This window comes from Oenanthe melanoleuca, chromosome 4 (assembly GCF_029582105.1).
Source record: "Oenanthe melanoleuca isolate GR-GAL-2019-014 chromosome 4, OMel1.0, whole genome shotgun sequence".
Classification (NCBI taxonomy): Eukaryota; Metazoa; Chordata; class Aves; order Passeriformes; family Muscicapidae; genus Oenanthe; species Oenanthe melanoleuca.
The window spans coordinates 13376864-13447974 of NC_079337.1; the positions used below are offsets into that span (position 1 = coordinate 13376864).

A 71111-nucleotide genomic window follows, 5' to 3' on the forward strand; every position below is an offset into this window, starting at 1 on the left:
AGGCAAGTCTGCTTTGTGCTGGCATCTAAAGCTGCAGCAGAGGTCATGAAAGCAGCCTCTGGATTGTTCCTCTCGCCAGAAGGGTGGAGAGTGAGATCTTCAGTGAGAAGTGAAATTAAATTTATTAGTGATTAAAAGGACAAGAGAGATGTGTTGGAAATAAGGAATGCCAATGAGGATCTGCTCCCCTAAGCAAATTGCAGTCTCATTGGAGCATCAGCTTCTCAGTCCATCAAATTGCAGTAATCAAGTCTGGAGCTGATGGCAGCATGAGTCACCACTTAATTTTCTCATCAGTGAAGGCCAAGTTTTCAAAATATTTTTAGATGCATTTCCACAGAGATTTCTGCCAGCCAGTGACCTACAGAGTGACAAGAAATGAGCAATAGCTGCTGCTGAATCAGGCTTTGCTCCCTGCCACCTACCCTTCTGACCATGGTCAGGGGCAGGGAGGGCAGGTAAATCAAAGGCTTTTGGAATTATTATGCAGAAAAGAGCCCTGCTGAGCTGATAGAAATACCTGGATTTGTTAGATAAGAAAATAACCAGTGAATTCTTAGGCTGCCTGGAAGGTTCAGATGAACTTTGACTGTGTTGCTAGCCCCAGCCAGAAGCAAGTGTGAGATTAGGAACTGATTGTGATCCATGCTCCAAGGGACAGCCCATACCCAGCGCCTGCAGCCCATGGAAGAGGCTGTACATCTCCTAAGGATCCCATGCTGCTGCATCTCATCCACTCTTTGCCTGTGTTCCAAACTGCCACTGGCACAACCATTTGTCACCCAGGTAAGAAAAAGAGGGAAAAAAGCCTCTGGGTGGCATCCTGTGTGGGTGGGCTGCATCTAGTATAGTAGTCACCAAATCAAAGACTTGTAGATGTTGGCATGCTGGTGCTGGTTCATTTCTGTAAGGGAAAAACTTGCTATTCATGGTCAGTTTTCTTATGGAACAATTCCAAATTCTAAGGGAAATCAGCTGTCTTGAAAGGGAAGAAAATGGGCTTCCTTGAAGGAAAGACAATTTTATTGATAGGATTAAAAAATTATGGAGGTCATGTGAGAACTGGCCTTCTGCCAGGAGAAATGCAGGAAATAAAATTTGAGAGTCCTGTGACAATAATTGGGTATGAAATTCTATTGACAAAAGCTTTTGCAGTTCTGTGCTCCCTCTGTTCCTTAGCATTGTGACTGCAGTCCTTCCCTGTTTCAATCCTTTGTCTGCTGCACAGCCCATACCAAAGATGTCACAAAATTGTTTTATTTCTCGGTGCCTTCTCTGTGTAGTTTTGCCACTTCTTGTCAACACTGCTTGATGAAGTGATAAAATGTCTTTCCCCCCCTTTTTTTTTAATTTTAGTTGCTCCCAGTTGGCTATCCCTGACTGAACCTGGTGTCATCACCAAGATGATGCTCTCATCTGCTCTCCAAGTTATCTCAGAGACCCTGTCCTGTAGCCAAGAAAGCAGGGCAGCCTTCCAAGATGATGCTTGGGGAAGCAGAACTCAGCTTTTTGTGCTGACACTGAACAACTTAACCCATGCAGATTACAGTTCTTGTGTTCTTTGTTGGAACTTGCAGCTCCCCTGGAAGGGAACACCCATATGATGCAGACCTGAAGTTCACTTCTGGATCCATTAGAGTCACTGTCAGTCCTTTGGGCAATCCCATACTGCTGTTGACATATTTTGACAAGTTCTTCAGCAAATTCTCACTTGTTCTGTTTCATAATATTGCTTCAGATTAGAGAAATGTTGGGAGAATCTCTATTTTTCTTTGTAAAAATTACAAAAAACCTCTTTGTATCTATTTTAGGTCTCTGTTTAAAAAATTAACTTTAATTTCCCAGAAGTGGCTCAGGACTACTATATTTTCCTGACACATTCATTCTGCCCCTTCCCCAAAACACAGTCTTTCAGGTACCTCACAGTGAGTTGCATAAAGCCTTTTTTAGAAAACAGCTACAACATCTGTTTATCTGGTCCAATTCCCTGATAAATAAAATATATCCCAGAGGCATAATAGCCTGCTAAAAATAAGAGTATGACACAATTTGAGCCATCTACTCTGGTAACTCTCTTTGCTGCAGCTCATGGAGTGTTAATGTGAGAAGCCTGTATCTTTCCAGCCCGGCTGTCTGTGAGCACTGCACGTGGATCTCTCCCGGAGCCAGAGCCAAATCCCACACTACTGTGCTGTCCTGTGCTCACAAACTTCCTCCCTCTGGTCTTTCCTGATGTAAAAACATAGGGGAATTGTGATAGGTGAGATTTTGTGTGGGTCAGGGAGCAGAACAGATGCGTTGCAGTCAGCGGAGCCCGACTTGTATCATGTTTGCGATCAGGTAACGCCTGATGTGACACAAAACACTAACATGTAACCTCTCTGATTATAAAAGGCATAAAGAGCTGTGTATAGCTACACTTTAACCTATCAATGTTGCAAATCATCTCTTTTAAGTATCTATCAGGGCAATATCAAAAAACCCCAAGAAAATTCAAATCTTCATGGTATCAGTTTTTCATATGATTTTTTGGTAGGGTTTTTTAATTTTGTTTTAAAGTAAGGTGTGTAATATGTGAAGAAAAGCTCTTCTATGTATATCATTATGCATATTAAATTATTATCCTCTATTTTCTATAATTTGATCACATATTTTTAGGAATGTATTTTGCTTATCTAACTCTCCACTTTCAGCAGCAAACTCCCTCTGCTATCTCATCCTATTTGAATTTTTATATTTCAATTGAATATGAACCTTGAATTTTGGTACATGCATACATTCCAGTGTATGGCAAGCAGCAGCTTTCTATGTTTAAAAAAATAAACTTAGGGAGAAATTTCAATATTTTTTAATACTAGTGAAAATAAAATTTAGTCTTTTAAGATGGCACAGTGATATTCTTTAAACACAGCTGCTGCTTGAATCTGTTTTGATTTTTTTTTTCCAGAAGCCTCAATTTAGGAGCTTATTCTCTAAGTAACAAAATATTTGTTCTGAACAATCCCAGAAGCATAATACATTAGTAGAAAGAAAAGAGTATTTATGGCCAGTAATTCAGCTGTTATAAATTATGGCTATAAAGAAAGAGAAAAGGGTTCCTTTTTAAAACTTGCTGCCAGATTCTGTACAGCAATGCTGAGTAAGGTAAGTAATGTTCTTGTGATTAACAGTCAAGTCTTGAGTAGTTTTCATTTAAAGAAGACTTTATTAAGCATTTTTCTCACACTCATCTTTTTTGTTCTATTTTGAACAGACTTCCATCTGAAGAAACTCAGTGACTTTTTAGTCTACATTAAATTCCCACTGACAAACAGATGAGAATTATTATTAATTTTCTTCAGAAGGAACTAATAGGCTTTGCCAAATAAATCATGCAGGTCTTAAGTGTGCTATTCATCTCTTCTGCAGATTATTGCTTAAAAGCCATGATAGTTGCCCTTTAAAAATGAGTCCTTTGACTTGAAGTTAAAAATTTGGACTGACGGTTGTCCTGGGCCTTATTATTGTTTGGTTTTTTGCAGTTTGGAAAATGAGAGGGCTGGCAGACGTGGATTCTTGGTAAAGTGTGGTTTCTTAGTTTCTTGGGAACTCAACTACACATGGAGACTGGAGGTAACTGGTTTGTGTTAATGAATGGCTCAGTTATTTATCCCTCTCCAGTATTATGGAGCACCCCAAGTCTGCTGAAAAGCCAGAGCTGACAGAGGAGCTGAACATCTACATCTTGGACACTCTTTGTGTCCATGTGTCTGTGTGTCAGGACCCTGAAATATTCCAGCATCTTCCACTGTTTCAATTCCCTCTATTCAGGAAGTTGTAGATACTTTGTGCTCCTCTTATCTTTCAAGAATACATTGTAGGTAATTATTATGTTTACTTAATTAGCTCTTTGTTGATTTGAGCTTATTTGGTGCAGTCACTGATGCTTCTGCAGCACACATTCCATCATCTCTTTGATTTTTTGCTAATTAATGGAAGAGTCTGATCACTTGCTTCCAACCAGTTTTTAAGTACCCTTGATTATTTTTTTAATTGTGTTTTGGGAATTAATTTAGAGTTGAAACATGTCTCAACTAATTGCAAGACGTAATATCACTAAACTGTATGAATTAACAAATACTAATATGTACTTAACATCTGTCCTAGATACCAGTGTTTGTACCCACACACAGAGGATGCTGCTACAGGCTGAAATTAGACGACAGGAACAATGTAGTTTGTATCCAAATTCTGTATTTCTCTAGTAAATTTCAAATCAGCACAAGACATAGATCCCATTCAGATATTCATCTGTTCAGCATCTTTACCAAAAAGACAAGTTTCTAGATGACCCTTATGGCAGCAGAAATTGAGATTCTAGCTGACATTACTAATTAACATTGTATGAGGTTTCTCCAAGTGTGTTGATGGCCATATCCATCTTTGAGAGAAAAAACCAACCAAACAAAAAACAGCAAACAAACAAACAAAAACCAAAAACTAACAAAGAAACCAAAAAACCACCCCACAGCCCAAAAGCAACCAAACAAAAAAATCCCCAAAACCAACAATATCAAAGAAACACCCACATGCTTATAATTTATCCTGTTTGTCATTAAAATGATGCATTATAAATTTACCAAGTCATGCAAACCAGCGTCATTTCATATTCCGAGCACACCATTAATTTTCAGAGGCAAATATGTGTTTAGAATCACTAGGTCTGTTCAAACATTGAATGCAGTTATTTTTCAGTATCTTCTATGCATGAAGTTTAGCTACCTTGTTGTATCAAAAATCCAGCTGTACTGGCAAGTTAACAATTTTTTTTTGAAAAAATCTGGAAGAGCAAAAGGGGAAGGAAAAACCCCATGTGTTACCTCTGATGATTTTAAGACTTACTCAGAATATTGTACCTTCATCAATGATTAAATGACTCCCCCTTTTAAAATGCATTGAGCCCTCATTTTTACGTGGATAGATATTACTACACCAGAAATTCAACCTCTCACTGAGAAAAAGGGTGATCATAAGAATGGGAAAACAACTCAGATAAGTAAAACCAATGCAAACCTTTTGCCAGCTCCTTGGAAAAGATTGACAATCTCAAAATGTATAAGCACATAGGGCCTACATTTCCCAAAATAAGAAATGATGGCAGATGCTCAGCTGGCACTGACACATCAGGTGCCACTCTGGGAGGGCAGGTACTCTCTGAAAACTGGGCACTTTTAATAACATTGCAAAGAAGGTGCTTAAACACCAAGGTATCCAAAAATTTTTTTTGGTTTGCAAATACGAATTTTGACTCTTTTTCAAGCTTCTAATTTTTTCTTCTTTGTATGTGTCTTTTCCCTGCTCTGTCTGAAAACAGAAAAAGGGGTAGAAAGCACTATGGAACTAGAATATACACATATTAATTGAATACATCTGTATCAGTCAGCAGGTTAATATTTAGATGCCATTTTGATTACGTATTTTCTTTTTTGTTTGGTTGGTTAAGGATCTTCAGGGGACTTTCAGAATATATGGGCTGGCATGGAAAGCAAAGTCCGATTTTATCAGATAGATCTCAATGCTTCTTAATACCACATGTTTTCATCAGTGTTTTCTCTATGCCTTGTTATTTGTAGGCAGCACTTAACACTTTATAATTCTTCAGAGAGAGTGCTGACTGTGGCTGAGAAGTCATCCTGAAGAGTAGGGTCACAGGTATTTTCCATTTTAGATGCACAGGCCCAAATACCATACATACATGACCAAACTGATTTTTACTTAGGTACTACATGATAGGAAAAGTCAGTCAAATTGTCATATTTTAAAGAATGAAAGCAAAATGGTCTGTCTTGCTGACAAAGGCATCTGCACTTCCCTGTGCTGCAGGGTCTGCACACACTCATCCCACAAGCAAAGGTGCCTACAGAAAGCTGGAGAGGGATTTTTTTTTATAAGGGCAAGTAGGGGTAGAACCAGAGGGAATGGTTTCAGAATGAAAGACAGCAGGTTTGGAATAGATATGAGGAAGAAATTCTGGACTGTGAGAGTGGTGAGGCACAGGCATGGGCTGCCCAAAGAAGCTATGGCTGCCCCATCCCTGGAAATGTTCAAGGCCCGGTTGGATGGGGCTCTGAGCAGCCAGGTCTGGTGTGAGATGTCCCTGCCCATGGCAGGGGTTGGGACTGGGTGGTTGTTAAGGTCCACTCTGACCCAACCCATTCTATGGTTCCGTGTTGCTCCCTGTGCTGGAGGCCGCAGCGCACGGAACCGGCCGCTCTGTGACATCAGCCCAGGGCTGAGGGTACCGCAGGCGCTGCTGGTGCACGGAGTCCTCGCTCCCACAGCTGACACGAGGCACGGGCAGCAATGCTGCTGCTCTTCCTCCTCGTCCTGCTGGCCACGTGCAGGCCTGTGCAGGCCGTGTGGAACACCTGCGAGTAAGTGTCCCCAGGCTCTGGGAGGGAGTTGGGCAGCACTAAGGGGGCTCCCTGGAGAGGGCCCACTTGTGGCCAGGCCACAGCATGGGGAAGCCTCAGTTCCTTGTGGACAGGCGCACACCCCGTGGCCTTCTCTGGCCTGCTGTCCCTGCACACCTTGTGGGGAGCTTCTGCTGCTGCAGCAGCAAGCCATGGAGCAGGAAGGAAATGACTTTCTACTTGCAGTGGGAGCTGTGGCATCCGGCCCTTGACTTCTGATGTTGAGCAAGGCAGGACACGCGTCGTGGGTGGCACAGGTGCCGAGGCAGGGGCCTGGCCCTGGATTGTCAGCATCCAAGATCCCTCAGTTTCAGGCACGGGGCATCTGTGTGGAGGGTCCCTCATCAGCGTACAGTGGGTCCTTACAGCAGCCCACTGCTTTACCGAATCCAGGTAAGGAGAAGCAGGAAACAGGGTTATCCCCACAACATCAGCATGTGCCCTGTCAGCAGTGCCATATGCTTCTCCCATCCCATTTCCTTGCAGTGTGCCCAGTGCCTGGGCAATGCAGAGCCCAACTGAGAAATTGCTCAGGGGAAGGCTGGGCACATGCCACTACTTCCCAGCAGGCTCCAGCTGACATTCCCAGAGCCTATGGCATGCTAGAGCAGTCTCCATAATGCTGCTTTCCTCTTTCTTGAGAAGCAGAAAGTCACTGCTGGGCTGCCACAGGCCCAAACTCTGCTCCCTCTCACCCCTCTCTCCATGTGCCTTCAGGGACATCAGCACCATGCGCCTGCTGATCGGGGCAACCCAGCTGACCAAGCCAGGCCCTGGGGCTGTGGTGCGCCGGATTAAGCAGCTGCTGATTCACAAGGAATACAGTTCTGCTGATCAGAGCAATGACATTGCACTGCTGGAACTGAACAAGCCTGTCCAGTGCAGCCCCTACATCCAGACGGTCTGTGTGCCCAACGGCACGCTGAGCGTGGCACAGCTGGACACCTGCTACATCGCTGGCTGGGGTGCCACCACTGCAAGATGTGAGTTTCCAAAAATGGAGGGCAAGCTCAATACACTGGGAAGATGGGTTGGGCTTCCTAACAGCAGAGGCCAAAGCCAGAGTCAGGCTGCCCACTCCCTAAAGGCAGACAGCAGTTCCAGCAACTGTAGCGGCAAAGCCAAGCACTAGGGAAGGGGATCACCCCCAGACGGGGAAAGTGACAGCAAGCTATCAGGTCCTCATTCCTTTCTGTGCTCACAGCTCAAACATCAAGTGACATCCTGCAGGAGGCCAAGGTCCAACTTATCGGTGTCCAGATCTGCAACAGCAGCGAGTGGTACGGGGGGGACGTCCACACCCACAACTTGTGTGCTGGCTACCCAGAGGGTGGCATTGACACCTGTCAGGTAGGAGCGCATGATGAGTCACTCAGTCCCCAGCAGCACAGGCAGCACTGCCCCAACACAGCCCAGCCCCTGCTTTCCCTGCCAGTCACTCTCAGCCCTGGCCCCCAATCTTTGCTGGGGCTTCCCACCCATTCCCCATCTGCAGGACCTAGCCCAGGGCCTCCCTTGTCCCAGAGGCCTGGCACTCTGCCCAGAAAGCCCTGCTGATGCTCTTGGCAGACCAGAGGTCCAGATGCCAATGCTGGAACATCTGTCCTCTGCACATCCAGGATCACCGTCCAGAGCTGAGAGACAGCCTGACTTCATATGCCCTCAACCTGTTCCCAGCTACACTTCTGTAGGCTACAGCACCTGAGCAGAGCTTTGCTCTGCTGGGAATACAGCTCTGGCAGGGTCTGTGAGAGAGGAGGCAGCCCCAGTGCTGACAACGGCCACCCAATACCACTTTAATCCTCTCTTCTCTGCTGCAGGGTGACAGTGGGGGTCCACTCATGTGCCAGGATGATGATGCTGACTTCTTCTGGGTCGTCGGTGTAACTAGCTGGGGAAAAGGCTGCGCCAGAGCAAAACGTCCTGGAATATACACTTCTGTTCAGCACTTCTATGAGTGGATTCTGTTCCAGATGGAACTGCTTCCACAGGAAGAGTCTTCTCAGGCATGGAGTTATACAACTGCCTCAGAACGTTTGAGTCATATGAACGCCCCATGGCCCACTTTTAAGCCATGGTCGACAATACTCCCCACTCTTAACCCATTTCCAAGACCACCTCCCACTCTTAGGCCATTGCCGACAGCATTCCCCACTTACAAACCATTTCCAACCGCGTTCCCCACTCACAGGCCAGTGCCAACAGTGTTCCCCACTCACAGGCCAGTGCCAACAGCATACCCCACTCAGATGCCATGGACAACAGCATACCCCACTCAGATGCCATGGACAACAGCATACCCCACTCAGAAGCCATGGACAACGGCATACCCCACTCAGAAGCCATGGACAACGGCATACCCTACTCAGAAGCCATGGACAACGGCATACCCCACTCAGAAGCCATGGACAACGGCATACCCCACTCAGAAGCCATGGACAACAGCATACCCCACTCAAAAGCCATGGACACAACCGGTGCCCACTCAGAAGCCAGGTTTGATGCCACCACCAGTGGAAGAGACTAACAACTGCCCATTTCCACTCAAGAAGCTGATGGAATTCTTCACTAAGGTCCGGGATCTCCTGAGGAATCTACCAGGAGTTACAGTTTGAGCAGAAGAATGGACAGGATCCAGTGCAGGTTGCATGGGACCGTGGCCTTTTCCTGCTGAGGCAATGCCTTCTGATCCAAAGGCTGCCTCAGTGCCGAGGCCTGCTCTGTCCTGCCCTCATTGCTTCTCTGCATGTATGCAAATGCTAACATTGGCTTAGTTGCTGAAATAAAATTGCCTATATTTGCCGTTAACCTTGCTTTTAGTACAATTTGGTCTCCCGAGCAAAGCAAGGACTTCTTGTCCAGGACCTGCAAAATGAGGCTCCACCAGACCACTTGGGCACAAATGGAGTCACTCCAAAAGGCTGAATTGTGCCTGGTCAGAGAGGAAAGTCCTCAGAGCCACCACAGGATGGAGAAGACTGGCACATCAAGGCTAGGAAGAGGACAGGAGAAGAAAATGCCACATGTAGGCACCTTGGGGGGGAAGACATTGAGGCACACAAGCTGGTGATTAGGGCCCGGCAAAAGCCTTAGCTAACAGAGCAGGACCTGGGAAGCTCCTGAGCATGACAAGAAAAATTGCTGTCACAAAAACAGGGAGAAGCTGACAGGAGGTACAGTGCTCTAAGGAAGAGTAAGATTTCACAGGTAGCAAAGGGACGTTGATGTGTGAGGCAGCCACACTTCAGAGATGTTTGAAGGAAGAGTTGGGGTCATTCTGGGGAGAAGAACCTGGTAGGAGCAGAAGGACCTAGGAAACTGCACCTGTAATGCCATGGAAGTTCAAGGTGAGCTAGTTAACAGTATCTGCAAGATCAAGTTTGTTCACAGGCAGGACAAACCTTAGCTTCAGGGGGAAAAGATAGCAGGAAGGAGAGAAGAGCAGAGACAGGAGTTGAGGAAGATGGGGGGGGATGTGTAAGCATGGCAGATAGGGAGAAGGGAGGATCAAGGAGCCCGTCACAAACACAAGCTGTGTCCTTGGCCTCACATTCCGGGTACCTCAACTGCCCTTGTCAGTGTGGGGCCAGAACAGCACTAGCCCTTGCAGACATCAAAGGCTGGGAGCCTCCCCAGAAGTTGTTGCTCTGGCTGATGTGGCCAGCATGGGCTGTGCTGCATCCATGTTTCCCATGCTTTGCACGGGAAGGATGACACTGCTTGGGTATCTGGGGTATTTGACTTTGCTGCACTGCTCTCCTGCTGTGGCTATAACCAGGTTGGACAAGTTCACACTGTCTGCAGGAGCCACATGCTCTAGTGGGGGTTTTTTGGGAAGGAGATGCTGGCAAGCAGCTGCAGAGAGCAGGGTAGCAGTGAACCTCTCAAAGAAACCATGATGCCACACAGGGTGTTTTCCTGCAAGCTGTTAGCAGGAAGTTCTGGGAAATCCTGCAAACAGAGGGCTAAAATAAAACTGGAGAGGGACCTTTCATACAAGGGTAAGTAGTAATAGGACAAGGAGGAATGGCTTTAAAGTGAAGGTAGATTTAGAACAGATATTAGGAAGAAATTTTTTTCAACCACAGGAACTCTGTGGCTTCAAAGTTGCATTCAAAGCAAATGTCACAACCATCTCCTCCTCAGAGATGGAAAAACCTGTCACAGTCATTACCATGACACAAGTACCTAGCAGCAGCTTGGAACTGCTCCTTCAAATGCCAAGGGACAGGCAGATGTTTCCAATAAGAAATACAGCCCTCTCAGAGCCTTGGGTTGCATCACCCAGCAGGACAGCATTGCCTCAGCCTTCTCTGGCCAGGGCTGTGACCTGCTGGAGTCACTTGAGCTCAGCCGGGCTCAGCTCTGACCATGGGGCCCAGACAGACCACGTGGCACTGCTGGAACTGGAGAGAGCTTTGCTTTTTCTTGTCATAAACGTCTTTGTTAGTAGGAAGCTGTCAGGAGAAGGGGACATAAGACAATTTACACCCTGCCTATTGTTTTCCCACCAGCATTTATGCAGCGGATTTCTAAAAGAAAAAATCCCCACAAACTGCAGTTGGGAATTTGAAATAGCACTGGGGACAACTGTGCATGCTCTGCAGTGGCTTGATAATTAAGACAGAGTATAAACCATGTGAGTTGGAATGTCACTGCTAAGCGCGGGGAAGGATTACAAACCCTCCCTCCCGCCGGGACCGGCCCGGAGCCATCCCGGGGCTGCCATCGCCGGGACAACGCTGCCCCCTGGCGGCGGCCGGCGGGAGCGCGGGAATGCCCGGGACTGGGATGGATCCCGGGACTGGGATGGATCTGCCCGGGAGCGCAGGTACTGCACGATTCCTGCCCGGAGCCGCGCGGGCACAGACCACTGCAGGCAGCCGCTGCCTCCGACGCTGGCAATTACTTTGACACCTCGCTTCGACTGGGTTAAATATTTTCCCGCTCCCGGCCCTCTGTTTGCACAGGAAGGATCAGCAAGTCACGTCTGCTGCCGTTCCCTCTGCAGCAGCTGCCCGATGTCCTTGGTACCTGGCCGTCAGTTCTTAATGTACATCAACATGCGCTGATATACAGCCAGGCTGATCTTTGACTCACCTTTGGAACAGCGACACATTTTCTCAACAACAAATTATACTTTGACATTAGAAGGTGGCAATCTGTAATGGATATTGCAATCTGAAGATTGAAAGAGACTATCTGTGATCTTTGTCCTCAGCCGAGTAAGCTGGAGTCTCTCTTTCCTCCTACACATTATTTGATTGTGGGACATAACCTTGGGATGTACTAATAATCATTAGTCAGAGCTGATGTATCCTGCCCTGCTCGGGGAGGGAGACATTCTCTAGAACAGTAGTAAATCAGCAAAACATGCACTTAAATATACAGTAAAATGTGGTTTGAGACACGGTCCTTCATACATCATGTAGTGAAATGTTTTATTGAGAGAGTCACACACACATTGATGAGGAAAGAGAGCTGCCGAGACATTACCTGTGAAAGGGGAAGCAGTTCAGTGGCAGGAAGGGGCTGGGAGAGATCTCTGAGCAGCTCCTAGTCCAGGGGAAGTTGTGACTCCCCAAGTCTTTCTCTGCCCTCTTGTAGCCTTGGATGAGCTGGCAGGAGAGAGAAAGGAAGGCAAAGGAAGCTGTCCAGACACAATGGGCCTTAACGGCCTGGCAGGGGCAGTGAAATGGTCCAGCTTGCCAGGAGGAATGAGGGGTCTTTTCTGCTGTTCAGCTTTGCAGGTCAGGCTGCTACTTTGTCATTTGTTTTTGCTGCTAAGCTTTTTTGCTTTTTGCTTTTTTTTTTTGCTTTTTGGAGCTGAATGTTGCAGGAATTGTTAAAGCATTGTCTCTTTTTCTTTTTTACAGGCATTTGTCATTATTATTTAAATCTGAGTGAACAAATAACATGCATCTGCTGAATGTTTTGCTCTCTGGGTTCCTGACCTTGCTGTTTAGCCTTCCTTGGTTTTTGTGGTCCTGAGTAGTTGCAGAAACTGCCAAAAGGGCTGGCCAAGCCAGCCAGTCAGATCTCTGAGATGCCTGGGGTCACATCCTGCACTGATCTGGGAAAGCCTAAACTCGAACGTCCCTGCTGGCCATGATTGCTGGGCCCACAGGGCCCTAGGGCTGCTCCTCTGAGCCTTGTCACCCTTTTTGGAGCTGGCCAAATTGGTACATGTCTGCCTTTTTTTAAAAGTGACAATTCAACTAATGCAGAAAATGTCTGATGTCCAAGCTTTGGATCAACTTAGTGCAACCTCTCCACATTTTGTTATTTCTAAATTTATTTTTTTCTTGAGTTAAGATAGCTCAAGCATTGCAATGACCATAGATACTTTTACTGCCAAAACTATGTTTGATGACTGTTTGGCTGTTGAGGAGATAGGCTCAGGATAGGTGTGTATTAGCTGCTTTCAGTACTTCTGACCCCAAACTATGTCACTTTGCTGAGGGATGACAGCCTGACATGGGCCACAGGTGACTGCAGGCTGAGCTGCCCTGGAGGAACTGAGATCCCCAGCCCAGCAGAATTTCTGTAACCAGCCGAGGCATGCACCTGGAGAGGGAAACAAGGCAAGTCTGTCGCTTGTCTCTCCAGTAAATATTGGAATGGTTTGTGCCTTTGTTTTCCTGATTCTGATGGGTTTTTTTCTCAGAAATCTGTTACAAGCATGAGCACAGACTAATTTCCATATAAGGCAAGCCAGTTAAGAATGGGGATGTTTGAATGGCTTGCCTTTTAATAAATTAACTAGTGCTCATGTTTTTAACAGCCGTAAGAAAAGACCCCCATTCCTCCTGTCATGGTAACTACAACATACAGAACATCATTCGAAAGTCAAGAAAAAAACACAGGCACTTTAGGTCTCAGCTAAGAGAGCTGCAAAGTAGCAAAACTCATTACTAATTCAGAGGAGCTCTGTCCCTCAGAGCTCACCATTACTGGTCTTACTACTAATAATAGTGGAGCACCATCAATTTAGCAGAAGGCAGAATTTGGCAGAAAGCAGAATGGTATTGAAATGCCATTCTCCCAATCAAACACCTTCATGAGGCCTTTCCTTGCTCTAATCAGCCCAGAAAGAAGCAGTGCTGGGTTGTGGGCAAAGAGCTGAGAAGAGGAAGGTTCTGGCTTTATAGCCAGAGCAATCTGGTAACATTAATCCTAGAGAGACAGTGAAAGAGGCCATAGGTATTTGTAATTTATTCATAAACAGCTATGCCATCATAAGAAACTTTTTAAAATAATATGTGATAGTTCTTTAAATATTTAAGAGTTTGTTGACCTATTTTCTCAGTTAATTAGGATTTTTTTTTTTTTTTTGGCTGCATTAACAATGACTTGAATGCAGTCTGTTTTAGTCACTACACATTTCAGCTACACTGCCTTACAGACAGATGATTTCTTTCTAAGGCAAAGGACAAGGGAGAGGAATGCCATTTTAAGTGTCTAGATGTGTGCTAAAAAACCTGGAGATTTACTAGTAGGTAGGGCTTAAGCTCAATTAGTAAATCTAAAACCATTCACCTGGAATCCTTCTGAGTCCTAAACCAAACTTTGTCTTTTCAATTACAGCACTACCCTTGCTTTTTCTGCAGCAAAGGGCTGTGGTGCAGTTGCCTTTCTCTTCAAAGTGCAATGGTTAAGAGCATCAAGCTCATCTCTGCAAGCTGCATTTGTGAGTACACTTCTTTTTTTACTCATTTATTTTGCCCAGGGCTCACTGGGCCTAGAAGTGAAGTTGAAAAAAATTTGTCCATGTGTGCAGCACAAATGTCACTGATCACAGTGTAGCAGTATGGTCAGAAACCATCTCTTTCTGAATACTAATGGAAGGCACTGTTAGCAAAAGCTGCACTCTGTGCATCATGCTGGAGCTGGAGCAGGAGAACTCATGTCCCACCTGTCTCCTCTGAAGTCAGCAGTGAGGTAAGGGAGATGTGAGAGGAGGGCTTTGACTGACTATCCAGCATGGAGATGGGAACTAGTTGGAGATGGGCCACAGGGCCCTCCTGGCAAAGGGGGAGCTGTCATCAGGAAGGCTGGGTGAACCATCAGAGTCCTGTCATTATCTGCTTGGTTCAGGGGGATTGCTGTGGGCTGTGAATTAGGCTGCAGCACCAAAATCTAAGTTTGTCTCTCTCTATATGGCTTGGGAATGATCAGCTCTGAGCTGACCTATCATAGAAAAGGACACCAGAAGGGTCAATTCCTGCTCTCTGAAAGACTCTAAAATGTACATCTCAAGAGGATCATTGCCAGGTCTATTTCTGGCTCTTTTAAAGCTGCAGTAAAATAAAACTTTACCATTGCTGTTGTCACCTGTCCTTCTTAGGAGGTGTCCAGGAGCATGCTGTTTTCCAAGGGTTGCTTTAGGGGTCTCCTACAGAAAACCACATGGTCAGAGGGAAGTTTGCACAAACTCAGAACACAAGGATGCTGTTAACTTCCCGTGCAGCCTTGGCAGGGCATCTCCAAAGTGACCTGGAAAGTGTACTTCTCAGTCTGTGTTTCTGCACAGTGTCACTGAGCTCACTCAAAATAAAAGACTAAATAAATGTTGGCTGTCAGGCTTCAACAAGCTTCTTCATCAGGTGCAAATGGACAGGAAAGATTTTCTTCCATTTGCACCTGATGAGGAGGCATGTTTCTCCCCCAAAAGCTGGTGTCTGCCATCCTGTGTTTCACTCCATGGATCAATTCAGCATTCTTGGGATCAATGTTCTCCACTAATGAGTTATTGCTTTTTATTTTCAAATTGAAACTTGAAATCTTGTGGCAAATATTTGTCATCTGAGGGATACCAAGTGCACAGAGTCAAACCTGTAAGCTCTTAAATGAGAATGGTTGGATTTGTAGTTCCTAGAAAGAAATATAACACTAGAAACTTATTTTTCTGAGATTAAACAGAAGTCAATATCACAGTGCAGAGGAAGAATTTCTATTTTAGGCCACACTCTTAAGGCAACAGAGGAAGTGTATGTCATTGCCACAGTGACAGCTAATGAGCAGATATGCAATATTAATTGCAGTAAGTGTAACACACTGAGCAATCTATCACTTCTATTTTCTCAGCAGCTGTAGCTTAGATACTTTTGCCTAACACTTCTGTCTGAACTAGCTGCTTTGGGTTTGTTTGCCTACATGGCAGCACAGAGAGGACTAAACCACCATTGTCCTCTTCCCGCTGCTCGAGGGGCTGACCCAGTTGCAGTGAGCTTGCAGCAGCACGAAGCTGTTCTCCCGGATCCTTCGGAAGTGCATCACCTCCCCGTTTTCCGTGACGGTGATGACATCGGGCTCGGGCTGGCTGAAGGACACCTCGGCTCGCTTGTGGCAGTGCTGGGCGCAGACACAGCGCACAGCAGCCGCCAGCGCCAGCCCCAGCGCGGCCGTGCACACCAGCAGGATGCTGAGCTGGGCTGCCAGGAGTCGGGGTCCTCTGCCAGGGCCTTCCCCTTTCCCAGGAACAGCAGGTTCGGGAGCTGCTCTGGTCACCCATGGCAGGGTGTTCCCAGCTGCCTCCTGCTCATCCTTGTTCTCCTCATCCCTGGTGCCTGCCTCCTCTGACTGCGGTGCCAACTCTTTTTCTGCCATTTGCCTCGAAGCCGAGGACAAATTGCCAGCAGAGTTGGCATCACCAAGCCAGGCTGTGGTAGCGGCAATGTCACCCAAGTGAGTGCGTGTGTGCAGGGCAGAGGGAGACGCTGTCACACGTAGGGAGGCTTTCAAGATGGTTCCACTCTCAGTACTGCCCTTTGAAAACAAAAACATGCCAAAATGTGCAGTGAGGGAAGAGAAAAGGGGGCTGATTAAGTTCTTACTGCCTACCTCATTGAACACTTCAACTCTGTTTCTGATGCCCATGTGTTTCTGGCTTTAGATTAACTCTTCTCTATTCCCTGTTTACTCAGTGGCTTTTAGAAAATGAAGCAGATACAGCCCTTCTCCATCCTTAGCAGAATTGCCATGGGAGGAACAAGGCACTCGAGTCGGTCCCTGGAGCAAAGGCAGTGTGGGTTAGAGGGGCAAAGGTGAAGGGCACAGGTGAAGAGGGAGGTCACTGCTTTGTCTAACTAAACATCTGCAGTTCCTGTTGTGGTGGTGGAACTTTTCACAGGCATCATTATCACAAAATAATATCACTTAATAAACAGTTCCCACCTTGAGTGGCACCAGGGTCATGCTGAAAGGGCAGGTGTGATCTTCCCAGCCAAGCTGCATGTGTAGGCTCACATGGACCCACTGGGATTCAGTATTGCCCTTCTGAGGCTACAGTGTTTTTGGACACGGGATGGCCTTTGCCATCAGCAGTTTTGGGGCATTCATGCAACCTATAAACTCTTCCCAAAGCCTGTCTTGCTTTCTCAGTTTACACAGCCAGTCTGAAATCTTCTGCCCCTCTGTGCTGCTTAACCACCCATTTTAGTGGGAATGACAGTTCCTGCCTGGGCCTGTTTCTGGGGACTGTCTGGCTCCATGCACCTTATTTCAACTGTCACAGAATGCCAGCTGCTCCACACTTGTTCTGCAGCCCAGGCTTTGCTGCAGATATCATCCAAGACTAACTGGGGAACAAGCATGCAATTTAGGAGGCCCCCAATGAATTTTTCCATTCCCACTATGCACCTGAGCCCCCATCCAAAACCTGCAAAATGTACTGGAGTTTTTAATTTAGCTCCACTGAGATTTGGATCTGGCCCTCAGTAGCTGGCACCTCTCCAGCCTGTCCAGCCCAGCAGGCTTTTTCACACATCCATTAATTACACCAGAGAAACTCTCACCCTCTACCATCATTAGTGATTTCTAAAGCTTCCTGGGAAGACAGTGTGACAGGAGCACAAAGCTGAGGTAGGAGCCCTGGCAAGCTGTGAAGCAAAGTAGTGGAGGGTCAGAGCATCCTTTGTGAAAGGGATGGTTTCTGAAGGTGCTGTTAAAATACAGTAGTAAATAGAAGTCTTTCAATGGCTGAACTGCAAACTGTAAAGTAGTAGGCTGGCAAAGTTAGTATTGCATGTGTATGGGTAACTTGCCCTCAAAATGCAAATGCCATTCTGGAAGGATATACTGCAGGATTTGGCACCTTGGGATGGAAATGGAACTGCCTTGCAAGTCCTTGACCTATCTCAACTCATTTCTCCTTTCTTCTCATACTCCTCTCCATTCTTGCCCAATTTCTCAGTATTTTTGTTTCATTATAATCTTCTGATCTTGCTTTGTGCATTAACTCACCCTTCCCTTTGGTTTCCATCTACTGAAAGTTCTCCACTTCTCTCCATGGCTATGCCAGGTTCTCATGCTACAAATCTCTCCTTTACTTGTTCTCTGTCCTCTACTCCTTCCTAAATATTCCTGGCTCATTCTGTGCTGTATGTCCCCTTTCTCTTTTATCTTCTGTGAGATTATTTGTCTTCCTCCGTTGCCCCCCTGAAAACCCTAGTTTTTTCTTCTCTTTGTATTTTTCTTCTCTCCATCACCTGCATAGTGGACTTATCCCATTAACTCTGTATCCTGTATCTCTAAGCACACACATTTCCAGCAGCCTGTAGTCACATCTACATAAGGGAAAGCAATTGCTTTTACAATGGGCTGCTTAAAAACCCAGGCAGTGGGCTAAAAAAAACCAAACCAAACCAAAACAAAGCAAAAAAAAAAAAAAAAAAAAAAAAAAAAAAAACAAAACCCACAACAAACAAACAAAGAAAAACTAGAAAGAGACATAAATCCCAATTTCCTGTTAAGGAAAAAATTTTAAAAATTTTAACAGTCTTAATGTAGTTTTAACCACTTATGACACCTACATGGGCTGCTAAGGCATGACCCTCGCCCCTGGTTCTTACCTTCCTGTTGCCTGTACACTTCAAACACAAGTGTAGGGTGGCAGCACTGACAATGCTTCCCACTCTGAAATATGGACAGAGGAGAGGCAGGGTTAGCCAGTGACACCTGTGGCTCACACCACTGCTGCTCCTTACAGCAGTTTTGGGATGCATGCAGTCAATGTAGATCATACAAGCTGTTATTTTGAATTATGCCTGATCATTGATTCCTATCCCCATAATTTTCACCCACAGTATGAAATGTTGCATGAAAGCTCATGCAGCCCAAACCTTCTAAGGCTTCTGAGCAGACGTCCTCAAGCCCAAATTGCTTTGCATCCTTTTTTTTCTTTTTCCCTGCAGATGGAGAAATAGGTCTGCTGAGTTCACTGTTTCACTGAATATTTGTATGCACTTTCAGAAAAATGTTGTAACAGTCAATAGGTTTTATCACATTTTTCCACCACCTGGCCAGTCCCCCACTGTGCTGAGCAACACAGTGTTGGGTTCTTAGGCATTTTGGATTTTCTCCCTGTCACTGTCTGTCATGTGCAATATCCAAAGGATTATTACTCAAAATCTCAGCAAACAAACACCCTCTCACCTCCCCCCTACACGCAGACACCTTCCTACATCTTTCTTGTTCATCTGCAGGGAAACTAGTACTGTTTTCCTTTCCCACAAAGACTGGAGAAACAGCTTTTCCCACCATGTAGATTTACCCATTGAAGGTGCTGGAGGCATTGTCCTGGAAGAGGGAACCTTGCAAGGCATCCACCATTCCAACATCTTGGGTGGGAAGGGATGGCTCTGGCTCCCAGCCTCTGGACTGGATGCTCCTGCCGGACATAGCCCGCGAAGTTCGGGCCAGCTGCCTTGGCTCAGCAATGGGATGAGTGTCTGACCCCACACCAAAAGCTGGCTCCAGGACTGGTGTTGCCACAATGCCAGTGGGGCTGGCAGGCAGCAGGGAGCCAGTGGCAGCTGCAGGAGAGATGGGACCTTGTCCAGCAGGGAGACAAAACAAAAATCAGAGAGAGAGGAGCAGAAGTCTATTGTCCTCAGTTTGTTTATTTCAAATCCCACTGGGTGCCAAGGTTTGCTAGGAAGGTTTGTAAAAGGGACTCTTTTATTTTCATGTCACTTATTTTTAAGAGAGAGCCCACATGGAAATTAAAGCAGCAAAGCTTACTGCCTATATAATGGACAAGTAAAATAATTAAAACTCAGCCTTGGTGCCATGCCAAAAATGCTGAGAAATATGTCTGATTTGGGTATAAGTAAATTCTTGGAGCATCTTACTGACCAAGGGCTGCATAAATACAACTAAATATAGACCTGAAGGGCAATAATCACACTTAGAGACAAATATGTTCCTCTGTTTAGGCAACATTGCTAATTGCACTTTCTTCTCTTCAACAGCTGAGATTTTAGGTAAAGTTTTTTAAGATTTGCATTGAAATCATGAGATCTAGCAGCCCCATTTAACTTTCTGGTGCCCTCCTTGGAACTGGCTCCTCAAATAATGACCCACACCTCAAATACTGACTCACACCTTCACTTCAAGGAGCTCACCACTGATCTCCTCGACAGACACAGGAGTTAAATGGGTCCCTCATTTAATGGCTTGTTTGAGCCACTTGTGTTGGACACTTGCCCAGAATAAGCTATAAAAGTACTCTGCAGGGGGTGTTGGTAAGAAACAAGGTTTGCTCACCATACCTGTGGGGTGAAGATCAGCTGGTCCCTGTGGGGGCGTGGGGGCTACAGCATCGGGCTTCTTGTCAGCAAGAGTCTTGTTTTGCCCTCCCTGAGCCACAACAGCAGATTCAATCTTTGCCCAGTAAACAAAGTATGACTGGACTATGGAGATGCTGTTGAAACACAATCAGGCAAGAATTCACTGGCTCTATAGCATTAATAAAACATCTGACTGTTTAGCTGATCACAAAGACTGCTTTAATCTGAAGAGAGAACCAACAGAAAAGTATTTTAAAGGATTAGCCTGTCATACATTTTCTATTACAAATAAAAGGTACCAGGTCCCATAAGAAAGATTCAAGGTGAAGAATCACCACTCAATTAATAATTAAGTTCAGCCAAAAAATGTGTGGGAACTTAAACAAAAATAAAAATAAATTTAAAAGCTGTATTACATTCATCATGTTGATAGAAGTACATTTGTAAAACTTGGACTAGCTCTGCTTATAATCTTCTGTAGGCAGGGAAACAACAGTGGTATTTATTAATTAAAACAAGCCAATGTAACTTGTACAAACAGCAGAATAGGTAAGGGTAAGAAAAAGTCTCTCTTCTCAGCCCTTTGATATTTGAGCCTGCCTAATCCTCTGCTTTTTGTCAGGTGCCAAAACTGAGTTGACCAACCTTTAACTTCACCCTGGGAGCCTTATTTAAGATGGAGATTTTGGGAGAATTTCAGCTCAGATGGCTCAGTTGCTTCTGAGAATTATCTAAGGGGAAACCAACCTGGATTTTCTGTGCCAGATGACACTTTTAAGCCTACCAAGGCATTTTTCCAGATGCTGTGACAGGGTGAAAAGGGAGAGTCTATCAGATATCAGCTATGAGGGTCAAAAGGCAGAGTGTGAAGGAAGTATTAGAATGGGTGGCTAGGACTAGGTCTTCTTGGGATTTGTTTGAGTTTATTTGGGGTTTTTTGTGAGTTTAATAGTATTTCTTTAAACTTTAATAATATTTTCTGATCTAAATCAAAACAAAAAAATGGAAATTCCACGCAGCAATGTTTCTATTTCAATGAATTTTTCTTGAATCACGATGAGATACTCAAGGCACAACACTCAACAGGACATTTAGGTTTTGGGAAGCAGTCAAGGATCTGGCCAAGCAGTTTCTAAGTGATTCTTTTAAGTTGAAATATAACAATTTAATTTCTTTTGAAATGAAAAGCCACTGTGCTTACTCTAAGGCAGTCAGATAGAAGATGTTTAATTTCATTCCAAATTAAAACCAAGCTACTTTAGGACTTTGGTGCAAAACAGAGATGTCAAGTTTTGACACAGTTCTCATTCTCTTTCTATTGTGAGTAATTTGTGAGTGATTCAGTTTACTTTTAACTTTTTTAAACCACTTTTTTATTTTTTATTTTTTCCTTTTTTTTTTTTTTTTTTTTTAAAGAAGTGATATACAAGATTATCCTGTAGGCAGGGAATTCCTATGGGCTGTATTATTTAGAAAGACAGGCAACATGGCCACAGTTCTCTCTTTATGCTTTAATAATTCTGTTTCCTTAAATGCTTAAGCTGTCATCTTCCAGTGTATCTATTCTGAGAAAACAGTGACCATGTAAATAAAAAGCAGCTCAACACAGCAGATATTAATGGTGATTTATGTACCAGCTGGGATACTGTTGCAGCATTTGGTAAGTATTTAGCTATATTGGGTTCAAGATACATAAACCACTGTGCTGGACAGCCTGTAATTGAGAAGACACAAATTCTCATTAGGAACCAGCACATCCTTACAAAAACTTGATGTCTCCAATGGGTTGGTCTGGTGCTTTCCATACGAAGGACAGGTTTCTCTTCAGTGACTTGTCTGAGTGTGTGACAGTGTCACCATCTTCAAAACAAGTCAGCAGCTTGGAACCAGGAGGCAGGAAGATGAATGTGCCGGCGATTTCATTGTTGGACACTTTGCGAGCTTGCAGCATAAAGCCCATGTAATCCCGGGTGCTTCTTACTGTCACTTTTGGAAGATAAAACACGGGACACAAAGGGATTTATCTTGCTGTTATGAAGTGAATTGCCTGCAGTGGAGTTCCCAGAAAAAAACCTTGGGCAACACTACTGAAAACTGCTTTGGTTTTGCAATGTTTTATTGCCCACAGCATTTGCCTGAGTCTTCTCCCATCCCTCCTTGATGATAAGCTGTTAACCCCATTGGATCAGGCAGCATGCAGCCATTTTTAAGGAAGGAGGTTTAGACACTGCTCTGTATGTATGCGAAAGCTCGTGTTCTGCTCTCAGAGAGGTTTTGTTTTGCACACGGATGAACATGCAAATGACCAAGCTGGGGAGTAGTGCTTTTCAGCTCAGTCTGCATCTGCCTGAACAGCAGCAATGCCAGGGATGGGGAATGCTGCCAACCATTCCCAAGAGTCAGGTGAGTCACCCAGACCCCATTGAGTGGCGGAAAGGGACTGGGAAGGTGGCTTTACCCACTGGAGGTGCCTCTCATGCACCATTGCATGTAATAAGGTCTGGTATGGTTGATACACAGTTGAGATAAATGAATCCCACCCAAAGTACCCGTGCTGCAAACAAACTTTCTCTGTAAATATGTCCTCAAGATAAGAGAGGTTTTGTAGCTCACTCAGAGCAGTTATCCATCTTCCCAGACTCACAGAGATAATTCCATCACTTGAGAGAAGTTACCGTGTATTTTTCAGATGCAGGAATGAGAAGCTGTTCCTTACCTGGCACCTTGTCTCCTGGGAAGTAGAAGGACATGTTGGTGTGGACAGTGACGTAGTTGTTGTTGGAGCTGTGCAGCTGCACCCTCAGGTGCCTGGGCATCATGTCGGTGCAGGCAGAAAGGCTCGCGCCCTGCGAGAAGGCGGCAGCATAGGAGACCAAGCACAGGGTCATGCAGGCCCAGCCAACAATGGCAGTGTGGGCTCTCCCACCATCCTCCATCCTACAGAGGAAACAACTGGAGTTCACTTCAAAGCAGTGGTTTCTCAAATGGTGCCATTGATTTATCTGATCTGCAAACCCACCCTCCCCACTGTCTTTAAACAAAAGGGAATAAGTGATCTCTGTGGCACCTGGAGCCACTTTGGGAACCCACAGCATTTACATTCTGAAGTGTTCAGGCTGGGAGAGGGAAGAGCCCCCCACAAGCGGATGTATTTCTTGTGAAGCTGTCCATGGAGGGAGCAGCCAGAAAAGATTTGCTCTAAAAAGCCTTATAGGTTTTAGGAGAAGGAGCAGGCTCTGTACAGCCACACTGATCACTCTCCACCACTCCCAGCCCAAATGTACAGCACGATCAATAGGGGAAACATCTCCCCCTTGGACCTGCAGAGCTCTGCAGGCCCCATCACAAATGGGGCTGATGCCCAGGGCAGAGCCTGTCCCTGCCTGCCGTCACAGAGCTGCTTTCCTGTAGTGACAGCACAAATCACATTCCCAGATTAAGAGTATTGTGCCATTCTGCTTTTTCAAAGTGCACTTTTCAAAGCGAAGCTGAAGGATGAGTGTGTGGCATTTATTGTAATGGATATCACAAAGCAGGGTGCTTCTGATTTTAATGTAGCACTTTCTACCACCTTCTTTTCAACATGCAGCCTTTCCTGTTTTAGATGTCTTTACACTTAGTCAATGAGTAAACATAAATAAATCAGAGGCAACAGAGGCTGAGGACATCTAGCTTACACCTCCCTCTCAAGCACTTCTGAAACTTGCCAGCCGACTAATGAAGCACCACTGTACGCTAAACAATTCATGCCCAGCCTAAAGCAGCAAGCAGATGGATGCAGTTTAACCTTCCACAGCCAAGCATCCTGCCACTCCAACCAGTTGTGCGCTCGTGTGAATCACAGGAGCCTTTGCTAAGTCTGCCAGCACTGCTGGACCAGCGGCAGGATATCTCCTCTTCATGGAGCCAGCCTCCCTTCTGGGCACACCTAAACCTCCCTTGCTGGATAGGATTTCTCGCAGGATCTCATGGAAGTAGCCCCGAGCAGCAGCTCTTTCCCCTGGGTGTTGCCGGGGCTGTGCCGTTCCCCATCCCGGCCCCGCCGCCCTCCTGCGCCCATCCCGGTGGGGGAGCAGCGCTGCTCCCCGGGGCTGCCGGGCTCAGGCTGCCGCTGCCGCCGGCGCTTACCTTGGGACACGTTCGCTGCCGGGCTCGCTGCCACCACTGCCCTGCCAGCCTGCCAGAGACCCATCCTTTCAGGGACCTTCCTCGCCTGCTCCTCTAATGGGAAGAGCAGCAGCTGTTACTGCTAATACCCACCACCCACGCCAGCTCTCTGCCAGTGCCCAAATCCTGCTTTAATCATATTAGTTTTTTTCTTCACATCCTGCCCCTTTTCTTCTTCTCTCTCTCTTTATTTTTTCTTTTGCATGTGTGTGTGTTAAATCTCCAAATTTCTTCAACTAGTGGGGAAGGGAGGGGAAGACCCCCAGCAAATCATAGAAACGGTTTGTGTGGGACACCCCAAAACTCCTTTGCAGAGCTGCAGGATGATGGGACTTTTTCTTTCCTATTACCCTCTCCACACACACATTCCCTCTTCCATGCTGAAGCAAAGCAAAGCCAAGCCACATCAGCTCCCTCCATGTCACCCCAGCAGTGTGCCCCATCTCCCACGTGTACATGAGATTAATTGTGGCAGTAAAAGCAGAATTTTGCTACAAAGGCTGGGAAGGTTCATCCCATGTGCCAGCCTTGCCAGAAGGAGCCATTAACACCCCACAAATCCCCCAAAGCTGGCACAGGGGACCAAACATTTGATAAGTGTGACTGCCCCCGGCACATGAGCTGTATTAATGTCCAGGCTGTCAGCTCTATTCCTTGCCCAAGCTTTGCTGCAGCTGTGCTGGCAGTCAGTGGCAGAGATGGTCCTGTCCCTCATCACTGCAGACTGCTCTGGTGATCAGGACTTACCGATGACCCCGGCCACTGTCACCAGGCTCACCCTGTTCCCTGCCAGTGGCTCATTTCTATCAGTTGTGCCTTATCTGTAATCCTGCTTGGGACCTGACCATTGTGTGAGTCTGTCCAGAGGGGGCATCCTGGTTGCTTCTGCCTAGGGCACCCCCCCAAAAAACTGGGCGCAAGCTTGCAGATGCTTCACTTTTTAGTATTGTTCCCATCAGCCTGCCCTGTTCTACAGCCTGTGTTTTGGAAGAGACACAACATGCTGGGCTGGCACTGAGGTTCTGCTGCTGATAGCCCAGCTCCCAGCTGGTTGGCAAGTATGAAAACTGGTGGTACTGGGCTCACATCAGCCTGCTTTACTCTGCATTTGAAAGACACCTTAAAATCACTGAATTTCAAGATATAATGTAAGTCTTGTAGTTTTCTTTCCTTTTCTCAGTGGAAGCAGAGCATAGTTCACAGGAAGGCAGGACAAGTTTGCATTCTGTTCCAGCTTGTTTGTGCTGTGTTGATGACCAATCCTTTCCTGAAACCAGACAGTCTTTTATGGTTTTTCCTTCTTAACTTATTCCTAAAATCAGTGAGGGCCATTTCTCCACTCCCATCTGGAAAAGAGGGGAAAGCGGCCAAGCACAAACCCTGAAACAGCAGCATTCAGTGTTCCCTGGAGGACCATGCAAAGCTGTGGGGAGAAGAGGCTCAAACAGATCCAACCCATATGTAATAGCAGAGGATGTAGGGCAGCACTGAACTATCCATGCTCACTTCCAAGCTGCAGCAGCCTCAGGGAATGCTACTGTTCACAGGTTCAGCAGCACCAGTCAGATGGCACTGCCTGGACAATATTAATTGCTGGGCTGATCTGAAATACAGCTTTACACAGAATTCATCCTCACTGCCTGTCTCAACCACAGGAACTCTGTGGCTTCAAAGTTGCATTCAAAGCAAATGTCACAACCATCTCCTCCTCAGAGATGGAAAAACCTGTCACAGTCATTACCATGACACAAGTACCTAGCAGCAGCTTGGAACTGCTCCTTCAAATGCCAAGGGACAGGCAGATGTTTCCAATAAGAAATACAGCCCTCTCAGAGCCTTGGGTTGCATCACCCAGCAGGACAGCATTGCCTCAGCCTTCTCTGGCCAGGGCTGTGACCTGCTGGAGTCACTTGAGCTCAGCCGGGCTCAGCTCTGACCATGGGGCCCAGACAGACCACGTGGCACTGCTGGAACTGGAGAGAGCTTTGCTTTTTCTTGTCATAAACGTCTTTGTTAGTAGGAAGCTGTCAGGAGAAGGGGACATAAGACAATTTACACCCTGCCTATTGTTTTCCCAGCAGCACTTGTGTAGCAGATTTCTAGAAGAAAAATTCCCACAGCTGGGGAACTTGAAATAGCACTGGGGACAACTGTGCATGCTCTGCAGTGGCTTGATAATTAAGACAGAGTATAAACCATGTAAGTTGGAATGTCACTGATAAATGCACAGAAGGATTATAAACTCCCTAACATTGCAGGTTCTCTGGTGCAGAAACTCTATCCTTCTTGCAGATTGCTTCTCCATCTCCACATCACCAGGGCACAACCGTCACAGCAGATGTGGAGCAGGTGCAGTGGAGATCAGTATGTAATATGGGCATGGATGTAAGAAACTCAGAGCTGACACTCCAAAGCAAGCTGGTTGCTTTATTGACATGTGGGGAAATACTTTGCTGCTGCAAGATAAGGGCTTTAGTGAGTTAGAATTCCATTCTGGTCAGTTGGAACCACCTGAGTCCTGTGAACAAAGTTTGAGGGGGCCTAGGGAAGAGTGGGCAGATTGATCAAGTAGACAGATTGTAGGTGGCAACAGTTGAGTTCAGATCACAAGGAACTGATCATTAAACCAGCAAAGCTGGCAGCACCACCTTATTTAAAAATATTTCAGCCATCTTTAAAACAAAGGGCAGTGTCTAGCTGTGAGATGAGTGGTTAAAAATCCATGTAGTCCCACAGAGAGAATGGAGAATGATCTCTACAAACTCAAAGTTGAGCTATACGTCTGTGCCTCTGTGTTTGAAAAGACTAGGATGTTTTTCTGATACTTGTTAGGCAGAGGGTTGGCAAAAGTACTGGCAGGTCCTTCCCCTTTTATCCAGTTGACTGTTCTTGCTGTTCTGTCACTGAAGTGTGACAATGTCTAAAATGCCACTGCTGGCAATGAACTGGCACATACACATGCATGCAACATACATTGTGAGCCTTTTTCCATTACAAATTCAAACCAAAATAACCCTTTATTTTATTTGGTAACTACTGCAACCTGGGCAGTTGTTCTTCTCTAGAGGAGGGTTCAGGGGAGGGGAGAGAGAGGGGTAAGGCCTAGCAACAAATGGCTTAATGATTGCTTTAACAAGACTGATTAAGATGAGAAATACAGACAGCAGGTAAAATGAACATACCCTCAGATGCTGGGGTCCTCACATGCACACAGCATCAGTCAGAGCCCATATGGATTTTCTCACAATGCGCTGCACAGAGCAGATGCAAACCATCCATGGAGAGCTGCTCTCCCTTTTCACCACTTGAGCTATTTTATAACTTCCATACACAAAACCAACCCTCTGTTGTAAAGGATGATCTTTTGTTGCTCCTCTGTTAGATAAAGGCAAGGCCAGGCAGGTGGTGTGATCATGACACTGAGTGGGAGCTGCCCGTGAGCTCCATTACAGTGACTTGGGAAAGGGATCCCGTGGCTGAGGGTGCCTCACTCAGGGTGAATACAGCTGCCCAGGAAACACCTCCTCCCATCTGATTTCAGGCCTTGGAGAGCCTTTTGGCACAGGAATCTGAGAGTTTGAAACTGCTGACTCCACAGCTTGCTTGTTTTCAAAGCCAACACAGGGCTGGAGCTGGCCATGGGTGTGAGTTGGGATATTAAAGATCAGGCATTGCTCTGGTGCCATCAGTCACACATTGCAAGGCTGTCACTTTGCAAACATTTTCATGCTTTCTTGTCTCCCAGGAACAACACAGCTGTGGGGCACAGCTGTTTTTCGGAGCTGTGAAAAAGCCTGAGGAACTAACAACCAAGTCTTACCCAGAAGGGCTCTCAATAGCTGTTTTGTCATTGTACCACCACAAAAAGATAGAAAGAACTTGAATGATCCTCAGTGTGTATTAGATTCCCTTTGAACTAGAAACCAAGTAGAAACAAATTGCAAAAGTGAGTGGTAATCAGGGCATATTCCTTTAAAACAAAACCTTCCTAGCATGCTCTGCTCGCTTTATATAGGGGCAACTCTAGGGCACTGTGGGCTTTAGTAGTGATCTGGCTTTGGCTGCTCAACTACAGAGTGAGTACTTGTTTCATTCTTCCAGGCTTTCTCTAGTTTCCATGAGGGATGCTATGCTGCTGCTCCCAACCTGGTTTTTGTTTGAGGAGATGTGGCTCAATGTGGTTTTTCAAGTGCAAGAAACTTGTGCTGGATGTTGAGATGTAGCAAATTTACAGTTACTGCTCTTCATAGAGTCTGTCTGTGACCTGAATGTGTAGCTGAGAGTGGGATAGTGGTTGACTTGCCATGGTTTCCTGGTGTGATCTTATTGCATAAAAGTACTGATTATCAACATGAGTGCAGCTTTAGTCTTTGAAATTCAGTAATTTTGGTCAGTTTTGGATATATTCTTCTAAGAAAAGTGGTGACAAGGAATTAATGTTGCATGGTCAGTTCCAATCTCAATGAGCTTTATCCCCAAGTGAACTGTTTTATACATAGCTATTGGGGCAAGAGCATCAGGATATGGTAAATGATGGCACATGGGGAATTTGTGAAATAAATTGGAAGTCAGTGATTGTGGGAAGTAAATGCTTCTTTTGCTACTTTTGAAATTTAAATATGAATTATAACAACTGATCTTCAATGCAAATCTCCCTGTCTATCTCACATAGTAATAGTGACTTCATGACCTAGAATACACTGGTATGTAACTACATAGTATTTATATTTATATAGTTTAGTATGTGATTAGACCACCAGAAGCAGCAGATTACAACTGAAACATGTTCTATAACTAGACTTGTAGAAACTGAACTGCAGTTAAACACAATGCAAACTCTTGACATGAAATCAAAGTCTGCAAAATGTGTTGCTATATGTGGGTAGGTGTGTGGAGGGGGAGGGGAAAAAATTAACCCTGTATTAAAATAAAAACAAAAAACCAAACAACAAAATCTGGATAGTCTCCAGGACTGAAAGTAGTTACCTGCCAGCTACATATAGATGACAAGGCAAATGAAAAATAGTATGCCCCACTTGGAGGTACATCTTCATTTTTTTAAAAAAAGTCACTCACTGAAGAGCAAGTTGGTGATTTGTCGTATATCCTGGACCTTTTTCAACCCTTGCCAGAAAATGATAAATTATTGAAGCATATCGTACAGTAGCAACTCTATTTGTGTGTTCTGTCACAGCTTCTGAAGTGCTTAATGTGGAAAGGTTAACTACTGGCTGCAAAATAATTTAGAATTATTTCTTTATCTTAAAAAACAGTAAAATTAAAAATTTGCAGTTCATGTTTTCTCCCTTTGGTAACTGGCATGTTACTATTCCCTGCTTGCATCAGAGCTACTTGGGTACTTGGGAAGAATAGGACAATGTTATATTCACACAGTTGTCTTCTGTTAATCCATCCAAAACTGGAAATACTTTTGTTCCTGGAGGCATTATAAACTTCCAAGAATAAAGCCAGGCTTCAGAAAGCTCATGTAAAAAAATTGGCTCAGTAACCTTACTATAAGGTACATAACCCTAACTTGTAACTTTGACATGAAGAACAAGAAAATATTCTGAGTGTGTGATGTTAAGTGCAGGAACACTCCAGTGTTCCTAACACTAAGAGTGAAGGAGTATCTGAATTTTCAGAGTTGGTTTGTTTTGGTTTGTTTTTTTTTTTTTTTGCTGACTGCATGTAAAAGGAGAAAATACACTTTGTAAACTGGAATAAGTATCCATGTAAAACTGAGCTGGATTTACTCACTGTGCTTTGATTATTTGGGAGCATTGCTGCAAAATACACACAAGTTCCCTCTCTGCTGCTGGCTCAGAGGTTCCCCCTCCCTAATGCATACCCCATACTCTAATGCACTTGTTCTCATTTCTGGCTAGACACAGAGAATAGAGATTGTAGCAGGTTGTGGGGGGAGTGGATGGGAGAAAGAAGGAACTGGCTGGAGAGGACACATGTGGCATGTTTACAAAAGCTTTCAGATTCCTAGTGTGTTTTCAGGAGTAGATTTAGGTATTAGTTAAAAGTGCTTTTTACTGAAGAAGTCCATTGTGTTTGGTAGAGAAGCACAAGAAAAAGGTCACCCCAAGCAGAGGAAGGGTGGGGGGTACACAGGCAGGAGGTGAAGTAGCTACCAGGCTGTACTGACATACCAACTGAGAGCTCTTCACCTCTGACTGACTTCCTCAGCTGGCACAGAGCTTTCTTTTCACTCTTAAGGGTTTTCTTCCATTTGATTCAATTCTGTCCCTACCCCTAACTGTTGAAGTGTCACTATTATATCCGTTGATTCAATCCATGATTCAAGATTTTTTGGACAGCTGAACTTTTTAGCCGATGACTCTTACTAGACTGGCATTTAAAGCTGACCCTGTTTTTTCCAAAAGGGATAGGTCATTGTCACCAAACCATTAGCATTTCCCTTCCCACCATCCCTTAAACTATTGTTTTGCCATCAATATGGGACTTTGATTGCAACTACCCCGTGCCTGCTTACCTTCCAATCAGTATTTTTGTAACTGTTAGCATAATTAAATGAGCTGTTGCTTCAAATTAGTCTTGCAGCACTATTGGATGCTTCTCTTTTATTTTTTTTTCTGTACAATGGAACAAAGCAATGCTTTGGAACAAAAACATTCAGGCAGTTTACACTCAAGTTTACATTTATTTAAAAAAATACTTAAACACTTGTGTATTTCACCTGTGCATTTTGAACTACTAATCAAATAGGGCTCATCACTTCAAAGAGGTTCCCAAGTACAAAAAAAACAGCCTCCTTCTGGCATCTTCACATCCTCCTCTTCTGGGTGCTTATGTACAACACTGTGAAAGAGAAAGTGGCACACAGAAGAGGGCCCTGGTAAATAACATGCAGAAGCCTTTTTATTTAAAACATCTTATTTCCACGGCTTGTAAATCAACACTGTAATAAATCCCATTCAGCACAAACAAACCTAGGCAAACTTTAAATTCAGGTTTCAAAAAATGCCATTAGCTCTAAACATTATGTATTACTTTGGTTCAGTATTTATTTTATTCATAGCTCAACTGTGCCCCAGCAGATGTAGGCTGAACGGAGCAGGAACAAAAGCAGTGCCCTGCAGTATTCCTGAGGGGAGCAAGAGAGAGCTCCTCAGCAGCAGAATTACAGGTGTCAGACACTAATGCTGTGATCTTTCAATAAAAGCTGGAAATCCCAAGCACTTAAGGCAAAGCTAATGATTAGTTATGAAGGAACAGACATCTTCCTCCTGCTTGGCTGATGGTATCCGCAGAACAGATCCAGTCACAACATAAAATGATATTGTGCTCCTAAACCTGCCACATGTCTACAGTTCTCTATTCAGCCTGTTCTTGAGCCTTCTGCCTCTCACCCATTTGTTTTAACTTTCATAACAGATTATTTCCTTAATTGATTCTAAAGCTGTAATGTCACTCCATTCCTTACTGTAACAGTCCAAATGCCTTGCAAAAAGCAAGGGTTGGCCTCGTTTCAAGGATTATTTTTTCACCCAAAATGTTCTTTTACACTGGTGCCACATTCTCTTTGACTCTTCTTGCAACATGGGATTCAGTGCTTGTGTCTTTTTATTCCATCCCTTCTTGCTGATCTCCATTTTCTTCCCAAGCAACTTGGTCAAACTCTACTTCATTTACCTCCTCTACAAGTCTCTTCACATCCAACTTGTGAACTTTTTCTATTTTTAGATACTCTTCTCCCTGGCATGTCCTGCTATTACAGCCTGATACCAGAGAGTCATTTCAGGAGCCTGGGATTGTCCTTGAAGTGCACTAAAATCCACCAACTGTACTTGGATATAAAAAAAGGCTTGATATTAAAGCATGAGTGATTCTTTTGACTGGTGGTAAAATCTTTACTCAAAAGATGTAAATAGCCTCCAGGACTAAGGATAAGCATTCATTCAGTCCTGGAAAACTGCTTTACCAGAAGATATTTGTGTTACTGTAATATAGACTGTATGCACTGTGGCATAAATTTATGCAGTAGCTTGCCTAAAAAACACAAACTCTTATGATGCTGAGGTCATCTAAGCAAGAGTAAGTGCAAAAGAGTAAGCCTGTCAAACAGTAGAAAATAAGTGCCAAGAAGGCTAGAAAAGAGCATGCTTTCCTAAATGAACTTCAAGTTCAGAGGAAAAAAGGACCACAGGAATGCAGAAATGCATAGATCCTGGAAAGTGAAACTGTGAAAAGCAAACATTGTAAAGATTTCCAAGAAAGAATATTAGTTTTAGGCTTACAGGCAGCTTACTTACACCTCATCCACCCCTCAAATTCAGAATATCAAAACACAATTTTCTAATGTGCGGTAACAGAAGCAGTAGGAATTACCATTATTTCCTCGGATAAATGCATCCCCATACTTGTTCTTTAACTGTCCATTTACATATTCCTCAGTTTGCTCCAGAGCTATGTTCATATATCCATCCAGGCAAGCCAGGACACCTGAAAACAGCAGCAGTTTAAAAGAGAATCAGCTTGAATTTATTTTAAAATTAACGAAAATGCAAAGTGTTTGAATAGTACAGGAAAAAACCCCACCTTGTATCCTTATAACAAACTAAATACCCAAGCATGGGCAGATGTCTTCAAAGAATTCAGCTGGGAGAAGGGAATCCCAGGCACTTTGGTAGCAATGTTATCAGTTGGTGTAAGAGTTGTGGGAGTAAAAAAAGTTATTAAGGCATTATTTCAAAAGATGGACGATTTCCACTTTGAAAGTTTAAGCTGCTCCTTCTCACTTGTGTTTTAAGCACACACCAAAAAGCCACCTGTGACATTAAGTGTAACTGGATAACCTAAGGACAAGGCTATGTAAACTGTGTTGTCAAAAAAAACTTTTGAAGGACATAGCTGAAAAACAATGCTTTTAATACAGGACAGCATCACATATTTGTCCTCATGCTTACAGAGCTAGAAGAACACTGGCTGCAAGTCTCTGTTTTGATGTCAACAAAATTCTACATATTTTTCAATAAAGGCCACTGAAATCTTCCTACAAAAATAAAATTACACTGCTTTTATAATGCAATTAAAGAAAAATATCTGTCATTTGTAATGTTAGATGATTTTTTTGGATCAGGAAAGTATGCATTTTAGTAGCATGTAGATAATACAGCTTTTTACAAGTTGTTTCATCTACCTCTTGCATGTGGGTTTTCCTGACTTCATCCTTGCACAGACAATACTACTTAAATAATTTTTTTTTTCTGTTTGAAAAACACCTAGTGATTTACCTAGCAGTAAAACTTGAAATATAGTATATTGGCTGTACTTATGAAGAGGGAGAAAACTCAGGACATAGTCTCATTTTTCAGAAGTGTTACTGCAGGATCTTCTAGTTAATAATGAGGAATTAAATTTATTATGGCTTAAATATTATTATTTTCCTTTCTGTTTTTCTCTCCTCATGGACATAGGAAAAACTGCTCACAAAGTGCCACTAAATGCACCACAAAGACCCAAACCAATGTAAGGATTCTTTTCCACTCTAGTAATCCTGAGAGATCCACACAACAGAAATCAAAAGTATGTTGTTCTAAAATTAAAATGGAACCATGTGGATTGACCTGAGCTACAACTCAGTAGGCCATAAATGCAGTGTTTTCAAACTCTTTTGTTCATAGAGTGTATTCATGGTTGTTTCATTCTCTTCCTCCTTTTTTTTGTGTTGACTCTTACACCACTAATGGCATCAAATATTATCACTGTCCACCCTGGTTAGCAATTTATCTGTTTTATCTGTTTGTAGAGATGGTTTGATGTACACATCCATATTTACACACAGAAACCATACATTAATGTATCCCTGATGATTTCCCAGGGCTTCCTGCCTTGGATATTTGCAACACTTGGCAATGGTTCAAGACATTTCAGTTACACACCACCACTTGCACAAGGCCACGTTGGTGTGTATGGAGCCTCAGAGGGTGGAGGCAATAAAACAGTAACAAATCAGTAACACAGCTTGGGGGAGAATCTAGACAGATCTGTAACCACAGCCCAAGATGCTGTTTTGTAAATGTTTGGCTTTTACAACTGGTGATCACATTTCTGCAGAAAACAAAGTGCATATTTTTCAAATAATAACACTACATGGATTTTCTGTCACGAGATCAAAGGAGTGCAGGGAAATAAGGAAGGGAAGTGAGGAAAAAATCCAGTCATAAATAGGAACTCTTGTTCAATTAATGTACTGTCTGATCGTAGGCACATTAAATTAGCTTTGCTAAGGGGAAGGTTAAGTAGTTCACCTACAGCATTTACAAATGGATCCTACCAAGGGAAAGGTAGCAATGGTCCCAAAGAAAATAGGAAATGAAGCAAAACCCAAATCTGGTTTGGCCCTGCCTTGTGTGTACCCCCAAGGAAATTATGACTTGATTTAAATGACTTCCATGAAATCTCTCTACACTCTCCTGCACTAAAGAATTTACAGAGGCAGTGAACTTTTTAAGTCCCCAACCCCACCTGAAGTGCTCAGACACTGTGGTTCTCAAAGAAACGAGAGACTACAAATTTTGTCAGCTGAGCGACACCGAAGAGAAGGAAGAAATAAGAAGTCACTGCTTGTTCTGTCAGTGAACAGTAACAATTTAAAACTGTCATAGCACAAAGATTCCTCGTCACAGCATAAATAAGTCTCCTCTCACAAGTGCCAAGCTAAACTACTTGAAGTAAAGCTCTCTGAAGAAGGGATCTGTTGCAGACCCACAATGTTTAAGTCATTACAGAATAAAATTTCTTAATTGAGCACAACAGAACAGACATGATTAGTTTTGATTGAGTGTGGATACTACTACAAAAATTGGTCAGGTTGACATTGTTATCTAAATGGGTGCAGGACCAGGACATTTCACTGAACAGAGAAGTTTAATTTACAGGTTAACAAAAAGCTATAACCCTATATACATGAAGGTATACTGACAGACTGAAGAAATCAGGAATAAAATTGATGGGCTGTGTTAAAATGAAGTTGGCAAAAGCTGCACTAAACTTTTTCCTGTATCTCTGTGAGTCTTAATCCAACACAGGTCTAGGCAGCTGTTTAACCAAGAATGTCAAAAACGCTTTCATCCCTTGTGTAAGAATTCTCTTATTATTATTATATGACAGCATAGTTTACTCTGAAGCTTTCCTGGATCAAGATCTATATTACACCTAAACAGAGAACAGGAAGGTGAAGAAAAGTCTAGTTCCAACAAGGGGTGTTTCTGGCTGTTTCAGAAGTTGTAATTCCAGACAATCTTTCCAAGTGTCAGTTTAGAAACTCAGAATCACCTGTGACCAAGGACACTAATGACTTAGATCAGTAATTTTAATCTCTAAATCCACCATTATTATTACCCCCCTTTTTATCACTTTCTTCAGAACTGATTTTCTATTTTCACTGTCGCCATGATTCTGGATCACACTGTTTTTCTTTTCAAAATCAATGCATCTATTCCAGCCTCCTCAAGAATTACTTTACTCACTGTGAGAGACAGATGGAGAACTTACCTCGATAATCAACTCCAGAATTTAATTTTACAACAACTGGCCTTCCAATGATTTGTTTTAGGAAGTCACTGGGGGTTTGCTTCCGTAGACTCATCTTGATCTTCTCTGGCAAGCTAAGAAATGAAGTGCAAACATTAGGAAAAGAGACATGCTTCCATGTTGTTTTAAATACTCTGTACAGAAAGGCAGATCCCTGAGAAGAAAATACTGAAGGAGATGAAAGCAAAACTTTTAAGGGTTGAGGTGGGGAGACCTCCTATAGCCACGGCATTAAACTTTCCCTTTGGTATTTTTGTTACTTCTGGAAGTATTACTAAGAATCCTTTTTTGACACACTGTGCATCTTTTAAGTTTCAACAGTGCCAAAGGCCTCATCATCCCTAAAACCTTTTGCTAAAATGGTTTTAGAGGGCTAAGCCATAAATAGGCGTTTCGTGTCTTTAGGGACGGAGGGAGAAGTCCATCCATGCCCTATACACGGAAGTCTGTGCGGGAACAGCAAGAGTAGTTTTGGTCTCAGCTCACAAACAGAAGAAAAGTATTAATTTAAAAGCATGCCTTCAGATAATAAAACAGGCTAAGTTAAAGCTTGTGATTAAATTACAGAGGAAAGATGCTGTGATTCAAAAACGCAGCAGGCGCACCCAGTTTGGTGCAAAACCCCCACTCACTCAGTGTTCGCCTGACTTGTGCTCTAACATCGCTTTGTTCTGCGTCTTAAGCCAAAGGCAGAAAACCCCCGCACGGTGCCGACTTCATTTCGCTGCTTTCTGGGGAAAATCGCAAAGGGCAATTCCAGCCATGAATCCAGGGATCCTCACTGTTTCCCTACCAACACCCACCGCCACCAGCAATGCTGGCGCCCCAGGGCTGTGTCCCTTCCCCGGACCGCACACGCGTTCGGAGCCACTCCCCGCGTGCGGAGCCCTGGCGTTCCAGCCCGGCACCAGCGCCCTGGGCGCGGTCCCGGCCGGAGAGCGCGGCTCCGTGCCGAACACCAAGGACAACACATGCAGGGCCCCTGAGCCGACCTGCACTCACCGCCCGCCGCCGCTCCCGGCGCTTCCCGCGCCCCTTCCCGGCGCTCCCCGCCCGCGGCCGGCCCCGCCCCGCTACGGCGGCCGGGCGGGACAGTCTGCGCAGGGCCGGAACGCGGGGCGGGCCCGGCTGAGGGCGTGCCCTCTGCGACCGACCCTTGGGGCCTCGCCGAGGTGAGCGGGGGGCCCTTCACCGACATGGGGACGTTTTCTGTGTCTTGGTCAGGATTCCGCACCAAATAACACGCCATCGGAGAGAAAACTTCCAGGAAAAAGATATCTTGTGGTAAAAAGCCCCACAGGATCAGTTAAGTTGGGAAAGGCCTGAGGGACCATCGAGTCGAACCTGTCAGCCAGACCATGGCACCGAGGGCCGCGTCCAGTCTTTCCTTAAACAGCTCCAGGGATGGTGACCCCACCACCCTCCCGAGCAGCCCATTTCAGTGTCCAATCACCCTTTCTGTGAAGGAATTCCTCCAAATGTCCAACACTGTCCAGTATTCTATGTCCAGTATTGTATTCTACTCTAATGGGACCCTGTTAATTCCCAAATGACCTTGTCCTTATTGGAGACATGGTGAGCACCTCACAGGCATCCTGTCCAGGACCAGACAGGAAAGTGCTGAAGGTCATTTCGTAGCGGAATCACTGAACATAGAAATATAAGAAATTTTTTTTAAAAGTCACCTGGGAATAACTTGGCACAAAGTAGAAACTAAACTCACCTTCTACTCTCCCACTTCTCCCCATCATTTTCATTTTGCATGTTTTTCTTCCTTTCCCCCAGCTATCTCCTGATTTCTAAAAAATACTTGTTTTTATGTTTTTCTTCTTCTTTTTTTTTTTTTTTTTTTTTTTTTTTTTTTTTTTTTTTTTAGGATTTAGTCCTTTGACAAGAGTTAATCATCTGTGAAAGCTTCTGGACTGTTTTGTTTTGTTGGATTTTTTCTATCTGTCCATTATTGATTTAGTATCTTGCCAAACCTCTCAATTCTCATGATACAAAGAAAATGTACCATGGCTTTTCAGAACATAGATTTGTATTCTCACTTCTTTCTAGAGTTGTTTATCCTCTCTTTCTGAATATGCATACAGTAACAATTTTCTCTCCAATGCTTCTAAGAGGCAAGAGTTGCAAACCTGACCTTATTCACCTGCGTATCCCAGAGTTCAAGCACAGGCAGGGACAGGGAAGTTTGGCCACACTGTGCCTGTGTTTCCAGGCAACCATCATGTTAATCAGGAGCATCCAACTGTGCTTGATTATATCTAGTATTTGAAGCAGAAAAGGAACATAAAATAGTTACTCCGGGGAGCAGACTTGCAAAGTTTTATTTGGCTGCCTGGCTTCAGTGAGTAATGCTTTGATAAGGGAATATTCCTGTTTTCATTGTTATCAATCTTCAGTATAAAGATTGGGCAAATAAAACTTTCATGTCTGGGCTGGTAAAATTGCATGGCAGAGACAACCAGAGACACTTTGTTTTGTGAGCCTTCCTCTTTGGTTTCTTTCTGATGAGTTTGCCTTCAGAGCTTTTTTCTTCTTCTTCTTTCCTTTTTTTTTTTTTCTTTGAGCCATCAGAAACTGATGAGCTGTTTTGCCTTTTTGCCTTCTGCCCAATAGGCTGCTTTCTAGCTAGCTGAGGTTTATACTTAATTACAGTTTCTATGTGTGTGGATACTTTGATTGTCTACTGTCAGTCAACAAAATCCTTGTACTTTTCTGCTTCGAAGCCTGTGAACCTCACACACACATCGTATTTGAAACATGGGCATTGAGATTGGCATGTTCTATATCCTTAGCTCCCTTCTTCCATAGCTTGAGACCAAGTCATGAACCCAAACCTTGGGTAATTTTCCTTGGTTTGCCAGAGGTCTCAAAGCACTCTTGTATGCTGTTCCTAGAGGTAAATTAGCCTTAAATGGATTCCCTAAGGATTCGAAATCTCCGAGAGTGAATATGGAATTCAGATGCCATTGGCTAATGATTATCTTTTGTTTGTTTGTCCTCCAGATGAAAAGTATTTTGATCTAAAATGTTACATACCTGGCTCTCAGTAGATTGTTTTAAATGCTGCATTGCTTTATCTTTTCCTAGTGTACCATGGTAGAGCTTTTTCAGCTGTATAACTCATGGAAATCAGTGAGATGCTGCCCTTGCGTTTTAATCAAGATGAACTTGAAAGGTGAACATTGTAAGTGATAGAAATTATTTATAATTTGGTAATAAAAGTTTATGTCTAGCACTCCAAATTTCACACATCTGCTATGTGCTGGCCTTGAGATATAGAACAATTGCAATTGCCTTTACATTTGGCCTCAGATGGAAGGTCATAAATTACAATGATAGAGTTTGTAGTCGTTCCCAGCTCACAAAATTTCCATATTAACATCTTCACCTCAAACATAAATGGTTACAGAGTTACAGAGAAAAGAGTTGTGTTGGCCTTTGTCAACTGAACTTTAGGATGGAAGTCTGTGGATCATGTACTGTTCCTAACTCTAAATATAAAGCATCACAGAATCCTTGTTCAGAGGAACTAATTAAGACTTTACAGTTAACTTTGAAAATTAAATGTGATTTCACCCTCACATGCTTTCTCTCTCTCCTGTCAATGCAATAAAACCTACTTCAAAGTTTGGAAGGTTTTTCTCTCCCAGCTACTTGAAATAAAAACATTTTCAGAGTGAGATGGCTACAGAACACAGAATGGGTCAGAAGGAGTGTCCAATTTCTCCTTTTCCTGTGAATTGCACATCGTTTATATAAGTTAAGTGCAGATGAACAACAATCCAGATGACAAAAGAATGTCTGTGGCACATTTTGAATTCAGCCTGAACAATTCCCTGCTACACCCAGTAGATGAATAAAAGCCACAATCTTTAAGCAGTCCTTACCTGAAACTTGTGCCAGAGAGGACAAATCCATTCTGGCCCAAATCACAGCATATTGCATGATTTTTACAGTTAACTTCAGTGTCTTCTTAGGCTAGGAAAAAAAAGGAAAAAAGCTTTTCTTAAAATTATGTAATGAAGTTAGAGGCCAAGATCGAGTTACAAATCCAGGGGAACATTCCTTGTTCAGAGCCTCTGAGAATGGGGAGGTAGAAGGTGGTATCAGCCTCCATGAAATAGTGTTGAGGTGGAGAAGTTCTGCAGTTCAAAATTAGCACTGCTATTGCAGGGTTTCCTGAGGGCCCTGATGTAAACATGGTAGTGCATTTCTGGGGTTTGAGAGGTGTAAGGCAAAATTCTGCTCTCACTGAAACCAGCAGAAGTTTTGGTAATTACTCCTCTGTTACTTGGGATGACTCTGTAAGTTACTGAAAATACACCTGGGGTCTCAAAATCTTTCTTCTGGAGCTCTGTTTTTTCGCTGTGATTTGTGCTTCTTAGAGCTGTCTTCTTCTGATGTGTCTGAGAGTGAAGAATGGAACATTAAAGAAATTGAAGGGTACCTGTGCCTGAAGAAGCAAAAGAAAGAAAGGAAGTATTGGGAACTTCCTCCTTTTCCTCCTCTGCAAGCTTTCTAGTGGACAAGGAACTGTCAGCAGTTCTTCCAGGGAGCTAGGGAAAATAATATAAGAACTCAGCCTGAGGCTTTCTCTCTGTCTCCTACACTTTCAGTTCTGTAAAAAAGGAAGATCCTCAGAAGCTTTCAGAGTTCACTTAACCCCCTCTAAGTTCCTAGGAGTGTACTCCTTGGCTTCACAAGGGACAAGCTTTTTCATGAGCATTAAGAGGTCTGATATTCCCATTTGGATAGGAGAGTTCAAGCCTCTCAGCATGTGAATGATCGTCTGTGCCTATACAGTAAAACTTCAAAGTTGTTTTTCTCCATAAACAGAGGCTTAGTTAGCCAGCACTATTTCCCATGCTGCGCTAAGATTATCAGAGCCACTGATTTCCTTCCATGTTCCCAATCAAAAAGTTAATGTATTTTTGAATGGAATCTTACTCAAAAAAGTATTGGATTTGTGCTATAGATTTTAGATAGAAGATCCTAACAAAATTCTGTTGTCTTCAACTTCTTACACTGTGCTCACCACCTTGGGATGTTCATCTCCTCCTATATGGCTTAAGTGACACAATGACCTTTTGTCACATGTTTGTCTCTCCTATTTTCTGTCCAGTTCAAATATAGTGTGACAGATCATGTCAGGTTTGTGCTTTCTGTTAAGCAAAAGCTGAAGGCTCCACTTGATTCCTTTTTGCACCACTTTAGCTAGATTTTTTTCTAAGGTATGATGGAGTTGGAGCAAAGCCTTTTGTGCTTAGACTGTATAGAATATTTATATCAGGGTAAAGACACATTCTATATTTTTTGCTTGTGGAGTATCAATTCCAGCTGACATTTCAATATAAACTTTCCCACATCCAGTTCAATGACTCTTGATTCAGTACTTCAGGTTGAAAACTCTGGTATCAAATTAAAACCCAGACAGGAGTTGAAGTGGTCACTTTAAACTGACCTGCTTGTGCAAAACATCTGCAAAGTTGGTTCCCAGCTCCCTAGAAATTCTTCTGATGCAGACTTGGGGATATGAAGTAAACATAAGTCAGATTCATAGTGTGGTAATAACAATGCATACCTTGTCCTGAATTTCAGTGAAAAAGGAAGGTTTAAAATGTGTTCAGCAACTTAAGCGTTTAGAATAATGGATATTATGTTACCATCACCATTTACTAACAGGAGAGCTCAATTTCTTTAGAAATAAAATGCAATTTAATGTCAATATTAGGCCGCTCCGAGAGCATTTGTGAGCTGGTGTTTTCTAATAGAGCCAAATTTCTGGCTATTGACTAAAAAGTCATTATTTCATGAAGGGAACAAAACAGAATGCAATTCTTTTGTAATATAACAACAAAAATGGGTAAAATCAAAAGGGAAGACTTAGAAGGTTGTATCTATGTGAAATATACTGTTTTGCTAGGAATAGAACAATAGCATAAAGTTCCATATTATGTTAAAAGTCAATTTTTCACAGAATACATTTTTCAACTCTCTTGTCTTTTTAACTCTAATATAAATTCAATGGATACTCTAGTGAAAATAAAGATTCTATCTATAAATATAGATCTGTCAATCTGGTGTGATTGCCTGTGGCCCAGTCCCTGGGGCTTGCAGTTTCAGATGTAGTATAACCTCAAACACAGTGTTCAGATCTGATTCCCTGGTGTTCACACATGCCAGAAAATATTTCTCTATACTTTAGTCTTGTCTGCTTTTACAAGAAAAAAATAGATTCCTGGAAAATTATATAAAACAATATTGAAGGCTAGGTACTAACTCTTCCAGATCTGCAATAACAGGTTTGGAGGAATGTTATCTTCTAGGAGAGGGGAATGATGCAGGGCAAGTGACTCACTGTTCCACAGTCTGGTTCACGCCTCTCAGGCAAAACTGCCATCTGTGCCATCAGTGCAGCTCCACCACTCCCAGGAATTGTAGGAGCTTTAGGGCAAAAAACAACACCCATCTTTTCTCACTCACCTGATCCTACCTGCAAAATTGAGAGGGCAGTAGCATAAAGTGCCTGTAGCCGTCCAGACCACCTGGCATTAGAAAACTCTCCCTTGCTGCTGCTGCGGAACCTACATGGAAACAGTGGAGAATGCTGCAAAAGCACTCAGCACGGATAGGGTTTGTGACTGTGGAACTGCAAAGGTTCAAAAGCCTCTGCTAAGCAGAAGACAAGTGATACAGAAGCCTGATCAGTTCTTGCAGGCTTTTGTGGCCAGGAAGATGTTGGCAACATTGCTGTAAAATGGGTTATAAATCCTTATGACTTGGATCGTTAAAGAACTACAGGTCTCATTATTTCTCTCTGCTCTGCTCCACAGCAGAGGACTTCATCCTACAAAGAGGAAGAATATCCTCTCTGCTTCCAGGAGAAAGTGAAAGGTGAAGAAGCACACACACTTCTTTGCTTCTTGTTTAATTTTTCTTCCAGCTCCATTGAGTGACACATGTTCTTGATTTCCTCCATGATGTGTGCAATCCTCTGGTGTTGCCTACCAGACCGTATCCCAACCATATCACCTCCTCAGCTACTACATTTTCCCTACACATTCATCTTCCTCATCCAAATAATTTCCTTCCTTTTTTTTCCCTTTTTTCTGTTTTTATTTTGTTGGGGTATGGCTTTCACCTGTGTGCTTGTCTACTTGGGTCTGACATTACCAATTAATTTCACATAATGCACACAGGACAGCCTAAATATATATTTCTGTCTCTGGATGTAGGGTTTGGACGTTAAAATCAATGCCTGGGAGGTGAAAGGCTTCATCACCCACAAATAACTATTAAACTGCTCATTTTGGCTCCTCAGAAACCGTATCAACAATGGAAGATATCATTTGGAAGATGAAATGTGAAGATACACATGCTGTGGTCACATGCTGAAGTTTCCTCAGCTGGAGGAAATTCTGGTGGAAATGGGGAATAACACTGGATCAGTGTTTTCACACAAAATGGATAAGGAAATTTCTAATTTGTTTTTTTTTAAGAATAAAGAAATAACTGTGATAATTTATCCCATTGTTGAATAATGAATAATCACATGCTCTGTAAACACCTCAGGGTTACACCAACAAACAGTGCAAATTTCCAGTTGGAAATGAGCAAGTTAAGTGTGGGACAAGTTAGTCCAGAGAGGGAGGATCTGTTCTCACTTCTGCTGCTCAGCTGCTCTCAAATGTTGAGACAGGTCATCTCGCCTCTCTGTGTCTCACCTTCTTCTCTGTAAAACAGGAAGAATGATATATCTAAAGTGCTTTCAAAACATTGGATAAAAACTTTATGTAGTATGAAGGTATTATTAAGATCCTAATGATGCCATGAGATAAAATTATCAATAATTGTTTGTAGTTTTGTTTGCTGTTTAGGAGGTATTTTTCTTCAAACTGTATATTCTACAGTCAAGTGCACAACAGCTGAGTATTGTCACTGTCTTGCAGAACATTCAAGTCTTTTTGTATCTATATTATATAAAGATGGAAAACAGGTAATTCTAGTATGTAATTTCTTTCAAGGCTGGAGGGCCAAAGTCAAAGGAAAATCTAAGGATTTACTGCATGAGCAAGTGCTAAATCTATGCATTAATAAATTCTACAGGACTGTATATGCATGCTTTACTCATACTATATTTTAAGTTTGATGTTTTTTAGGAATTAAAATAAAAAAGATTGCTTTCAAAAATTGCCCCACATCAAGTAATCTATGTTTAAGGAATCATGTATTTATTTTTAAAGTAACCTCATTACTACCAGGCTACTTTTTCCTTTTGACAGTAAAGCAGAGTGCTTATCTTCCATATTTTCATAATGAAAGCTCCCAAGCACAGGATACTGTGGCAGATTTACAGCCTGCAAGCAGCAGAACTGACAGGCATTTTAATATGAAAGGAGATATGATGTCTTTAATGTACAGTGATGTCACTTCTAACAAGGTAGAAGTGTGCTTTTTGCACTGCAATCACCATAAGAAGTGAAACCTGTCTGCTTCAGGAGTCACCTTTTAACCCAGGAAAAGGTCACAAATAATAGAAAAAAGACAGGACTCTGCTTACTCAGGTGGAAGGGCACTCTGACGTTGGAGCAGCAAGGCTATTGTGGATGTGCATTATCTCCAGGAAGCTGAAGCTACAAATAATCTAGCTCAAGCTAACCTTGAGAACAGAAAAGGAAAGGATAATGAAAATCCTCAAGGGAGTGTTAAACTGAAAGCCAGATTGCCTGTTGACCACCCTTTTTCCTTTTATCCAGCATTGATTGGACTTAATAACTTGAAAGTGATATTGACAGCTATATAGTCCACCATTACCTGGACACATGATTATTTCATTGAGAGAAAGGACAGAAACCCAGTACCAAAAACCTATTTCATTCTACATTAGACCAGAGAATTTACTACTTTGTCTAGGAAATATTTGCCAGTGATTTTAAAGGCTGATTTAAAATGTGCATTTCTTAAATGTGCTTCCAGCTCCTGACTGAAAGCTTTTATCATGTCATTCTGAAGATGCACTATTCTTATACATCATATACAAGAGCATAAGATTAAAATGCCATAAAGTAGCAAGAAATCTCAAGGTCCAATAAGTACATTGTGTTAGCATTGGGCTGGTGACTTTGATTAAAGACAGGAAATTAAAATATATTGTCATATATATAGATATAGCTATCTCCTCAAGCGAGTTACTTCCTCCAAACTAAAATTTCAGAAAATCAACTTTGGATATTATGTCCTTTGGTATTTTGGCAGTTTGATCTTGAAGGGATCACAATAAGGAGAAAAAGAACAACATAAGAAGTAATTATGTTGCTTTCTATTATCTTTGCAGAAATCCTGATTTTAATTGAAAATGGTTTTCAGGAGGCTCTGAATCATCATGTTCTCCTAACCAGGGTGCTGGGGCATGGAAATAGTGACAGTCAGGTAAGGTGAAACAAGGAGGAAATCACAGTATTGAACAATTAGTATGATGTTATCCCCAACATGATGCACTCATGTCTATGTGTCCTGTAAAATCAGAAATGATGGTTGACCTCATGAGGATGCCTGTAATGTTCCTCTGCTAGTCCTGTGTTATTTTGAATTTAATTTTTACAGATTAGTATGTTCCTAGAGGTGATGTGATTGGTTTTCATTTACTTTGAAACAGTGGTCTTCCTTCCTCCCTCTTCAAAAGTGGGGGAAGAGAAACTGCAAGTTCAAGTTTACATATAGAAACAATCAAGTCACATTTCAGTAGAAAATGTCAGCAGCACTGGCAGTATCAGTGAATTCATCTCCCCATTTTAAGCCTGTTATTTCAACAGCAAAGGTACCTTTTGAAGATAAGCCCTGTGTATTCTTAGAGTTATGATAATATTTTAATTATATTTTCCAAAAAGTAAAAATACTGGGAAGTGAGATACAATGTGATACTGCCATAGATCTGTAGATGCCTATAAAAATCAATCTGATGTCATTAATGTAAGGAAATGGTTTGAAAGGCCATGTAATAGCTTTTAAAGGTCCCGTGTCTGGAGAGGAAAGCAGCTTGACAGACACAAGTCCTGAACTGCTTCGCTTTCCACGCTGCCTTATATCTGTCAATATATTGGTTATGGAGCTGTGCCGAGGCCAATCTCCAAAGGCAGACTGTCACATTTCTCAAAAGATAAAACATCCCTAAGGGTACAAAGAATTCAGGGACACAAGCTGATAGACAGGAGCAGCGCTGCGACTCTAACATTTTATGGCTGAGTTCAACGAGTGAGCCCTTTACCGGATAATTGAATTGATGGAAGGCTTACAGTTGCCCCGATTAAGCTTATTCCTTCTCCATATGTAAGACTCAGGGTAGTTTAAGCAAAAATTGAAGAAGAAATTCAGGAGAGAGATATTCATATGCGCTTTGAAAATCGGTCTCACATGGAAAGCTTGCCATTTGTTATGTTGCATGTGCTGTTTGTCCATACAAAGAATCCTGTTGTCTGAGAAGTGCTATTTGCAGCAGCCTTTTCTTTTTTTCTTCTAACTAAGGATTTGTAAATATTTTTAGAATATGTCTTGCTGCTTCATGACTCATTCCCCTTACGATCTTTGGTATTTTGCCCATTTGTGATCATGCAGCATCTCTGTGGCATATGGTCACCTGGGAAAGTATTATTACGGAAGAAATTAAGGGAATTTAGCTATTTTTAACATTACTTGGGAGACTGAAGTGTGGAAGAAGAGCCACATTGAAGCAACATTTTTCAATCTTCTGTATTACATTAACCAGTCTCGTTCGTTTGTGCTTTCCATGATGTATCCCTCTACTGTATTTTTATTTATAATTGAATTGAAAATTATCTGGGCAATGTACTTTGCCTCTGCAATGTGCTTGTCCAGTGCCAAGTGCAAGGGACCATTAGGTGCTATGATAATGCAATTTTTAAATAATTGCATATTGGACCAGGAGTTCATAATTTCCTGCTGATGAAAGAGAACAGCTGCAAGATGTTAGCCGAGTACTCAGGTAAGGAGGACACGCCTTCTAGTGTGATGAAAGGGAAAAGGAAGTATGATCTAATTCTTCAAGCCTAAACTTAGATTTAGCACTGTAAGTATTAGCAGCAGGATGCCATGGCACTGTGAGGGTACAGCCAGAAGCAGGACTTATTTTTTACAGTTCAGCAGTAGATCATGACCTGTGTGAAGTTATGAAAGTTCTCACGAGATCTCTTAAATAATCTTAATAGAAATTAACTTCTACAAGCACAGCTTCTTATTTATGAACACTAGCTATGGTGGGCTACTACAGAACACAGCTAACTGATGTAATAACTTAGAGATATCAGATTTGTGACAGGACCTCCAGACCCTGTCTTTTCACTCTGTCAGGTTTAAGGGCAATGACTGGAAATAGGCCAATTTCAATTGCTTTTTATACTGTATTCCTGTTGTCCTTCTTAAGACATTAAGGGAAGGGGGCACTCAATTTGTACCTGAGCCTATAATTAATCAATAGGATCAGCAGGCTGGCAGCTACTCATTATCAACATAAACTCCATGGTTTGCCTGCACCAAAGCTTCATTTTTTTGAACATTTCATTTCCAAATTTCACTTCTAGAGACAGCAAGCTACCAAGAGAATCCAGTGCTGACATTTTGGCTTTGCAGTGCCTATGGTTTCATTTGCTCTTGGCCTGCACAGTCAGACAATGTCCATGCTAGACCAGGACAGTTAGATGTACCCAGATATCTGCATTAATCAGTGTGAGTCTTATATAAGTAACTTAATGTGGCTTACAACTTACAACACTTAGCTAGTGTGCTTACACTCTCTCCCTAAATCTATATATGCATATGCTGAGTATTCTGATACAATTTTTCAGGGAAAAAAATTATTCACAGTTTATTTTTATTTATAATGTTTAGTGCAATATTTATATATGTTTAATGCAATTATATATTTACACTAGTCTCACAGGTTCATGAAATATCATACCATATGCTTAAATATTTTTTTTCGTTAAATAAGACTGGGTTATAACTGCAATTTTTTTCTTCTACCCAAACTGTTTCTGGATTCCTTCCACACATGTGGTAACATTCACCATTCTGTTTAATTAACCAGATTGGTGAGGATGTTTGATTTTTTTAAAGAACCTTCTCTTTATGGAGAATTAAAGGTCGTAGCTGGAAAACTGACCCACCAAGCTCAGTCATTTCTAAGTATTTTGTTAATTTTTCCTGGTTAATGGTCCTTTCAAATTCAGAGTATGCAGTTTTTTCAGACTTGCATCAAACACTTCTCAGAACTAGCAGCTCACAGTGGGAAAAGATAACCTATTTCCTTCAAGCAGTGCTGCTCTATCTGTGAACTATTGGCATCACATGAAGATTGATTAAAGTTCTGCCGACACCTAATGCACACAAGAAAAAGTGAAACTTGCCCTCTTTGCCTATCAAAGGATAGTCATCTCAAATTCCAGCTGCTTGTCTCTGGGGTCTGAAATGGACTGATTATCAGTTAGGGTGCCTGTGTTTAGAGCAACAGAGGGTGTGGGAATTCCACACATCCTGGCTCCAGGGGAATTCTTCAGTATTAACCTCCGTGCTGGGTCAAGCACTGTCTCCTTTAATGAGAGGTGTTAGGCCTTCCCAGGCAAGTGCATCTTCAGCTGAAGTGTAACATAACCTCTTTTTCCTTATCATGTCAGGTGACAAATTTAAACCACTGTGGGCTGAAAGTGCTTGCTCAGCACTATAGATAATTTAATTCCTCAGTCATCTTTCCTCTTTATCTCCTGTTTACATGCTCCAGACTATTAAACAATGATAGAAACCATGTTCAGATAAACATAAACCTTATGAAGGTGTCCAGAGGGCTTTGTGCCCTTCCCTTTGTTCACCTCTGGGAACAGCAGATTGGGGTGCTGTAGGTGAAGAGGGAAAGGATGAAGCTGGAGTGATCTGGCTTTGGGATCCACCTCCTTGCAAAGCCTCAGCAGCCTTGCCCTGCCTCATGTGCAGCCCATGGGGCTTTGTGGGGGGCTCTTGGTTGTGAATGGGGATGTATGAGTTTAACTTAGCCCTTTTCTCTGTGGTGTGATTCTGCCAGGCTCTGTTTCCTTGTAGTTTCTATTTTTTAATATCATATGCATGTCTCCAGAGAATCACTTGATTAGGCTTACAATGAAAAGTTTTCTGGGAACCACCATCTTTTTATCTGTTCCACAATAGGCTCATTCATAAAAAATAGGCTTGAAATACACCACATTTCTCTTCAGATTTTGGAGAATAAAAGGAGTTTATTTCATTAGTCATCAGTCAGAGACCAAACAGCTCATGGATCTGAAAGTGCTGAATCCCAGTATCATCATTTATGGTTGGGAGGCATCATGATTCCATCAGATATGCTTCTTTCTCCAAGAGTTATATAAGAATTACCACTTTGATGTTGCTTTGGATCCTGGTTAAGCCACCTAAACTTGTGGCTCCCCTTTTATAGAAAGTGCATAAGGGGACATATATAGTCATTGTAAAGGGCTTGGAGACAGTGCTAGGGCCTCTTTGCTACACTAACAATAGCAGTGATCTTTAAGGCAGGAGGCAGTGAGGTACAGAAATTGTCAGCAGTGCTTCCTGTCATGTGTAACCCCAGCCAGAAATTCAGCCCCACTCTCTCCCTCCCTCCTGGTGTGATGGGGGAGAGAATTAGAAAGGTATGAGTGAGAAAACTCATGGGTTGAGATAAAAACAGTTTAATAAGTAAAGCAAAAGCCACAGGTGCAAGTAAAGCCAAACATGGAATTCATTCACCACTTCCCAAGGACAGGCAGGTGTTTGCCATGCCCAGGAAATCCAGGCTCCATCACATGTAATGGAGTCTTGGGAAGACAAGCTCCATCACTCTGAACATCCCCCTCTGATTCTTTCTTCTCTAATTTTCCATGCTGAGCATGGCTCCATATGTTATGGGATATCCCTTGGGTCACTTGGAATCACCTGTCCCACCTGTGTCCCCTCCCAGTTCCTTGTGCATCACCAGCCCCCTCGCTGCTGGGCTGGGATGAGAGGCAGAAAAGGCCTTGGCTCTGTGTCAGCCCCGTCAGCAATAACAAAAACACACCTGTGTTATCAACACTGTTTCCAGCACAAACCCAAAACATAGAGCCATGTTAGCTAATGATGGAAAAATTAAGCCCCCCCCAAGGCAAAACCAGCACACCTGCTCTGCCAGGAGCAATGGAGAGAAGCAAGTCTGTTGAACAGCTTCCAAGGCTACAGTGACTTGGTAATACCAGAGAGTACCTGTAGCCACTGGGCTATCCAGGATCTGACTTCTGCTGCCTCTGGAAGGCCAACCAAATGTAGTGGCCTGAGACTCAGGAAAGGAAAGTAAAGCTAAGAGCTAAGATCATTAGTGGGTGTCTAAAGAGAAATACTTGTTGTGACATTGATTTATGCAGTCTTTTAATTGCATTAAAATAGGTGTAGCCGGTTCAATGTTTGCAGTAGAGTAAGTTTTTATGAGGCCAGACTAATGAATGAGCCCCTCTGCACCCTCTGAAATCATTTGAGTCCCTCCCTCGTGTATAGATTGAAATTACAGCAGCAGCCACAGCACAAGTGTGGCAGTGCCTGGAGAACAGGCCGGTGCAGACCCATCAGTCAATGTCCTATTGATATACAAAAAAAATGGACTAGTAGTGTGTCAGTGTTAAATGTTACCCTGGTTTTATATGTGCATTTTTCTAGAGCTAATGTAATTTCCATGATTAAGTATCCTTAACAACCATGTGGTTTATTAAATTAAAAGTGTACAGGAAATGTCAGTCATCTTTCTGCATATGGTGCAGTGGAAAGGGCTGCAGTAGATCCATATGGAGCCCAAAAGCCAGCTGAGAGAGCTGGAAAGATGTTTCAATTAGTGGAGGGAGGTTCACTGCAAGAAAAATATGCTGATGCTGTAAACTTCTTCATTCTGACCCTCCCATTCCTCTTAGGCATGTTAGAGACAAACCTCCATTGAAGTCACTCCTGAAACTGAGGAAGATAAGCAAAATATGATCTATTCCTGGTAGCTGATGATTGATTTTAGATGTTTGAATAAATGCTACCTTTTTTTCTAGTGATAAAATTGTTTCTGGTGCATAAAAGTGTTGCATTACATTGCCACATTTCTAGAGTGGAGCAGCAGCAATAGCTGTATTTCAGGTACCCTACTTAATCATTCAGATCCAAGAAAAGACCATACCTTTGAGCAGCCTGAGGGGCAGCATGATTGGCATCAAGGATGAGCACACCTCCTGTCCAGGCTGTGGGCCCGAGGTCAGTGAGAAGCTGGTGCTGATCAATGGCCACTCGGACACAGCTGCCAATAATGAAGGAAGTCCATGGCAGGAGAGGGCTGTGCGTCACACCACAAAGTGCTGCTTGTTAATAGTAGTGCTGTGCTCTGAGTGCACAAGGCATGGGCTAAGGAACAAGATGGCTTCCTGTTTTAGGATGATAGAATGCAATTGTTTGTCAAAGCTAGTGGGCTGTGCATTCGGTTATTTTATAACAGCAGTGTCAAGCGTTCTGCGTGTTATGATTATGTTGTGTAACAATAGAAAAAGTACAGAGTTGGCAGCTAGATTTGTTTTGCTAACTGTAACCTTTAGTGTGATCCAAGAAGTGTTTATCTTGCCCCATATAAGTACTTCATTCACCATAAAACTACTCCTTTGCTATGCAGAACTATACATAAGCACTTTTTTCTTTCTTCTGCATCTATACAATACTTTGTGGAGAGCAATGTCAGCAGTGCTGTAGGAACAGGATTCTGGAGTGACAGATACCTCCTCTTACCTCTGCTGCTGTAATTCTGACAGGCCTGATCCAAATCCACTGGAACTTTTTCCAAAAGTCTTCCATTTGTTTCGCTGGCCTTTGCAAGAAGTCCCAAGACGCATTTTTTTAACCTTTTAGAGAAGAATTGTCAAATAATGTGAGTCCCACTTTGGTCAGTCAGGGGCTGGTCCTGAAATGCTGGTCTCCAAACTTTTTGGGTCTTACACCCCTATCAGCAAAAAAATACACCCCACTCTATGTACAATCAATTATTTATTTATGAATTATATAAATGTGCTAATTTATTATAAAACATTCACAAAATAGAAATTTTAAAAAGGATGAGTTGAAAATTAAATAGATTAAATTATTTTTAAAAAATTATTTATCAATGATGCGCACATAAAGAATGTCTTCCTTCATCCCAGTAGTCTGTCCTGTGTGGACCCCACTTTGGAGACCATCATCTTAAAAACTCCATTCATTGGCAGAGGCAACTTTGGCCCAGACGCTATCTATATACAGCTTCTTACATATGCACCTCTGTTTGGAAACCACTTATTTATGTCACTCACAAGTTTGAACACTTTATCATATTTTCTATGGCAAAACCCTTCTCAGGCTGTCCCTTTTGTAAAATGAAAAAAAAACCAGGGAATTTAAGAAAGTTGCATACACTGCAGGGTTTTTTTGAGAAGGTAACTAATGAACTTCTACTACTATAAATCTTATGGGCTGCTAAACTCTGTAGCATTTGGGTTTCCTGGACAAAAAATATCCTGGGAAAACTATGGACATTAGTAAATGAGCCTGATATTACCCTTTTACATCATAGGAATAATCTCATAGTTGTCATAATTTAAGTTATGATGCCAGAACCACACTTCTTCCACAAACTAAATGATTCCACTGAGAATTGTAATAAAAAGAGGCTATCTGTCAGATTATGGTTTAACTAGAGTTGAGCCAAATTTTGAATTCAGACATTAAAGCAGCTGTAATCAGTGCTGGTTTAAATTCAGCTTTGTCTACAAATCTGCTTTCATTTTGCTTTGATTTTTTTCTTCCTAATGACCATTCATTATGGATGTGAACTTTCCTTCTCTCTCTGGATATGTGTAAATATTTTGGAGCTTCTGTTTGTTGATTCCCATTATGTTTGAACTCTGCTTATTGGGGCCAAGTTTCATCAGGTTTTCTCTCCTGTTGTGACTCTTGAGGTGGTTCCAGCGGAATGCTGTTGTCCAAAAGAATTTCATGCTGTTTGACCCTATTTGCACATACTCTTGCCTCCTTAATTTTTCTTCCCAGAGCATATTATTAAATATATCAGAACTAAGTATGCTAATTTTTCAATAAGAAAACCCCAAATAAAATTAATTTACACCTCTATTAAAATATCTGAAAAATACCACTGTTATTCTATGAAGGGCACAATTTCCAGAGGTACAAAAATATTCAACATACAGAAAAGCTGCTCACCTAAATGTCACTCTGAAATTTTGAAATCTCTTTCATAGTTATCGTTCCCTTCTCTGCTTTATGACCTTAGGACAGAGAACATGTCTGTTTAATGTCTACATTAAAATGTAGCATGTCTGCATTGAAGTATTCAGTTGCTATTGGCCAGTGTAAAATAAAATGATTGCTAACTTCCTCAGATCTTGGCATTATATTAAAATCATTATAATCCCATGTTTTTTAAAGGAAACATTATTTTAGGTGAACATCCTAAGGCAATATTTAAAAGTGGATTTCTTCCTTGTTTTTAATACATACCATTTGTTGCATGAAAATTAAGTAATGTAGAGAAAAGACGCACAGCTCTGGGGTGTCATCACTTTGTTAACATTGCCATAACTAGCTTGGTCAAAAAGGAAAAAAAGGTTAAGGTAGTATAGGACACCACAAAATATAAAGTCCCAACACCACACAAGAAGAAGCCACTGAGTTAAATGAAAGATTTCAGAATGAAACCTTGACGTAAGAAGCCCCTTGTAATAAAGGGTTGGAATATTGTCTCTTGCTATTTGTAATCTCTTCACAGAAGAGCTGGAGTCTGTCCCACCATCAGCTCAAAAAGGGGTTCACCACTCCCTAGAGGAGACTGCAGTAGAAATTAACTCAGTAATGCCTTGTCTTCTGCTGTCACAGGAATTCTCTCATCATACTGGACTTCATCTACCAAATCCATGTGGTGAGTAATCCATACAACAGCAGCTCATGGAAAGGGTGGCATTTAACAGTTACTGTTTATTCATGGCTGGAACAGAGCGTACCTAGAAGCTCAGTTCAAAAAAATCACCCAAGCAGAAGTGGGAAAAAAAAGCTTTGCTTGGGTAAAATTAATGAAACCAATTAAGTCAGAGCTGTGCATTTTGGAAGAAGGCAATGAGAGGTCTCTGCAAATTCTAGAAGGCCAAGGAATCCTCATTTAGAATATTTTTTTCATGTAAGTATGTGTGTGTGTGTGTGTGTGTGTTTTATACATGAAATATATATATATATATATGTGTATGTGTTTATAATAAAAGCATGTCATTTCCATACTAGGCAGTTACACCCAGTTAGTGCTGACTTATAGGTAACAAGAAGAAAATGAGTAGGTGACTTGCTCCTAGCAATGTCATATTTGTCCCTTTGTCAGCCTGGACTATTTCAGCAGCAGTTTACTGTCACTGCCATCAGGGTCGGCAGCTCTCAGATCTTATGGGCTACCTGTTGTTCATTGCACATATATTTAGAACCATTATCATGCAATATTAATTCTCATTTTAAAAGTGTCCTATAACTTAAGTAATACATGTAATATTTACACATAAATAACCTTTGCATTTGAATCTAGGTCAGCTCATTGTCTCTGTCAGGGAAATAATCCCTAGTACCTGTTTGTCAGATAGACTGAGGAAACTGATCTTAGCCACCTTGAACTGTTGCCTTTGAAGGTGCAGGTTGTCAGGTCTTCCTGACTGTAACAATCTGACACAAAGGAGGTACCTCTGGTGAGTTGATTGTATTTATCCATCTTGCAAGCAGTGCAAGTCCAACCTGTGGATTTCATCTCTTCCTCTGCAGGAGCCTTTTGCAGTCAATAGATGCCTGCAGGATGCACAGGTACAGAACTGGTGAAGACTCACCAGGTTCCTGAATGTGGAACCACACATGTTTAAGTATGACAGAGGACCACTGAGGTATTCGTGACTATTTGCATAACTTAAAGCAACTGTTTTCAGATTTGGGACTGTGCTGGCTAGCATCAAGTTTAATAGTACAGAAGCAGTAGATTAATTTGATTCCACTTCTTTTAAATGTTGAATTGTGTAATGGGAAGTGATTTGGACAGAAATGCTTGAATTGACTTACAATAATGCATGGGAGATTTCATGTAACATCAGTCAGAATGAGGAAAAATGAACCACATTTTCAATAATTTAGTAAAAAGAAAAATAAACATGCAAATAGTAGTTTATTCCAGTTCATCCTAACGAGATGTGGCCTATAGTGTACCATACTTCCATTCTGTAAAATAAAATAAAAATTATAGGCTAGGTAAAATTCTAGTACTGAACTTGTTTTCAGTACCAAAAATATGTCCTTGAGTCCTTGACTAGGTAGCTTCAATCACAAACAGTAACAGTATTTTTCTGCCACTTGTAAATACAAACAATGCTGTGTTAGGACTGAATTGGAACAGGAATTAACATATTTGTACAGACAAATGCAATTATATTATGAAATTATAGATTTTGTAATTTTTATTTTCTAATTATTTTTTCTTTTTACCAAATAAGCACAGCATTAAGAAAATATAAAAATTCTTCATTAATTAAAATCTCATTTTTCCTAATTTTTTTGTAGTGGTTTAGTTTATTTCTTCTTAGTCAAAGTGGTTCAAAGTAGTCCTGACTTCCTCAGAAGCCTTCATAAATCATGGTAAACAAGACACATATCTCTCTTTAAAATTCAGCTAGGAGGAGAATGTTAGTTCCACCTATGCAGTTTGAATTTGTGTCATCTACATTTCTGCTGATGCCACAACAGAAGGGGAAAAAAAGCCCCCAGGTTTCTGACATTTTACAGGCAGTTTCAAAATTCCATTGCTATTTAGAGGACATTTGAATTAAGGCAAGAATTTTTCATCCTGGACTTTCAGAGGAATGTGGAGTGCACTCTGAAGTATGAAGTATAAAATTGAAATACTTTCATAAGTAATTACTGCTTCTGAAATGGGACAGCTTTGCATAAGTTTGTTGACATTTGGTGGATTATTTCTGTGTCTGTCTGAAGTTGTCTGCACTTCAGAATTTTCCACTATTGCGAGTCTGCATGTGGCACTAGCAGAGCCTCAACTGTAGACAAGCCATGTGTGTCCTTACCAACAGATAAAAACTTTTTTCAGAGCAGATTTGGATGCCACAGCAATATGAATGACAGCATCTGCTGGTACATGAGAAGCCAGGCAAAGTCTGAGGTACCTCTCAGGCACTACTTTCCTTTTCTCAACTGGTTACTGTAGTCACTATAGTCACTGACAGTAGTCATGGGAAGACAGGGTTAATGTGCTCTGAAACTGTGTATCTGCTTCATATGAGTAGAAATACTAGTACAGAAACTGGGTGAAGAATTTAAGGATTCCTGGCCAACTGGTTAGAGAGAGTGGGAGAGTCAGTGGAGTCTGGCCAAGCCTGTGGCTGTCCACACTGGCCACCTGCAGCTCTCTGACTTCTCCTGCCTTACTTGTCTGGTGGACCAGAGCTCACACCACTGGGACAGTGCTTGGGACAGCAAAATCATGTGGTGTGAGGTGGATCTTCTTGTCTGAGTTTCTTCTCTGGTTGTGAAAGACATAAAGTTATGCTTGTATATCTGACTGTGCAGGGTGTTTGCCACACTATCAAGTTACAAGGCAGTAGAGTGATATATGTGGGACAACAGAGAATCCATCCTTCCCATGCAAAGAGCTGTCTCTAAGCAGCTTGTTGTCACTTAGGAGCAGGATCTGACCTGCAGTTCTTGTGTGCCTACTGTTTGTCTCTGAGGTGCAGCTGCTTCTGGAAAGGAGCTTTGCAGATGTACAGACTCCTAAAGCTCAGCCTGGGTGAATAGCAACTTTGGCCATTGATACTTGAGATACAGCTAAAGAATTGTCTTCTGCAGTATTTCTGGATAACACCTTCAGCATGTCTTATGACATTTGATGTTTCCACAGTCTCCAGTTCTTGGAGCTACGGGAGAATGTACAAATATCCATTTCCTTGCAGAGGTTCAGGTTACACAAGCTCTTGGGTTTGTAAGCTGTCTGAGAGGTCAAATCCAGTCAAATGCTTGTGTGGCTTATCTTGTATTAAATATTGCAGTAGTCATCTTATCTATCTGAGAAAGGTGAAGGGTTCAGTGACCCCAAGACTTGAATCTGTGGTGCCAGGGAGTCAGGGAATTTTTCAAACTTGCTGTATTATGCTTATCCTCTTACAGTCTGACTTTTTTTTTTTTTTTTAAAGGTGGTGTTAAAGACTTCAATACAGTTAAAATGGTACAGTTAAAAAAACCCAACAATCTCTGATTGTATTCATTTGTAAGCCTTGCTTATGGTCTGATCCTACAAAGCACTGAACACCTCAAGTAAAAGGGATTTTTACTTCTCTGGGCTTCAGTGGGAATTCTTGCACTGTATGCTCAGAAATCAGAAGAGAGGGATCTTGAACAGATTTCAGAAATGTCTTTGGAGCTCACTCCTGACAACACTCACAACCTTATCCACAAGGTCATTATTTTTAAGGGCTTCTACAGCTCTCAGCTCCCATAACTGTGGTAACATGAGCGTATTTGCTATTATCATACAGATAAACGAATGTCTAATCTTTGTGGCTGAGAAAAATGTAAAAACATTGAATCCATTTATCTCCACACCAGCAAACCAGACAGATGACTGAAACATCACAGGGTTCTGAAGTACAGGAATTCTTAAACAAGCTCATGTTATTTTTTTTATGTGTTTAGAGTTATCAATCCTGGCATTTCGAGGCTTTTTTCCTGCTACCCCATTGTGTTTCTTATTTTAAGTTTGGAACAACAAAATTCCCACATCTCTTTGCACATGGGAGCAGCCTAATCCTCTAAAAAATTCTGAGACCAAGGCTGCATGTCTTGGTTTTTAGTGAGTGACTTGCTGGGCCACTACTGGCCCTCTTAAAGATTATCCTAATGCTGCTGTGAAAGGTCTTTCATTGACTGAAGAAGCCCTGCTATGTGCTACAATATTTTCTCTGTGTCTTCTGATACATTCAAAATAATTTCACAAGTTGTTCCCACAAATAGTGGGATCAGCTTAACATAAGAAACAGCACCTTTCGTGTCAGCACTGAGATACTGTCTTATCCAGACTCTTAATATGCTTAAATGAGGAACAGTATTTTTGTTCAAAGCTCTTGGCTGTTCTTTCTGGACAGAAGCACTCTAATTCCTTAAAACTGCTTCGAGCAGCTGTTCTAAATAACACTGATACACACAAAAAAAACCCTGTTTTTTGTTTGCCTGCCTGGAGTGTGTAATCTCATATCTGAACAATGTAATTTATTATCAATATCTGAAGTGGATTGCTACAGCTTCCCCCATATATTAATAGCTGCAGCTATTATTTTCTAAAGAAGGATCTCCTGGGCCCTTCTTGTGATATAAACATTGCTGCTAACCGGGTAGCTGGCTGGAAAGGATGATAGTGTCCCCTGCTATCACTAGATTATAAATCTAGTGAGCTCACCTTTAAATGTCTGTCTCTATTCTCCCCTTTGGGCATTGTTCCAGTCACTTTTTGGCCTTTTTATTTTAAAGAAAAATCCTGTCCATATGGTCAAAGGAGGAAGTATACTTGTCCTTCGATTCATTTAATGTGTTCTTGTTCTATATATTTTGGAACTGGACTGTCATTGTGCAGGAGAGGAAAAAATAGCCATCTTCAATGAAAATCTAAATTAGTAGCCTGCATGCATCAAACAAGAATAAAAGCCCATGCTGGAGGATACAGTAGATCTAAATATGCATGCCCTGATTCATGTAGATGGCCAAACTCTTTCAAACAGAAGCATAATTTGACCTGTGGAGTAATTAATGCCATGATTATAGGGAGGGAAGACACCACAGTTCAGGCTGCAGCTGGACTGCTTTCCATTAATAGAAAGCTCTATTATTCCCTCCCCCACACACATACTTATCTCAGTTTTTAAAATTATGTTGGCTGCAAAATTTCTGTCTGTGCTGAAGGCATAGCAGGATGTTTTGGCAAAATTTTGAGAAGGTTGGTCTTTGAGTTTCCCAAGTTATCTGATTGTAGTTTTGTTCCTCTATATCTGAAAAGAGTAGCTCACTTCTTCAGTCTTGCCATATAAATCCTTTTTACTAGATTTTTGGGGAAGATGGATTGGCTTAATTAAAACATATTTCTTGCTTTTATTCTAGGTAATTCTGAGACCAGTCTTCCACACACCAATATCAATGGGGTTTTTTCTGCTGGATTAAGCAGAAAGACCATGAGAGGAGGTTTTTTTTTTCACACAACTGGTAATTAACTGTGGTACTCATTGCTACAGGTTTTTAAATCTCACTTTTTTGTACATATTGAAAATGTAATCAGACAACTTAATGAGACTAAAACCTATCAGGGACTTTCAAATATGCAGATAGTAACTCTTACAAAAATACTTATAAAAATTATCCCTGAATCTTAGATCACTAGAAACTATAGGACTCTACCAAGGATGTGTCACCACATGTTTGCCACTTCATATTCACTTCCTTAGGCATTTGCTGTTGGTTCTGCTGGAGGAATGGTACCTGGTGGCCTGGACCTTTGATTTGATCACTCTGGTCAGTTCAAGGTATGTTAACAAAAAATTAACTTTGCCTCAAAAGGTCATATTCTATGATCACTTTTGACAATTCTAAACACAAGGAACATGGTTGTATTTTCAAATTCTGGGGTAAAGTATATGGACACCTAAAATCTGATCTGAAACTTTTGCATTATTTGAGGGAACACTTTATCAGAATAAGAACCTGAAGTTCCAGAAACAGAGAAGAAGTATCATAGGTTAGGCCTACATTCTGCACAGAAGCTCATTTGTAAATGGTCCCTCTCTCTCCACTTAGGACAGCTATAAAATCAAGCTAATAATGTTTATACTTAGTTTTGGAAGGAGCTTTGAGAGCTAGAAATAAATGCTTACTCTGCAAATGCAAAGATTTATTTTTTTACATGAAGTGATTGCAACTGAGTAAAAATGGGAAGAGGATCAAAAACATTTGGAAGACTCAAGATCACAGATGACTGTCAGTGACACTAATTTTCCTAATGTTGTAGGTGCTTTTGTATGTCCTCTAGGGAGGCTAAGATGCATCCAAGAAAAAGCTCTGGCATTATGTGCCCTAACTTTTTGATCCCTGGCACCTGACATGCAGTTCCAAACCTTACATTAGGCACAGCATTTCTGGCTGTGTGAATATTAAACACATTTTGCCAACAGGAGAGCAATGGAGTTGCCTCAGAACACTGAACTTGAAGGCAAGAACCCTCTGCTAGGTGGAAATTAATTTTTCAAAGGAGCAAAGACCTTGCTGTTAGGCAGGTTTTGTTGGAATTTAAAAATACATCTCATTTTAGGTACCTCCTTCTTTGTTTTGGGGAGTTTTATCCCCAAAACCTCAGATATGAAAGAGTTGAGATCTTTGCAAAACCCCATTTTATAATAAACTCTGTGTAATAGATACTGACTCTGGCCTTAAATAAAAATGGAGTAATTTATTGCTAGAGTTGACTATTCCCCTTGAAGATGTCCAAAGCATAAACTGGGCATCTTCAAGGCAAAGAAGATGTTAGGATAAAGATGGATGGAGGATAAGGTTGGCTGCAAGCCAGCAAAGCTGACCACAGCAAGGGAGAAGTGTGATGATTACACCTTGGCAGCCCCTGCTGTCCTGACTCCAGGCTGTTCTGTGGAAAGATGTGTAAAGACAGAGTGAGGATTTTGAAGAAGCTGAACTTTTGAAGACATTGAAACTCAGCAGCCTGGGACCACCCCCGCTGTAAATGGCAGCATGTAGAAACCAGCAAGCTCATCTAGACACAAAATCAATCTTTAGTTAAAATCCATGATCTTTCTACAGGTTTTTAAGGCCAATACAATAGCATGGTCTGAGAACTGGCTCTGAGAGTGCAATGCTTTAATACAGAGGTCCAGTTAAAGTACCCTGGAAGCCTGGCACTGCCTCATGGAATGGTTAATCCATCTTCCCTTTCTGCCTCTGCTGTTCCTGCACATTTGAACTGTCATATCCTTTCTCCATTATGTAATAGCCTAGAGGTCACACATGTTCCCCTGCTTTGAATAATACATCTCTATGAAGCCTCAGTATCTCTGTTTGAAAATTTATTTCTTTCATTTTAATATTTTATCAATTTTGTCCTAAATGGATGACCTTAACTGGTTGCAGTTCATTTCATTTCTTCTTTGCTTAAATATTTTAAAGGTTCCAAAGTACAAACATCATTCATGCAGTGTGTAACAAAAATGCTCAGCTTGAGCTTTGGATTACTTAATTGTAATTGTCAAGCTATTATTAAAATTGATTTTTTTTCTTTTTTCAATTTCTTCTTCTTTCTCCTTCTCCCATTTCTGACGTTATTTGTCATATCCTTTACGTTGTAATTTAACTATATTTAACTATATTTAACTATACCTTCAGTGCTTAATAGAAGACCTATGCAATGCATGAGGGCCATTATTTGTGGACAACAGACAGGCAAGAGTCAAAATCACCCTGCAATGGGGGCAGACATTGCATTCAGAAAATACCTCAGTAACATAATTGATCCAGTACCAGATACAGTGTTTGGTGTTAGGTACAAGTTGAGCTTTTTGCCCTGTGTTTGGAGAAAAAAGAACCAGAATTATATTTTACAAGCTGGCCATCTTGATGCTGCAACCAATCTGGATTTCATTAAGCTGGAAAGGGGTTTTATTTGAATAGTAAATCATCACAACACACACATATGCACCAGGAAATAAATGGAGTTAACAAATACCTGGCAGTCTTAGCTCTGAAATGAGTTGTGCTGTTAGAGAGGTGTCATTTTGGGCACATAAGGTTCTTTGTAAGACTAGCAGTCCTAGCCTTTCTCAAGCCTTTTTAGGTAATTAAATTCAATCTTCATAAATTTCAGTATCATTTGGCTTCCTGTCCTGAGCAGGTTGATGTCACTACAGGCAGCTTCACACTGACTGTTCCTGAGTGCTTGGGCTCACTGACCCTTCTGATATAAAATGCTTTGGGTTATTTAGATGTGAAAGGCAGTAAAAGCTAGTAAGCACAATTTGATTTAATGATTGTTATTCTGCACTTATACTATGAGAAAGCAAAACTAAGATATCTGCACTTCACACTGGGACATTTTGATTAAAAATAGGAATAACAACACTGAAGGAATCTGACTCATGTCCTTGAATGATTTCAAAATAACCACAGGTGTTCTGCATTTGCAAACTATAAAAATCAGTATACAATCCATTTTTTATATTTAAGGCATTTGATTATGTGGGACAGGTCTATATTTATGCTGATTATTATCTTTCTCATTTTCTTCTATCTTGCTTTTGTTCAGTACTAGTCTTGCCTATCTGTAGCTGTTGGTAAGGTATGGACTCATGTTTCATTTCTGACATCTCTGTGTCATATTACAGTGACATCACCTGTCTTCTGGTTTGGCTGTGCAGTATTCCATACCAGGAGGACACATTAAATCCTTTGCCTTCCCACTAAGTCCCTAACTGCCATATTGAGGACAGTATGAAAGAAATGGCACCACCTCTCTTGCACTGGCTCTGGGGTTTTGGTTTACCTGGTGTCGTGTCACCCCAACAGATGCCACGTAGGTCACTGAAAGCAGGAATCTCTGTGCCTCCATATGAACAAGTGGGGGCATCTTGTTTCCAAGTGTGATTCCTGGACTGTGCACAGGAGTGGAAACGAGTGGAAATGGGTGAATGTATAATCAGGTTGCCTTTTGTTTGCTTCTAGGATGGAGATCTGGATCCTTGGACATCAGCCACAAGGTCCTGTCAGGTGTTTTTGTGGTAATCCTGTTTTCCTCCAAACAATAGAGTAGATGTCCTATAACCAGAGCAAATGCTTTGAATAGTTCTTTAAAGGACACTTGAAACACTTCTTTCATTTTTTTAATGCCCTCTACAAACAGCTCTACCGGTTTCTGAAGAAGCTGAAGAAGGTAACCAGCATTGCATCTGTAACTACAGGAATTTCCTAATTCAGGTGGTGTGGCAGGAGAGGTTATCTTGCCTCAACAGGGAGTGTGTTAGTATAATCCTTCAGAAAGTTTTTGCAAACATATCCTCCTCATCCTTAATTATATAATTAAAAAGTATAAGTATTGAAAATCCTTCTAAATACATATTTAAATCCTAAAGGATCTCCTTAGACTGGGTATTACATGAGATAGAGAGCTTAGCAATGAGTTGTACTAAGGCCTGATACATTACAATAATTATGAACATGTTCACTTTATTAACTAAATATCAGTAATTGTGCTGTGAGCAGTGCACCTTATAATTTAATTTAGGCAGCTTAAATGTAGTTGTAAACTGTATTTCTGTTTAAGTCAGACAACACATGAGGGAAAGGAGGAATGGGGTGTATACAAGGAGAAGACCAGGAGCTGAGACAGAGAGGCAAAAGATACAGAGACAGTTCAGTCTGATTCCAGTATCTGCTGTTCAGTAGTAGCCAGGCACAGATTCCCAAAACACCGTAAGGAAACCATGGCATTTCTCCAGAAGCAGATTTCCCTAGGAAATCTGTCACTGGCCAAAGTGAGTACATGCTGCTGCTCTATACCTCAACAGGGTAAACATCCTCATGCATAGCAGTATTTTTGTGTGACTACAGCTGCTCTTTTTACTCTCTGCGTAAAGACCTGTATTTGGGGAACTAAAGGTTATGAATTCAAATCCCAGTTTCCACTTCCAGATGTGTGTATACATTTGGCTGGAAACAATGCTGGCTGCCTGGATGTATACAGCCACGGATCATTGCAGCAGCACAAGTCAATTAGCCTTGGTGACACTCTGGTGTCCTGTGAAATAACTTTATGGATACTTCAGGGGATGTTGTCAGAAGGACATCGCTGAGAACTACAGGACACAAGGGGCAAGGCCAGCAAAATAACCACCTTTGGCACAGGTTTCCAAACACCTCTGTGTTTACAGACACCTGGACCTTTCTGCATTTCCTGGGTTTCTCCTGGGAAATACAAAGAATCACAATTAACCTTTCCTTATTACCAAGCACAGGAAGCAATAGGGAGCCTCTCAGGTGACACATCTCATTTGAGCCTTCCACTGGTGTCTGCAATCATGGATGTGTTGTGGAAGTCAAGGCAGGGAGAGCTGAGCCTCCTAATTACAATGTATATTTACAGGCCTCATTTTTATTTTAAAGGCAATAATACACAATAGTCTTCATCTGACCTGCAATGAAGGAGTCAGGCTGGTATGAGATAAATCTCCAGTCATTCTTCGATACTTCCATTTCACAGGATCCTACTCTGTGAAATAATAAAAGACAGCAAGTGCTTACTTTATATTAGCAACTAAGTATTTTGGGGGCTTGGTTTGGTTTGGTTTGGGTTTTTTGGTGATTTTTTTTTTCTTTTACATTTTTCTATTTTCATCCCCCCAAAAACTCTAATGAATCTCTCTTAAGAAATGCTGAAAATTTGAAACTTTATTTTTTTCCCTAGATTTAAATTAAGGAGACCTCCTGTCTTTTTTTTTTGTTTGGGGTTGTTGGGGTTTTTTTTGCCTTGCCCCTTTTAGAAGAGAAAATGTGTACATGAGGAACACCTTTTATTTTGTTTTTAATATGACTTGAAATTTTTAAAAATAACAGGTTATTAATATCTAGCTTTAATCTTTCTGATTTTAATTTCTCTCTAATGAAAGCATGAGAGGGTTTTTTTAACCTCATGGTTCTCTGTTTTGCTTGGTTTTTCAGCTTTTTCTCCCCAGACAGTGTAAGAAGTATCAAATGTCAGATTTTCTGAATAGAAGCATAAGTAAAAGAAAGTATCACTTTTTTTTTTTTTCCTTACAATTGTTTCTTCTGCTCAGTTTTGAAGTGTAATGAAAGCTTTCATTTTCAAAAAATTTAAGGGAAATAATAGTGGTTTTTCTTCTTCTCCATCCACTGTAATTTCCTTTCCTTCTCAATGTTTTTCACTGAGGACTCAATCTGTGACATTACACTTCGTTAGGAGCTGAAATTAATGTAGAAATTGTTAGCCATGTGGGAAACCTAATGGAAGACAACAGCTGGGAGTAAAATTAGAAGAAATCAAAATCCTTGATGGAGAGAGCTAAAGATATAATCATTTTGTTACTGTTAGACAAATCTTGGAAAGAAAATGAGAAAAAAATATAGGATAGGATAAAATTAAATGAAAACAAACACTGAACCATACCACAATTCAACAATGAATTAAAAACAAGACATTGTCCTTAAAAAGCTTAGTATTGTACACGTTTTGATAATGAATTGTATGCAGAGACAAGGAAGGTAATTTTTCTATTTGACAGTGCCATACAAGCCTCATTTGCAAGGATGTGCTCAGTTGTAGGTCCCAGGTTTGAAAATTACCTCAGTATGTTGGCAACAGTTTATTTTAGTTGATAGCAACAAAAATTCCAAAAAGCTGAAAAATTTGGCCTTTGAAGAGAGACTAAGAAATTTTGTCATGGTTCAGCTAGAAAAAGAAAAGCTGAAGTGACACACAATAATTTTTAAAATAACTAAAAAGTATGTTATAAGGAAAAGAGGACTCAGATTTGCCAAAGAAAAATAAAAGGACAGTCCAAACTGTAGATTTAGGTAAAATGTAGCTGGCTCCATCTGAGGGTAGTGCCAGGGAAAACCGAGTGGAATGCTGGATGCTGGGGGAGGGTTTGTGGTGGCAAACAGTCACCTTCTGTCTTTCAACTCAAGCAGGCAAAGGAGGTCACCAGCAGTTTGGCCCGTGAGGCAAGAGGAGAGCAGCACTCCTGCTGTGGAATTTTTGTGCTGGTACCCCAAAGTTGTCCCTAGCCATCAAAAATCTAGTTTCCTTCTTATGAATCCATGGGAGAGCAAGGCAGTTTTCAGCAGACCTGGCAGGTACAGCTTGACTCTGGCCCCACTTTACTTCTGTAGGAGAGGTTGTCAGGAGCTGCAGAAATGGCTGTCCTGGTATGGTTGAGCTGAGACTTGGAATCCCTCTGGGAAGAAGGATTTAGACATAATGAAATCAACTGTGTTTCTTGCAAAAGAATGAAAGCAACCTACCAACAATCCTCAGTCTCAGTATTGACTCTGTTCTTATATTTGCAGTGCTTTGAAGCTGCTATGGTCTGTTGGTTCATTAAGTTACATTTACAAGTTGTCCCTAAACACTGGCTTTTACATAGTCTGCATTTTAACACTCTTTAAGTGCATATTGATATGTTCTGTCCTCTGTGCAAACCACAGTCAAAGAAATCCCTTTTCTGGAATGGCTAATGAGGTACCAGAGTGGTAGAATAAACAGAAGGAGGAATTACACAGTCAGGAAGCTCAACCAAAGAAATGTCACCTTCAGAGAACCAGCAATGAGAAATGACCTTTCACTTTATTACAGTGTGCCAAATTTTGTTGGGTTTAGACAAGAACCTACAATTACTGAATATTTAAAAGTGCACATTCTTACTCACAGAGAAGTCAAATAGAGTTAGGGGGGACTTATGTCACAGAAGTTCCTATGATGAAAGATGGGTTTGACACACTGACAAGTACCATGACTGAGATTACAGTTGAATTATGCAATTAGGTTTTATTAACTATGCGGATTATTAAGGACTTTTCATAACAGTGGAAAGGATGTCAGGTCCTGGTGATTGTACTGACCTCTTATGCCACTGGGAAAGATGCAAAAAGGCTTTCAAAAGAGCAATATAGACCCTATTTAATCTTTAAATAAGAAAGAAAGGTCAAGGAGCCATTGCTGCTACTTTATTTCTCTCAAGTCTTCACCAAGGAGACATCCCATTTTAATGTGCATTGCCTTAGATTTATACATGTTAGTAAAATATGCATCACTGAAACATTACATACTTTTGAATGCATTGAATTTATAGCAGAACTTACAAAGTGTAGTATGTGCATGTGTATGAATCCTCAAAATTATGCAACTAACCTCTGAAGGTTTCTCACTTTAATTCATTTCTGACACAAAAATAAAAAGAAAAAAGAAAACCCTCCAACAGATTACTTAACATCGCTGTAAAAATGTCATATCCACACAGATATTCAAAGAGAAAAAAAAAGTGGCAATTTATATTCATAATGCAGCTTAATTTTAAAATTATATTAATAATTAAAGATAAGTAAATGAAGGTGACAACCAACCCAAGACAGGTAGGGCAAAAAGCCCCAAACAAAATTGCAAGTACCAGTGTAATAACAAGGACTTCTTTAAGTCTACTGGTTATGCTCCAACTTTGGTAGGAAGCCTAATTGTTCCTTAAACTTTTATTTCCCTTCTGGACTGGGAGTGAGACCTTCAGAGTAGGTGCAACCCAGGTCTTCCAATGATGCTCAGATGCTCAACAAGGGCAGTCCCTTCCCCCCAGCCTGGCCTGGCTCCTGTCAGCAGGTACAGCAGACCATTGTTCCATCTGCTCCACACAGAGCTGTGTGAACAGAAGGTTCCATCAGAGAATGGAATGGAGCCTTCAGGACTGGGAGGTGCCAGTGTCAGTGCTGCAATACACCCTTATCTCAGTCCTTTAAAAATACCTGCCTTATGATAATCTTCCATTATGTGATTGTTGGCTTTTGCAGTGGGATGCAGCAGTTTGTCTGCCTCCTTCCAGATTCTGCCCTGACCTTCACTCATGTTTCATATCCAGGCATATTTCTCCCAATCTATTCCCCATCTTTCTTTGGATGTAGTTTTTGCTCTGTGTTTTAACTAGATGGATTTCTCTCCTTTGTTGCATGGATCCCTACAAGTTACTGATTCATCCAGGAGCCTTTTATCATTCCTGGTGTCCAGCAAGCTAAAAGTGACCATTATAAAGAATGTCTTTTTGAGCTGCCAAAGGTGTTGGGGCTGCACTGTGATCATGTACTCAATAGTACAAATTCCCTGGACTGAGGTTGGAATTTTCTGGGGTTTTACATATTTCAGTTCTAGCAGTTCTCCCTTGCAAATAATGAAAAACAAGAAATCTAAAAGAAACCTAAAGACTGATAAAAGTTCTGTTAGATGCATAGGTAAAAAATGTGCTACAATTCAAAGAGAAAACAAGGCAGTCCAAAAATCCTCTGTGTGGCTGAATATGAGAATGATGTAGTCCATTAAAAAATGAAGAATTTTAAGAAATTGAAAGTTTGCTCAAATGAGAACAGGAAAGCCCATTAAAGTGGCAGGCCAATTTCAAATGAGAAATAAAGAAAGGTAAAAAGAATGTGAAAAGAGCCTTGAAAAGAGTGCTGTAGTTGAGAGTAGAGGAATTTCTAAATACACCAGAAGCAGGAAGCCAGCTGATGATTAGTGGGACCAAATGAGGACCAAGGTGTAGAAGTGGCTGCAGCAGATGAAGGAACCTCAGTGTGAACTCTTTTGGTTGTTTTTTACAGCAGAAACTGTCTCATTCCCAATTCTAATGCATTCTTTGTAGCAGGCAAGTCAGAAAAATAGATCAATTTGAAGTAAATACATGGGATGTGTTTATCCAAACAGACAAGTCAGAGGTCAGTAAATCATCAGGACAAGACAACATCCACCCAGGAGTGGTGGAGGAACTCAAATATGAAATTGCAGGACTGCTGGCCATGATGTGTAATACAAGAACAAAGAGCCACTGTATTGGAGGGTGAGTTTACAGCCATCTGCAAAATTGCCAACTTCCATCTACCAAAGGCTCTGGATAGATCCTGAGAGCTACAGACAGGTTAACCTTAGCTTCATTCCTAGCATAAGGGTGGAGTGCCATCTCAAGTAGTAGTAGCAGTAGTAGTAGTAATAGTGATAATAAATAAGATTAGTGAGTACATGGATAAATTTCACTCCTTGAGAAGGGATCAGGTTGGCCTCTGTAAGGGGAAATGGAGCTTTAATATGCTGAAGTTCTTTGATGGTGACAGTAACAATATGGACAAAGAGGACTGATTGGACATATTTGGGTTTTCCAAGTGCCTTTGCCATGGTTCCAAAGGATGGAATGGAATGGAATGGAATGGAATGGAATGGAATGGAATGGAATGGAATGGAATGGAATGGAATGGAATGGAATGGAATGGAATGGAATAGTTCCCATTGGAAAGAAACCTACATCATCTAAATCCAACTGTCTAAGTTTATTCCAGAGAGTAAAGCTAGACTTGAAGAAAGATCCTTGTATAGATTGAAAACTGGGCAAAGGAAAGAGTAGGGATTAACAGGTGTTTTTCAGGATGGAAAGGAATTGGCAGTAAGGAATTGGTCCTAGGACCAATTTCATTCAGTATTTCATCCAAGAGCTAGAGAAGAGAATTAGCAGTGGGATCTTTGGGTTTGAAGATGATATTAACAGATTTTGCATCACAAGTTTTAGTGTAGATAAACGTGATTTTATGAAAAATAATCTAATCCATAGCTACATGATGTAGAACTCAGAACAGAGGTGCTGAACTCTTGAATTCAGGAAGAGATCTTGGGGTAATTGCTCTCAATTCTCTGAAATCATGAGCCCATGGTGCTATGGCAGCAAAAAAAATCTCAGAAACCCAACTCAAGTGAAAAACAAACACAAGGAAAGTACTGAATACAAATGAGACGTGACATGCTGTCACCATGCAAAGCTGTGGTGCACCCTCTATTCGATGCTGCCAGTTCTGTTTTCCACCTCCCAGGAAGGAGGCAGTAGAAGCAAAGAAGATACAGGGAGGGCCAGTCAAAAAGCTTTTGATGATGTAGCAACAGCCTTGTGAGGACAGAAAAAAGCTGATATTCTTCATTTTGCAGAGAAGGGTGAGGGGAGATGTGATAAAGGTTTACAAAATCACAGATGTAATGGATTAGCTAAATCTTCCTAGTATCAGAAAGCTCAGAAAGGAATTAGACAGCTTTGTGGACGTGCATGACGGGATGCTGGAATGATTGTGCAGGAGTGTAACCTCTAAAACCTCTACAGCAAAAATGGATGCTAGAGCAGTAGAAGAATTGATAGAATATTCATACATCAATATATTGATATTAATATTGATGAATACATTGCCAATAGTTGCCAGTCACATGCCCTCCTGAAACAGCTTTTCCTTTTGTTGTTATCCCCCTGGCTTCTCTATTATGGGCGAGGCACTAGCCACCACCACCACCATCCCACCCCCACAAACTTCCCAGGGAGAAGGTCTAAGTTCAAAATAAAAAAAGAAAACCCCTACTGTTTGAGGGCTCCATGTGCAATATCTTAAAAAAGTGGGGGGAAAGGGATACAAGGGTCAGAATATAAATAATATATAGATAGAGAAGTGGAGGGAAACACAGGATAAAAGAGCACCCAAGTGTGCCTGTTCCTCCCTGTAGACCTTCAGGGATCTAAAAATGAAAACAGTTGCCAGAACACCCCCTCCTCCCCATTTTTTTCTCTGCTGTCAGAGACACAATACCAGACTGAATGGATCCATTGGTCCTACCTCAGGGAATGTTTCTTATGTTTGAATCATCTTTTATTGGAGGCAGCCTTGGCCATCCTGGAATTCAAGGAAAGAGTTGGGACAGGTTGTACAGAGACTTACTGCATAATTTGTTTCTCTGTTTAAAAAACCAACAACTTTATGGTCTCAGTTTCCAACTGAAATAGAAAACTATAGGATAGAAGGCAAGTAAAACATAGAAGAAACTGTTAAGGGAAGTATTTAGTATGGATATAAGATGTAAAACTGTATCTCACATAAATCAGTGGGTTTTAATCCTTTTTGACTTCCAGTGTAGGTGTGTGGCAAATTTAACCTACTTAGAATAAATTTGCTTCTTTGAATTTCCCTTTGCATTTCTCTTAGTTCTCTCTGAGTTCTGCAGAAAACAGGTTGATAAGTATTACAGAAAATATACCATCTTGGAAATAAACTATTTCTAGATTCCTTCTGCAAAGTGAGAGCACATCTGCATGGACACTGACCAGATTATAATACCAATGGTAACACTGTAGTAACATTTCTTTTGTAGAGCTGAGTAGTTGTGCAATGCATAGCTGACTTTGGGGCTTAGGTTTTTTGGCAGATGCTCATCTGTTTAGAAAAAGCTCCAAAGGGAAGGCTCCAAATCTTACAAATCATCTCCCCCCATAGTGCATCTGTTCAACTCAGGCAAGGCACTGGGTTCCATTTTTGAAAGTTGGTCACAAACCCAAACAAAAAATGCGAAATAATGACTCCATCTATTTCCCTCTGTGTGATACCAATCAAATTGTGAAACAGA

At 41.8% G+C, this 71111-nt stretch overlaps 3 protein-coding genes across 4 annotated transcripts; 1 reads left to right on the plus strand and 2 right to left on the minus strand.

Annotated features, from left to right (window-relative positions):
• Positions 1 to 3763: 3763 nt before the first annotated feature.
• Positions 3764 to 9262, plus strand: LOC130252239 (acrosin-like). The gene is made up of 5 exons (XM_056489628.1): positions 3764 to 6413; positions 6639 to 6845; positions 7170 to 7435; positions 7657 to 7802; positions 8273 to 9262. The coding sequence occupies exons 1-5, from the start codon at positions 6343 to 6345 to the stop codon at positions 9065 to 9067; spliced, it is 1485 nt and encodes a 494-aa protein (XP_056345603.1). The 5' UTR covers positions 3764 to 6342; the 3' UTR covers positions 9068 to 9262.
• A 4525-nt stretch (positions 9263 to 13787) lies between these two features.
• On the minus strand, positions 13788 to 24205 carry REELD1 (reeler domain containing 1). Its single transcript, XM_056490140.1, has 7 exons — positions 24152 to 24205; positions 22740 to 22960; positions 21787 to 22009; positions 20006 to 20157; positions 19006 to 19285; positions 18305 to 18368; positions 13788 to 16220 (listed from the first exon to the last, which is right to left on the minus strand). Exons 2-7 carry the CDS (start codon positions 22957 to 22959, stop codon positions 15627 to 15629), a joined length of 1533 nt encoding a protein of 510 aa, XP_056346115.1. The 5' UTR covers position 22960; positions 24152 to 24205; the 3' UTR covers positions 13788 to 15626.
• A 6546-nt stretch (positions 24206 to 30751) lies between these two features.
• Positions 30752 to 36849, minus strand: LSM6 (LSM6 homolog, U6 small nuclear RNA and mRNA degradation associated). 2 transcript variants are annotated; one of them, XM_056489032.1, is made up of 4 exons: positions 36761 to 36849; positions 35720 to 35832; positions 32552 to 32665; positions 30752 to 31021 (listed from the first exon to the last, which is right to left on the minus strand). In XM_056489032.1, exons 2-4 carry the CDS (start codon positions 35811 to 35813, stop codon positions 30987 to 30989), a joined length of 243 nt encoding a protein of 80 aa, XP_056345007.1. In that variant the 5' UTR covers positions 35814 to 35832; positions 36761 to 36849; the 3' UTR covers positions 30752 to 30986. The 2 variants fall into 2 exon arrangements, with proteins under 2 accessions (XP_056345007.1, XP_056345006.1); XM_056489031.1 differs by having other exon boundaries at positions 36562 to 36774.
• Positions 36850 to 71111: the final 34262 nt, after the last annotated feature.

What these genes read in the sequence shown, in the direction of transcription:
- LOC130252239 (XM_056489628.1), top strand. Translation starts at nt 6,343, where the DNA reads ATGCTGCTGCTCTTCCTCCTCGTCCTGCTGGCCACGTGCAGGCCTGTG. An exon ending in GGGTGCCACCACTGCAAGAT is followed by an intron (nt 7,436 to 7,656) that starts GTGAGTTTCCAA and finishes CTGTGCTCACAG; the next exon opens with CTCAAACATCAAGTGACATC. An exon ending in GTGGCATTGACACCTGTCAG is followed by an intron (nt 7,803 to 8,272) that starts GTAGGAGCGCAT and finishes TCTCTGCTGCAG; the next exon opens with GGTGACAGTGGGGGTCCACT.
- REELD1 (XM_056490140.1), bottom strand. Translation starts at nt 22,959, where the DNA reads ATGGAGGATGGTGGGAGAGCCCACACTGCCATTGTTGGCTGGGCCTGC. An exon ending in ATTGGAGACATCAAGTTTTT is followed by an intron (nt 20,158 to 21,786) that starts GTAAGGATGTGC and finishes GTGTTTCAACAG; the next exon opens with CATCTCCATAGTCCAGTCAT. An exon ending in GCCTCCAGCACCTTCAATGG is followed by an intron (nt 18,369 to 19,005) that starts GTAAATCTACAT and finishes TCCATATTTCAG; the next exon opens with AGTGGGAAGCATTGTCAGTG.
- LSM6 (XM_056489031.1), bottom strand. Translation starts at nt 36,731, where the DNA reads ATGTGTTGTCCTTGGTGTTCGGCACGGAGCCGCGCTCTCCGGCCGGGA. An exon ending in CGCCAGCATTGCTGGTGGCG is followed by an intron (nt 35,833 to 36,561) that starts GTGGGTGTTGGT and finishes TTCATTTCTTAG; the next exon opens with CTTGCCAGAGAAGATCAAGA. An exon ending in TTCTGGAGTTGATTATCGAG is followed by an intron (nt 32,666 to 35,719) that starts GTAAGTTCTCCA and finishes TGCTGTTTTCAG; the next exon opens with GTGTCCTGGCTTGCCTGGAT.